At 34.8% G+C, this 72,089-nt stretch overlaps 1 long non-coding RNA gene across 1 annotated transcript; it reads right to left on the bottom strand.

The window, feature by feature from the left end:
- Positions 1-26,436: 26,436 nt before the first annotated feature.
- Positions 26,437-48,426, bottom strand: LOC135289676 (uncharacterized). Its single transcript, XR_010352416.1, has 3 exons — positions 48,368-48,426; positions 27,412-27,522; positions 26,437-26,856 (listed from the first exon to the last, which is right to left on the bottom strand). It is a non-coding gene; the product is annotated as an uncharacterized LOC135289676 (long non-coding RNA).
- Positions 48,427-72,089: the final 23,663 nt, after the last annotated feature.

Below are 72,089 nucleotides of genomic sequence, written 5' to 3'. Positions count from 1 at the left end.
ACATTTGTGGAATGTATGAGTTGGGTTTGAAACTACAAAATTTGGCTTTGTGAGACACAGTGTGGAAAACAGTACTGGTGGTGAAATACACTCAAGAAGCAGGATAAAGCTGCAGGTGGTTAATCCCTGCTGAGTTTGTTTCTCCCTCCACTGACAGGTTTTTTTAATCTGAAAACTGCTGATGCAGCAGAGGTGGGACCCCTGGAGCCCAGAGCCCCACAGACACAGCAGGTCTATGCCCAGTTACAGTACTCCAAGCATAAATAAGAACTTCTATGGAACTTTTAGCAGCCTCTCCAGTTGTAATCAGTATCCAATCTAATCTGTCTAAAAGCTTTTCTTATTAGGGGGCATATTCATATAAGAGGCCATCATTTAAAAGAGAAACAGGGGGAACAATTATTGTCTGGCATATGAGATCTCTTGTGGATAGCAAGACCATTAGCAAAACAATTTGGGGGCATTTAGCTAAACACTGAGTGCTGTCACAGCAATGTTTTTTACTAGCAGTCTACATACAATTTCATCAGCAGAAATATTAATGTATAGTTTTTCCTTCTGCTCTGTTAAAAATATGTAAAGTATGCAATGAACGATTTTTCCCTGTATTAAAAATACCCTTTTATGTAAACAGTGAATGCATGTTATAACCTAACTGAAATACCAACAAAAATTAAATAGTAATGAGGGATTTCACCAGCAAATGAGTGTGTAAAAATAAGAAAAAAATGTATAACAGGAGGAGTTCTGTAGAAGAGACAGGAAGAGATAAAAGGATAGGCCACATCAGATATATCTGGCAACCACAAGGCATCATTTAAAATCAACTTAGATTTTTAAATACCATTTGGAGTCATCTGAGAATGAGTAGTCAATTATGCTATTTATAGGGAAAGACTGTGGCAGCTCAGATAGCACTGCCTTACTGTCACGCAGTATGATGCTGTCTTCTCAGTAGTGACCACATACTCAGGCATCTTAGTGGCCAGGACTAAACAGAGCTTACATCAAGACAAAGAGTTTTGATCCATTTTTGAAACCCAGGACTCCTGTAGGATTTTTCTTACCTGGTTTCTCACAAAATACCCAGAAGGACCTCTGCCCTCCCATATTTTGCCAAAGTCCTTCCTAGGTGTCTTTTTTATTAGAAGAGAGGGGAAGCGGAATAGAGTAAAAGAGACAGAGAAGGACAAATATCTTCTCTGATGTGACCAGCCACAGAACAGTCAATTAAAAAGAAGGGATTTTTTCAATTTTAGATGCTTTAATGTTCTACTAAGAGATTTTCCTAGCTTCTACATTTATTGCACATAGAGCTCTCTAAATATCAATATTTCCACTGGGAAGAACCAAAGTACTGTTCATCTTTTACTCCTGATCAGGAAATCTTGGAGTATTTTCCATCATCTGTCTCTAATATGCTGTTTAACGAATAAAATAAATAGTTGGAATCATCAGCCTCCTCATAAGATATAGTGAGGCTTTCCTGATATCATAAGCTTAAGATGACAAAAATAAAACCAGTCCAAACAGAGGTGAGACAGTTAGAAAAAAAAAATATCATTCATTTTGCAATTTATGACTAAAATATGAGACAGAAATGTCTCACAGATAAACTGTGCTTTAAAGAAAATGAATGAAAAAGCCATTAAGACTGCTGAAGAAGTCTAAACTTTAATTTCTCCTAGAAGTTTTCTATTGTCAAAGGGCATGGTTTCAAGGTAAAAGACAGTAATACTTCCATATATAAATCTCCTTGACATCTGATAGACTAATCTGACCAGCCTAGTTTTTAATACCAGGTACAGCAGGTAAAGGAGATCCCAAAACTTTACCAAATAAAACAACAGCAAATCAAGAAAAAATGAAAATACTTGTTTAGATGTCTAAGTCCCCCAGACATTCTTTCTTTTTAGAAAGGAATGTCTGTTCTATATCATGCAATTTATCTAGATAACAACATGCATGATTTCTTCAGTGTTTTTCATACACTATTTTTAGGCTTTTATATACATGCTTTGGGGCAGATTGAGAGATATATTTTTGTTCACCTCTTTTTCCCTTCAGAGTCAGCACATGGAGCTATTTACAGTAAAAGGGAATTATGTTTCAAGATCATGAGCTTAGTATGCGGTTTCTGTCAGTACCACTTACAAATGTCACGATTACATGAGATATAAAAACATACAAAGTTAGAGACTAGCAATTTTCTGTGCAGACCCTGTATTTAACTAGCAACTTTCATGGATTGATCTCACTTGCCCTCACAAAAAAGACTTTTAGTTGCTTGCAAAAAGACAGAAATAGTCAGTCTTTTGACTTTTTTTTCTTTTTCTTTTTCTTTTTTTTTTTTTTTTTAATGTCTTATTTTTTAACATTGTAATCTTTCTATTGAGAGAGGTGGAGCAGAGGTAGTGATGGAGAGGTGGTAGGCTGAAGGGAAACCAATTCTGGTTTCCTGTTTTTTAGCATTGGCTTTAATTAAAGTTGTGGTGTTGCAGTATTTTAATTTTGTTCCCTGGAGGAGTTACCTAAGCAATCCTCAACCAATTGAGAAAAACTCTGCAATACCAAACAGCCCCAGGACATTGCCAGAGAGTACTGCTGTACTTAGGAGGCTGCATTACTCACAGATGTTCATAAATAACCATTCCAGTTTTTTCAGGTACCCGGACATCATGTGTTTCATAAGGGCATGTATTAAGCATATTTACTGTCTGCATTACAAATGTCTAAATCAGGTGTGATTCAGCTGAACTTCTCAACTTGTTTGTGTTGGGACATATTTTGTCTGTGTCTTGACGTCACATCAGGATAAGGTCAGGGTACAAATTTTTCTTCAGTGTGCCTTGAGCTTCACTGGAACAAACTCAACCACCAAAACAGGAAGGAAGGTAAATTAGTGCCTCCAGTAGCCTGGCACCCAAGGGAATAGGGCAGTAAGCTGGATTTGCATAGCTCACCAGTTCTGCAGTTTTAGGCAAAACCAAGAAGGTGAAAATGGTGCTTATATTTTAAGTCAGCTTTTCTCTGAAAGAAGGTGAGAAGAAAGAACAGAAAATGTAATTTTGTTTGTACGTTTCATTGGTTAGCATCTTAGATAACACATAACATATTTGAAAGTAGCTGACAAAGAAAAGTAATAGAAAAGCAAAAAAAAAATCAACAGGAAACTAGATTTTAAGTTGAACATCAGAAAAGAGACACTACAATTACTAATAGAATGAATAACATGTTTTTCTGCATAAGGGTTTGGGAAATTTTCTTAGTCAATTCATACTTTGTAGAACACAGCTTTGGCAAAGATTGTGTGTCAGTGAACCCAGAAAAAATTGTTTCCCAAATACCTATCAAATGCAAAATAAACAAACAGAAGCCATCATTCCTCTTTACAATTAGGAAACTTGAGCATACGAAACTGTGTGGTAGAAAAAATGTTTTACTTATCTACTTTGTCACATAAATGGCATCTGTACATTTGATATCTCAGGATGATGTTGATTTCCAAAATAACTGCATTTAATGAAGGTACAAAAGCGAATGATTTTGTTTGCAATTTCAGTGGAAGACAAGCAGTTTAGAAGGTTTATTGTGCTTCATAATGATGAATTTAGTGCTCCAAGGGAGGCTTTAAACAGTTTAAATATAAAGCTTTCAACAGATGCATTCCCCCAAGGCAGATACTATGTCTCTATGTGCCTGTTTAAGTATTCTCACCTAAGTCAGGAGAGGGCTCTTTCAACTCCTCACCCAGATCCCACTCAGTCTATTGCCAGCACAGCTGGGAATCAGAGGTCATTCAGACAAAAGCTCTCTACAAACTCTTTTTTTCTGAAATTTGCTTGTTGTTTTATAGACTTTTTGGGTTACTGGCTCATGTTTCTTCTGTGATTTATACCTGGAGTTTCCTGTTAGAGCTTTGAATTTCAACAATCAGGTTTGACCCGCTGTTCAGATAACTGCCTCATCTTACCCTCATTTCACAGCAATCAGGATTCCATGACATCTCAAAAACAGCCAGACCTTTAGGATATAAACCTGAAACTTTATTCGATCTTGTCGAAGTGTAGAAAAACATGAGGATGCCAACCCCCACTATAAAGTTAGAGGACAGCAAAAAATCAAATCAAAAATGTTGAAAATGTATTGCTCACCAGTCACAAGGCTTTTCCATTAGTACAGGCAAGTGGGAAAGAATATGTAACTGAATGGTCTTAATGTATTTTGTTGATTTAGAAAATCAGTGCAGAAAATGACAAACTGGATATTACCTCTTCTGCTATGGAGTACAGCTAATGCTGGTGATGGCTGGAGCTGCCCTTGCTGAGGAGTCCTGTTAGTCGTGCCTTTAGTTTCAGGTTCTGCATACATTAAGTTCACCAACTCTGCAAGGCTTATACAGTACAGATGTAGGTTTAGCAATGACCAGAGCCAGCACTTCTATCAGCAATGCTAATTTTGGAGAGATCTTTCCATCACCTCTGTTGACAGAAATATATCACAGGAAAACCAGGATAGCTCCTGCAGCTGGCATTTTGTCACTGCTAGGTTGAGCCAATGAGTGGTTGATAATACAACCTGTTTGTAGGGAACAGTTATGGATTCAAAACTTCAAAAAGAAATATTAAAATGCTCTTTCCTTTTTGAGAACCAATCTCTTCCTCTTTGTTTCCTGCCTTATACACACTAATAAACAGTATAAAAATATGTCTTAAGGCAGAATATTTACTCTTACATTGGGCCCTTTCAGAACACTTATAACTTGTGTAGAAATTCTGAAGTCAACTTTAAAATTAATTTTCAGGTTTTCTCTTCCTGTTAGTTTGCTAAGTTTTTATTACAAAATAAGGTAAGAAGGTTGCTTAGTGCACTGAAAGCCCTCTTGTTCCTTGCAAGTGGAAAATGAAACTGTTCATTTTTTTTCTCCTGGAAAAAAAGCTAAAACAAACAACACATGTGTGCAGCAGGGTCATTTAAACAATTGATTATTCAGTTTCTACAGTTAAGACACACAATGCTTATCTCCAAGGCCATGAAAAAGACAATATTTTTTATAACAGTCCAAGTAGAAAAGGCATTATTTAATATCTGTAAATAAACCAGTTATTCTTTTTCCTTTCAGCGTACAGTAAGCAACAAGAAAACGTAACTTATGTGTAAAAAAACCATTCAGATTTACTAGAATATATCCTGGATCAAAATAGTTTTCACTGTCAGATTTTTTAGATATGAGTGCTTAACATCAGCTTTCTAAAGGCCTTTTTTGGCAGTTAAATGTACATGGCATGATTTCCGGTAGCTGTTAAGCTGTTAAAATCTAGCAAATTTAGAGACAACTGTTAGTGATCACTGCCACTGAGGATACCAACTAGGATACAGGATTTAGTAACTCTGCCTTAGTTCCTAGCCCAAATACATCCAGCTACTTCTCTGTCCTAGTCATCAGCCTCCTCTGAGCTCACTGTTGGGGACAGGATGCGGAGTACTCAGTGATAACAAACATTCCAGAACCTGGCCCTTGGGAGGTCAGGCTGATGCTGCAGCCCAAAGGAAGTTGTTACAAACCATATACAGAGGTTACTTTTTGCAGATGTAAGTCTGCTTGCTACCAGGGCAGCTGTGCACATGGTCCAAAACAAAATACTTCCTTCTGTTCTCCACCTAATCTGGCATTTAGCTAAAACCAAAAGTAGGACTTATAACTGGAGCTGCATTTTTGTGGATATTTGCAGATAAATCAGAATTTCATTATGTGAAAACAGATGAGCTACACATTCCTCTGCAAGTGTTCAGTTTAATGTGCCACGTTTCATGTTATTATGTCAGTGCTTAAATTTCACATTCACTAAATTTGTGCTATCTAAAAATTCCCCTAATTTTTTTTTTACAGTACCACATTTTCAGAGGGTTTTCAAAGTGTCCTTGAACCTTCTGATCTGAATCAGCTTACTATTAACAAGTGTAAATAATGGGTAATAAATCTTTACTGCTGAAAATTTGAGCTGCTCATGAATTGTCATGTATTCAGAGGCATGAGACCTTCAATTAATAGACCTCTAATGCCCAGATGCCTAGTACTGAAAATCTGAAAATATTGAGCTTGAAAGAAATCTCAGGAGATTTCCCATAAAGAAATGATGTATTAGTTTAGTGACAACTTTAGCAGTTCACCCAAAAATTTAATGATTCTCATTACAAGAAAACACATATGTTAAATATTGTTCCAGCCCACCAGGCTATTTGACTAAACTTGTATTTTACAACATTGCAAAGAAAATATTAAAAGCTAAAGGGTATCCTTAGAAAATGAGATCTGCTTAAAGTCTGTCCAAATGTGGCTTCCAAGGAAGCGAGAAGAGGAAAAGTACTATAAATGAGTCATGTTAATTACAGACACAAGAAAGGTTTTGGCCACCAACATCAAAGAAAGACAGATATAAAAAAGAAAAGAGGAAAAATTAATTTCAGAAGCAAACACATTATTTTGGAATGAGTGAATATTTCACTGTAATGCTGATGTTTTTTACTTGGAAACTGCAGTAGGCATCAGCTTACTGGGATATGAGCAACTAACAGAACAAGGATGAAATCAGGGTCATCACAGAAAACACGAGGCAGAACAAGAGCAGGGTCTAAGTAGCCTTGGTCAATACAAAAGTCATCTATTCAGAAGGAGAAAAAAAAAATCTAGCAAACATTGTGGAGTTGAGGCCTGAGAAAGAAATCTGCTGTAGAGTACATCTAAAGTACCTTTCCTTTTTTTCAATAAGACACAAATTTACACGATAAAGGGAAGCTCTCAATCTATCCTAATACCAGTTCTTTCAAGACCAACCTTTTATGCTTTTCTACTTGTTCACATCAGGTAACATAATGGTCACCATTTTATGAGGTTCACTGTACAGCAACCTTTTGACAACCTCCTTGACCATGCTCTAGCCGACATTGTTTGTGAAAAGGGGAAGAAAAAGGCTCTAGACAATGTTTTTGAGGTCAGCCCTGAATGCTTGACTTATATTAGGGCTTTCCTGTGATAGCCTCTAGCAAATATCTCTTCAATTTAAATGTCCCAAATGCTTAGAGGATGTATCAGCAGCATCCATAGGTAGGACCAAACTATGTTCCCATCACAGATTAAGAAAGAAGCCACTAATTTCTGAATATAAAATGTAACCTTCAATGTCTGGCATCAGAATCTGGCACAATTTCAGATCAGCTGTGCACCAAATCTCCCTTTTATTAGGCCTCCACTGTGAAAATATGCTGTCAGTCCTTCTCACACACACGTATCTCCTCCTACGCAGCTTTCATTTATTTCTCCACCATTTCTCAGCAGAAAGCAACAATTTTTCCATGGAGAAAAAAGTCAACAAAAATTGGAGTTCTATGTAGTGGTCACCATAATGCAAACCAGATGGCTTCCTCACATTTGCAGAACTGAGACTTCTAACACCCTTACCAATCTTGTCACTCCTCCCCTGTCTGGGAACTTTGAACACAGACTTGTTCTGACCACTTTCCTCCAAAGGTCAGGCAACCGAAAACAGATTCATCAGCTTTCTGCTTTTGATACTGTGGGAAAGGTTCACAGGAATCTGGGATCTACTCCTTCAGCAGATCACTAGAAAACAGAAAAAATATAATTTGTCCCTTTGGGGTGGTGATTTTCTGGTGCCACGTCAAGGAGTCATGAATATTATTCAGTGTTTGAAGGGACTGTCAGATTAACAGTGGTCGGTAAAGTGTTAATGAACCAATGCACACTTTCATTGCTGGGTGCTGGTGGATCCTAGCTGGGATGGTGGTTTGGACTTGCCTGATGTAACAAAAATTATCTTCTGTTGCATGGATATGCCAGATGTTTTCCCATTGACTTTCCTGTAGATATACTTAAGTTGAGAAGCATCCTTTTTGATTACATCATCTCAGTGAATAATGAGGATGACTGATTCTGATATTTCACCTTTAAACATGACAAATTATAGAATCATAGAATATGCTGATTTGGAAGACACCCATCAGAATCACCAAGTTCAACTCCTGGCCCTGCACAGGAGATCCCCAAGTGCCTCAGAGCACTGTCTAAATGCTTCTTGAAGTCTGTCAGTCTTGGAGCCATGCTCACTTCCCTGGGGATCTGTTCCAGGGTCTAACCACCCTCTGGGTGAACAACCTCTTTCCTTATACCCACCCTAAACCCCCCATGACTCAATCCCATGTGTTTCCTCAAGTCTTGTCACTTGTCACAAGAGATCAGTGCCTGCCCTCTTCCCCTCACAAGGAAGGTGCAGACTGTGATGAGCTCTTCCCTGTCTCCTCTTCTCCAGGCTGAACAGACCAAGGGAACTGAGCTGCTCCTCACCCAGCTTCCCCTCAAGGCCCTTCACCATCCTTGTGGCCCTCTTTGGACACTCCCTAATGTCTCTGTAGACTCAGCTCATTGAGAGAGTTTACCCTTTCATCTGAGACAAACATCTGGTGACGCTTGCCTGGGCATCCATCATCATTATACTAATTCACTTTGTGTTGCTGTCATGGAAGAGGGATTATTCCCCTTCTCAAGGGACACATCAGTGTGAGCATCCTACCAGTGGCCTCTTCAGGACTTCTGGCATTACTTTATTGTCCTGCTACCCAGGCTTCACTTATTCTCTTTCACTTCTAAAGTGTACTGAAGTAGTACCATATTTCTAATTTTAAAATTCACTAGTGAATAAATGTCTTTTTATATCTATAAAATTTCTATCTACAACTCAACAGGTGAAAAAAATTTTGGAAACAAAAGATTTTTGGAGACATAGAAGTGTTTCAGGGAAAAGTAAAGTGAAATATTTTCAGGAGAAGTAGTTCAGATACCAAAAAATATTGTTGAAGACATTTACTGGAATCGGGTTCTCCTTCCATATATGAAAAATTATTAATATATTTTTATTCTTCCCTCATACTCAATTTTTATATTATGTTTTTTGGAAAGAGGAGGAACCTGGAACTAGAAAATAATAATTACTTGATAAGTCTGCTCTATCTGCTCATGCAGATGTTCCTTGTTGACTGAAATGGCTATTTAAATATCCACTCTGTGGGACAGGAGTTCCAGCCAGTAATTAGAAGGCACACAGTTTAATCCTCATAGTGTCTCACAGATAAAAATTACTGAATTTATTTACTTCTGTTTGAATCCTAGTATTTATTAAACCCTAATGGGATATCATTCCTGTTTTTTTTCTTTCTTTGTGATTATTACTGTCTTCTCAAGTTTGTTTAGCAGGAGCTATCATCTGGCTTTCAGGCATATTCTTCAAGTTAATATGAAAATACTTTAACATTGAGTGGGTGCTAGAAAGAGACAGGCTGTGGAGCACTAATTATTCAAAAAGACTAGGAGTCCATCTGAAATCCATTTACTCTCAAGTAGAGAAATTACATAAGAAAGACCTTTCATTTGTTTGCTTTTATCGTCTGATGATCAAAAAGTCTATCAACAGAAGCAGGTATTGTTAAAAAGACTGGAAGCCTTGAACTGTACTGGGATTTTTTTCAGTTTTCTTTTGTCAGAAAAGTCATTACTTTGTTGAGTTCTGTTGTGAAATCTTGCCCGTGACATTGCTATGCTGGCATAAAATTTTGTTTTTAGATATTCAGTTCTCTTATAATAGATCTCAGTGTTAAGGTTCAGAGCAGCTGTAAAACTGAAAGTGAAATCCTAGTGGAGCTATTGTAAGTACTTTTAAAGAAAAATAGAGCAATTCAAAGCATGGCTCAGTACATTTTAAACCACAAAAATCCTTTCTAGATAGACAGCAAGATATCATAGAAAAAATTCTTATTGTTTTTTTACATTGAAAAAATGAATCCTTTAAAATGTAGCACTGTTCTTGATTTAGAATAATTTTATACTATGAAAATGACAAAATATAATTTTTAATTCTGTCCTGTGCAATTAGATATTAAGTTTGGGCCAATAAGTATATACATTTTTCACTTTACTCCTTTAAAATTTTGGTTTGAAGTGTTATTCAAAGTTGAAGAGGTCATTGAAAAGATGATTCTTCTTTATGGATCTTGTTATATCAAATTAAGTTTTAATCTATGATATTTTCAAAATATGAGAAGGAGTTTAGGTCAGACTGTGTTGAGTCTGTAGAATAGTGGCAATATGTGAAACTGCAATAAAGGAAATTTAAGTTGTTTCCTTTTCCTATCCCTATATTTAATAAAAACTGCAAGATTTTGCCAGAAAATAAATAATGTAAAATATAAGAGCAAATGTTCAAACAAAACATACCTCCTTTGTATGGAGATAAAACCTATAGCCTTTATATGGCAAAACATATAAATTATACATTTTTTTTAGTTTTTAGCAAAACTAAAAAAAATTTTTTTTTTGAGTACTTCAGGAAGAAAGTGTAATAGTTATGAGCTATTGATAGAAATTAATGGTTTGGGGTAAATCTGGTGTCCTAACTGCCTTCTTTTTGGTCATAAAATATCTTCCATTATGATGTCTGAGATATATCTATTCATGAGAAAATAAGACACTTAATGTAATTCAAGGAAAAATCTAGTCAAGAAAACCTTATTCCCTAGTTTTTATCTCCTGTGGAGATAATGTAGAGGAAATTTTACCAGGAGTAAGCCAGGAACTATTGCATCATTAGAAACATGTACTACACATCACTTCTGAAGGCACACTGCTGGGTTAATTCTTGCAGGATATCCAGGTGAGTTATGCAGAAGACAGGTAACAATTCTAGCTGTCTTGAATGAATACCAACTGCAGCAAGTCAAACTTCATAAGCAGCTCTGCTGACCTTTCTTTAATTGATGTAAGTATGGATTTATTGCATCAAAAAATGTAGATTAATTGCCCCAAGCCATACAACAGCTCAATACATTTGTTAGGTAGAAGTATCCTTTACTTGGGAACCACAGAAAAAATTTACATGAGAGAAATTAAAAATAAGGACCAGGACAACTGAATTTATAAACTTCATGATGCAGCAATAAATGGACATGGGCTGAAAAGTAGTTTTAAGACGTAAATATCTGCTGTGAAAACCCAATGTAACATGCACAGCACTTGATATTTACTGGTTGTGTTTATTGAATTGTGGATGTCAGAAGCAGATTCAGTCTTCAGGAAAAAAAATGGCTGAAAGTCAGCTAGGGAAATGAAGTTAGGGGAAATCTCTTACACTCAGTATGAATTTGGGGCAGAAAAAAGGATTTAAACACTATGAAAATGGTGTAATACCAATAACACCTTTATTTTCCTGAGGCAATATCTGTCAAACCTTTGGAAGATAGAACAAAAATCAATAAAAATTATTCCTGGATGGTAAAGAACTTTCACCACACTGATGCTATTTTTTCTCTTAGGTTGACATTGTGTCAAAAACACTTGAAAGGTGTAAACTAGTTTCTAAACCAGTTTGCAGAACGTGGCACCACTGCTTATTTCTTTTGATTATTATCTGATAAATGCTGTCTCAGGAAGCCCTTGAACTAAGTTCTCAACATGATTAATAGATTAATTGATACAGTAATTCACTCTACTGAAACACTCAAGGATGAGATTCAATATTCTTCTAGAAGCTATACAAAATCTTCTTACAGATTCAGAACTTTATTTACTTGCTTCCCGCAAACACAGCCTAGATGTTCTAAATAGACTCTTCTATTAATTTCTGATTTAAATACATAAGTCCCTAGGAAGCTTGTAGAAAAAGAAGAAGGATAGCATGCTGAACTAGTATTGTATTTAAAGGGTGGGGGAAAGTATGGTATGAAGTTTGAGCATATGGGAAACACTGCAGAAACACTGGGAGATAAGCTGTTGAAAACCTATATTTGTAAGCTGCTAGTTATCTTACATTCTCCATAGAAGTTTTTGTTTTAAATGACATATTTTACCCAGTTTTTTTAATCTTCCTCTTTCTTTTTTTCTTTTCATGAAAATAAATCTTCCTCTTTTTCTTTTCTTCTACTTCAGAAATTAATTCTTTTAAGATATAATAGTGTTAACTATTTCTGGTCATAAAAATAAATGAATGCAAGGAAAATATTACTTGAAGACATGATTTCCTTGCTCTAGGGCCAGCCAAGAACTCCATTTTCATATTATAGTAATTGTATCCCTATTTTTCATACTTTGCTTTCCCCCCTGAAAAGTTAAGACAGTTTTGGAATACGTGTGTCAGCTTGCCTTCTGGGACATGAGAGTTTAAAGCTGAAACAGAATATGCTATATGTAGCTCAAAACCAATAGAAACAACACCAAACCTCATTTACAAAAAGTCCTTCATTAATAAATATGAAAATATGTTAGTAAATTCAGTGCAATTTTAAACAAGAGTATTAGAAAGAAATGCATTTTCTACTAGTCAACTCGAGATAAAATTTTGCTAAAAACAATCATTATAAGCCTTTGAAGTTTAACAATAAATTATATCACTAATAAATTGTATATATTGACTTGAATGAACTTAGATGGATTTTCCTAAGTCCTTCTATATTAACTACACTTCTACTTAGATTATCCATGAACAGATAAAAACACATTGGCTTAAATCCAGACCATAGATTTGTAGCTGATATCAAAAATTTCTTATCAAAGTTGTCGACCAAGTAGATCTGGAATGATCAAACTCGAGAGACAGATATGTGTTCAACAGCAATGGTTTAGCATCATGAAGTATCTCATACTTTTCTAACATGAAGAGTGAGCACCTACCAGATGTGGTAGCCTACTCTTTATTTTAAGAAATTGATCCTGCTTTCTCAGTCACAAATTTGAGATGGAAGCAAATCAATCAATGCTACCCCAATCGATCTTACAGCAGCACAGAGAAAAATTCTCATGATAAACCCAGTTATGTCTTCATTAAATTAAATTTAAAATATCTGGAGAGTATTTTTTTCCTATTTCTTCTGTCTGCCATATAACTTATGTGCTGGATTCCTCTGTTTCCAAAGCCTACAGACCTCCTTGCAGAAAAGATATTGCCAAGTTTTGGCAGTATTTCTTGCAATTTATTATACAAGTAAATTACTTAGGTCTCAGGCTTGATATGATGTAACTTTACAAACATTGATGCAGATAACCTCACAGAAGCTATATGAATGTAATTAATCATTATACTAAATTCAACAACTCTTAAATGGAAAGCATTATGGCAGAAAAACAAACTATTTATTATGAATTGCAGATTTTGCCACCCAATCCCATGTCAAAGACATGAGCAATATAGGCTTATTTTGTTATTAATTCCTTTTTATTACCATAGAAACAATTCATTCAAATTATTGCTTAATTATATTTTATTTATGTAAGAAGAGTTATCTTACCATGGATGCTATTTGAAAAGTGATGCATTGAAAGAGAAGCAAATGTGATACCTGTCCTCAGAAACTCTGGAAAAATATGCATACCTTGAAAGAGAGTAGCAATAAAACGAATTTGCTTTTTGAATGAGGAAATCATCAGTCAAGCAAGGGTCTTATTTAAAAGAGCAATATTTTCACAGAGATTATATAAATATTAATGAAAGGTCTAATGAGACATATGAGAAATTAGTAAAAAGTTTCATTATTTATTTGGGGTTTTTTATGCTTAAACTGTGGCATATTTTCAAATGAATTCTCTGGTGTAAGTTTTGCAATCTAGTCAAATTAAATGTACAAGTAGCTAAACAGAAAAAAATTATCTGCTTTCCATAAATCTAATAGTCCTTCATCATCCTTATTTCTAATTGCAACCTGTAGGCTTGCCAGTACTTTTGGTGGGAAAAAGGTTTTGGATTGGCGACTAGAAAGGCTTCACTTTTTCACTTCAAGCAACCTCAAAAAACAAATATCAAGAGAAAAAAACAACCCAGAAACTTCAAAGAGAACCAATCAGCAATTTCCAGATATAAAAATAAGTTCATACTCTTATTTTTTATTAATAAATACCATAAATACAGGATGCGGACCAGTGAGGAAAAGACAAGATGATTCAGGAGAATGGGACTTGGAAAATATCCTAGTCCATATAGATCAAAAATACAAAGAATGTGGAGAGGGGAGAATCCCTCCATCCTGGACCTCTGAAAGGACAGACAAAGGAAATCCGTTTTCAAGTAGCAAAATTTTCTTCAGCAGATATAACAAATATGGAGGATTCTCTTCACTGATTAATTCAAATTACATCTATGGGCATAAGTTAATTTAAGATTCTGCAGGCCAATAATTTCAGGTGGTTTCAGCAAGATATTAAGCTTTAGAATATATTGCTGAAATAAAGAATAATTTTAAAAGTTGTGTGAACAATAAATGAGATTTGAATGCATGTTAGCTTACCAAAAAATCAGACAAATTAAGTATCTTCTCTCATATCTGATTTATTAGAAAAAAACCCCAAACGATGTAATTAATCTTTTTACATACCATAAAATAATTTATTCTACTGCTTTCAGAGAAAGGCTGTTACTGAAGGAAGACAGATGAGAAAGAAAATGAGACCTTACAAAAGATAAAATGGTAATATGGAAAGTACTGAAAGTGGATGTAACAGAAGCTGGGTGGCTAACTAGTGATGTACTGGTATATACAGTGGATTTTTAATTTTTTTTTATCAATAGCCTTGGCATAAAGAATAGAATATATTGCTGCAATTTTCTAGCATCACTAAGTTGAAAGGCTCACACCAGTGGATGACTGGAATATTGTACATTGAGGGCAAAATGTCTTGAAAGCAGAAGTTCTCCAGAACAAAAATAAAAAATTTACCAGAAGCAACTAATTTATTTTGCTGTATGTGGGAACTTCTCAATGGGAATCAAGTGAGAGGGAATGAACTATGCTGTATTAACTGATCTCACAAGGAGCACACTTTCCCTGTGTGATTTTAGAGTATAAGTTCTGAGGAGCTGATAGTCTATCTTATGTGAATAAATTAATTGCATTCATTACTTTTGAAAAATAAAAGTTGAAAAGGAAAGTAATTCTTGTCTATAATGTACATCAGAGGCACAAATCAAAACGTAGTTAGGTCTTTACACCAAGGCCAAATATTGGCACAAAAATAAATTAACATGCATTGACAATAAATTCATAAAGGAAGGAAATTAGAAAGTGACAAATAGCCATTAGAACAATGATGTTTTGCAACATAAATTCCAGCTATTTTTAGTATATAAATGGGTAAGTAGAATTGCAACGATGCCTGTAAAAAAATCACCTCTCTCAATGATAGACAATAGTACTGTCAGTGATAGAGAAGGACTTTTTCAGTTCTGGGTGTGAGTTGCTGTTTTCAACATGTCTGAAGTAACTTGTAAAGCTGTTTTAAAATATAGAGAATTTGGAGCTTTGTACTGAATCAGATTTCCCAAATACATGTCAATATAAAAAATGCATCTTGGAGCATAGGAGTATTTTATTTTGCTTAATTTATTTTTTCAGCAGACATTAGCATGTACACATTATCATTTTTAGGCTGCTAATATTCAGAAGTACTCTGTCAGCTCTGTCAGCAATGTATCATACATTAAGAAAATTACTTGCTATGTAGGAACACTGAAATTATTTGATTCACTGGCATAGGATTCAAGCAATAATTTAATTTGAAACAATGATAGAAAAATATTTATAGGATAATAGGACAAAAGAGACTGTGTTCTAAAATTTAACATATTCATAAAGATTTTTGAACTCTTAGATAGAATGGACAGCTGTGAATCTATCTAGCTATAAATAGACAGAGAATTGTGGTCCTGTACTTTTAATGCTAACTCAACTAAAGTTAAGGTCAACAGAACTCACACATATGGTATTTATCAAGTAAGTTTATTTTACTGCATGTGATCATATGATGCTACTTTTCCTTAGATTTCCTATAACTCATGTATTCTTCCTTTTCAATTACTAAAGGTAATTTAATAATTCTGCCTTATAAACAAAGAACAGTTATTGCTCAAATGCCAAAGAATTGCTTTGGCAGCCTTAAAGTAGGGTATAATGGCTGAAGATATTAATCTGAAATTTTTACTGTGGGAATCTAGATAATTTCCTCAACTTTATTTTGTGCCATGTGGGAGACCAAAAGGTATACTAAAATTTGTTTTGAATGTGATTAATGGTTAATTATAGTAAATGTAAAATCTGTGTGCTCAGCAACTTTTGATCTACTGAGTTTCCCCAGTAATGGTTTTTCTACTTCTTATGCTGTAAATGGGGCTGTTCAAATAATTTTTTTAGAATACCCCCTAAATATTTTTCTCTTTTTTTATAGGCATGCAGTAACACAGATTTTCAGAGGTGAAAGGACTGATGTGAAAAATCAACTAATAAATATTTTGTGTACTGAAATGGTAATAGAAGATTCTCATTTGTTGACCACTCGTTTTTTACTTAGCAAGTAAGTTTTTCCTTCTCATATTAGACTAGAAGAAATTTCTAGAGATTATAAAACAATAACAATAATAATAACAATAATAATAACAATAATAATAACAACAATAACAACAACGACAACAACAACAGCAACAGCAACAGCAGTAATATTAATATTAATATTAATATTAATAGTAATACTACTACTACTACTACTACTACTAATAATAATAATAATAATAATAATAGACTTTAAAGACTTCATAATGGCAAGGGAATGTGGCCAAAATTATGTATCATAAGTAAGGATTTCCATTGTTGTATATAGTAAGAATTCTTGAGACATGCAAAATGAATGAAATAATAAATGTAAACTGGAGCTCCAAGGTTGAATATTTCCTCTACAAAAATTCACTTGTAAAGTCATTCCTATGAAATTCACATTCACAGAGAACTTGTGGCACATGAGCAATCTCCTACAGCAACTGAATGCATGTGTTAGTTCTCAGTTGTTCCTTTTGCTACCAGAAAGTTTCTGATCTTGTTTCTTTCCTGCTGTTTTAAGAAATTGAAACCTTAAGGAAGGTCAGACCTTCAAGAACAGAAACCTGTCAAAGCAGGCCATGTGTGAGACAGACTTGGCAATGCTTCTTAACAGGATTTTGTCTCCAAAAATTCATAAGAGATTATGCACAGGCAGTGCAACAGTTTAGAGTTTACCTCAAATCTTCTCTGCAGCAGTTTCTTCCCAGTAATTGTAGCAGGTCACCTTCCACATTATTCCTGTGTGACTCCTTCTAGTGACTAACTCTATCTAGAACATGTTCTCAGTATTCCCCTGGATAGTCACAGTGCCCCTGTTTGCAGATATTTCACTTCATGATACTGGAAAATTCCAATTTCTTGTACCAGATAGAGCTGTGATTTTTATCTTTACAGTAAGAAACTAAATGTTCTCTCTTTTCTATGATGAGTCAGAAGTAGATGATTGCTCGCATCGCTTACCTTTTTTTCTCAAGAGCAAAGAAACCCATCTTTCTTCTCTACCTCATCATTCCTAGCCTCTTTCTCTCAGATATTATCAACTGTTTTGCATTTTTTTTCTGTTATTCCCTTGCCATTTAAATACTTTGTATATGATGCAATTCTGTAATCATTTAGGCAATACAAAGTTTCTCTCTTGACTTCTATGAGAATGGCTCTCAGTTATTTACACGGTTGTCAAACTGTTCCTTGTTTGTTCATTAAGATATGAGTGTTATTATTTTAAATTTTATTCAAGAGGAAAAAGATATTCTATGCTGTCCTTATCATCCTAAATGTAACATAGAAACACCTGAATTTATGAGCAAATCAACCTTTCCAAAAGAGGTTCAGAACCCTTATATGATTTCAGCAGAAGAGGATTTCTGTGTACTAACAGGAGTCTTTGAACATCTAATATCTTGTATATAATAATTGGATCCATATGGGATAATGACAGCAGTAAGAGGAAAGCTTTGAACTGAAGAATAAGCACAAAAAATTGGTGCTTCTTAGAATGGAAAAACCACAAGACAAATGCCTTAATAATGAGTTCCCCTTCTTTGATGATGAGGGATCCTCTTCTTTAGCTTTTATTGCTGGGCATAACATAATTTGGTATGGAATTTCACTTTGATCAGTTTGGGATAGCTGTCCAGGCTTTGTCCTCTCCTGACCTCCTGCCCACTCCCAGCCCAGTGGCATTTGGGGAGTGTGGGATTTGGTGAGACAACCTTGATGTCTGGAAGCAGTGCTTAACAGTAGCCAAAACTGGTGTCTCATCAGCACCTTTCTAGCTACAAATACAAAGCATAACACCACAAGGTCTGCTATAGGAAAATTAATTCCATCTTAACCAAATCTAATGCAATCTCCATGCTTTTTTCCATACAATTTACGTCTTATTCAGGTCCCACAGAATTTCATAAATTTATACACCTTCTAGACATAATTGTGTATCTAATTATCTGTGCAGAAACAGCTTCTTAGCAAGTTAGATTATTTTATAGGTTTAAACCACTATCATACCCAACATACAGTTTCATACATTCTCATTAACTACTGTCCCATGTCTCTTAAGAGATAGTTATTCTCCTGTTCTACTCCTTCTAATATTTATAAAAACAGGCTATGACTTGGGCACCTTATGTCAGGGTGGGTGCTCAGGACAGAAGAGTAGCACATTTGAATGTCAAACACTACCATTAGCTTGGCTTAGGTCTTGTTACAATCACTGGATCACTGTTTGTCAGTTCTGGTCATTGCTCCTGTATTACTTCCTTCAAGATATAATTTACATCACAATTCTTCCCCAATGAGAAACAAGGAGGAGGATTTCCCCATCCTTGAACACTATCACAAAGTACACCCAGGTCCTTGAGGGAAGAGAATCCCACTAATATATTTGTCTTTCCCCAAGAGAGGAGTAATCAACACTGCCTTCCTCTATTATTTGTGTGCAACAGGGACCTTCTCTTGTCTTACAGAATGCAGGGGGTTTGTTCGGGCAGGGCACAATTCTGAATTGTGTTGTTATTGTATGAGTTGTGGCACTTGGCATCTCAAAAATAAGTGTCCTACTTATGGCAATGACTGCAGATCCTGAACACAGATGGACATGCTACAAAATCATGCAAAGAAATAAAGTGTATACACTCAGAAAAATTGAAATTGGAGCTGTAATTATGGCAGCAAAAGAGCCACCTATTCAAACTATGCCCAGTACCAACACTGAGGATAATACAAAAAACTCTCTTACCAGCAAACTTCAGACAGAAACCTAATGTCAGAAGATAACTGCCATAATAAACAGGTATAAACCCAGGGAAAGGTGAGGCACAACAACAAAAATCCAGAAATATAACCACCAACAGTCATCTTAATTTCTTTTTAGAATAGTCAGCCTAGGTACAGGATGAAAATCTAATTATTTGGAATTGGTAAAAGTCCTAGACATTATAATATTGTAGTGATATAAAAGAGAAATAGATGGTCTAATACATGCTTCCATCTTAATTTTATATTTCTAACCCCCGTGATTTTATGCTTTCCAAATTGCAGGAACTTTGGGATTTTTACTTTGTAGTAAAGTATTTGGAGTCAAAACACTGTAAAGTTCTTTTTATTAGAAGAGGACCATAAATAATTTACATTTTTCTCTTTCTATAAGTTAAGGTCTCTGTTGTGTTTATTACTTTACAAGGACAGAGCACAACTACCGTCTGAAAAAATAAGGCATCAAGGAACAAGGTGAAATTATGATGCTTATATAAGCTTTTAGATTCTTAAATACAGAATGTTGTTTCTTAATAACGTCTTTCTCTTATCATCTATCATTTTCTCTCACTTATCTCACAATTCTTTGGGTTGTTTTTATATTTGTGCTACAAATAAATGACCTCCATACTTTCTCATTAGACCCTTCCTCTCAACAATGTTCTGTGTACTATTGATGCTTTAAACATGAGGTGTTTCTATTCTGCTTGTCCTCACAAAGGACTAGGAACACAAATGCCTCAGTCTATGGAGCTGCTTCCAAATCTTCTTGGAGAATAGATGTGCCTAAAGGACTGAACTAAATCTTTCTGAAAATACAAAGAGGCCTTCTTGGAAAACACAATAGGTATCAATTGTGTGTAGAGTAGGGAAAAAACCCTGTAAACAGACTAACTCACTGAATGAAGGATGCATAGAAATGCACAGGTAGAGACAGTGGATGTCTCATCAGTTTGAATGACATTGAAACATACATTACAGAGTTCTTCATACAGATTGGTGATGACCATATGACCAGCCTCATTATCCAAAGGAAGAGGTTAAATGCATTTCCTACCATGTGACACTCTACATGAGGGAAAAGAAGCAATGTTTATTCTTTCCACATTAAAGAAATCAGTAAATAAAATATAGAATGATACATGTAAATAACCATTGCATCATTCTCCCTTCCTCTGGACCCAGAAAAATTACATTGTCTATGCAGTGCCATAACTGAGTCAGAAGAAAAATAATAAATAGCTCTGCTGAACTGATAAGCTCGTAGGAGAAAAGATATGGACTGGAACCCTTTCAAGCTAGAAAACACTCAACTTGCTTTCTCACCTTTTGAGTGAGTGCTTTTATACAAAAAGCGCATTGATACCACAGCATTTTTCCACAATCTTAAATAAGATAAACAATTGAAATACAAGATATGTAACATTCATAACAACTAAGGGTTTGTGTTCAAAAGTATCCATTATATTGAGTGCCTCCACCTCAATGTGGAATTCAAATTAGATTCTGACGCAACAAAACTAGTGAGCACATGCATAGATAAAAACAAAAATCTGGGCAAACAGAAAATTTTAAATTGACTAAATATGGCTACCTCTGCTTCTGACAGTAGCTAAGCAGATAATAATTCTAGTTTTGTTTAGGCCTCTCAGTACTGCTTGTGATCCTTAATTGTTCCCAGCTGTAATTGCAGTCTTTCAGCAGGTGCTTTTTCTGGAATACCTTGATAAAAACAGCACCATGTATCTGGCAGTGCCACATGCAGACTCAGACATGAAGTGACAGTTTCTATCAAATTCAGTTTACTGAAAAAACATGGGAAAAGGTGTGTGATATAAAAGTAGAACATATAATACAATAAAACTGGGCACAAGTGTACTTTAGAGGGTACAAATATGTTACATCTCACTTATCTTTACATATCTAAAATTGCAAGATCAAATTTGTCCTGGTTCCCTTTGTAGTTAATAGAAAACAAAGAAAGCATCCAGAAGGTCCAACCTGATTCATGTTAGTTATGTATTTTAGGCTAAAATTAATCACCTCCTGCAAGTGACATTTTCTTGCCTCTGATTTTAAGTGTGTTACCAGCTTGTAATTAAGCAGGTCAAAGTTAAAAAAAATCTCAATTTGGGCACTAAAATCCAAGCCATGTGTCAGCCTAATAAAAAGAAAGGTGTAAAATGCAATGCTCCCAAAAGACTTTTACTAATTGCTAAAAAAAATCTTCATGATTCTTATTCCTAGCCAGCAGCAAATAGTTGACACAAATGTAGTTTCAATTACATGCATATTGCTTATTGTAGGATGCAATTTTGGTTTATCGCCAAGAGTAACTGAAAGGTATTTCATCTGTGTCAGTGTGGAACAACAATGTAATCTGAAATCTAATGACCTATTAAATACAGGTATTTACACGGGGGTTGTCCACCCCTGCCCACATATATACTTTCCTGACTGTGTACCTTACTCAAAAACATTAAATATGATAGTATTTTCTGTTGTGTTTTCTTTTTAAATAAGCCTTTTATCAATAAAAAATATTCTGATTGTCTGTTTCCTAGCCTTTTCTTAGTTCTCTGGTACATTACACTGCAGAAATATTTGGGATACTCAGTGTATCCAGAAAATGGCAACAAATGAGGAAATGGAGAATGTTAATGGATATTGTTTCCAAGGAAACAAAGCACCAGAGAATATAAGAAAGCCAAGAAGGAGGTAATGTTTTTTTCTCCAAGAAAACAAGGGAATAGAGGAAATGGAGAAGATAATGAATAAATGACTTAGGTAAATAATCATCCACTTGAAACATTATTGTGTCAAAATTGTTGAAATGCTATGACATAGATGGTTTTGCCTTATTTTCTTTCTACCACTGCCTTATCTTCATCATTTTATTCTCCTTCCACAATGTTTCATATTGTGAAAAGAGAAATGTCATTCACTTCTTATAATACTTAACAATAAATGGTTTTTGTTCAAGACATTATCAATTAATATATTTTCTGATTTTTGAAACTGAGTCTTTACTGAATAGAAAGGAGCTCCAGTGTATTTAATTGGGCATTGGGACAGGGTGGTAGGAGGGAGGTGGGGAGAGTAAAGGAAAAAACCACAAAATCTGTTAAAGTCTATTGCACTTCTCAGATATGCCTGCCCCAAAGAGAAGTCAAAAACATGTTCTCAGCCCAGACAAACCGGTTCATCTCTCAAGATTAACACAGGTTCTGATGTTAATATTCTGTCATCCTAATACCCACATTTCTCTTCACAGAGAAAAGCAAGGCACGATTCTTCCCAAGAGATTCACATTCTCTGAACCTCAGAGCAAGGGAAAACACAATTCTTATCATTCACTGTGCCTGTGTTGTGCCAAAGTAGAATGCAAGTGAGGATGTTTTGTTTCCTTGGCCTATCAGGGCCAAGAGTTGTGTCTGTGTTGGACTGTCAGGTGACAGCCACGAGAGTCAGGAGATGAGTGCAGTTCTGTGCAGTGGGGTGCAGAGTGAGTGGGTGGCAGATTCAGTCTAGATGAAATGTAGTATAGTATAATCAAGTAATTAATTAGCCTTCTGATAGGATGGAGTCAGATGCATCATTCTCTGCCCTTTGTCAGGGATGCCCTTGCAGTAATAATACCCGGAAATTTGGAGCTTAACAATTTTAGCGATCAGATTTCTACTTTCTGGACCAAAAATTTTGAATGCAATGGTAGGCATGTCTAGGCTGCACTCTCAATTTTTATGTGTTGTTTGCAAATATTTATGCTTAAGACAGGTTTGACATGACTGACTGAACAAGATTAGATTTGACCTTTATAAGTATAATTGAATTTTTGACAGAAAGGCAAGTGAAAATTTTTTTTGTCCATCCAACCTAAGGTTGACTGAACAGTAATTTATAAAGTGTTTTTATCACACACACTAAAAATCAACTGAACAGTATTATATGGAGGAAGTTAAAGGGAGAAGCAGACTATTACTTAAGAAATTTGAGCTTTCTGTCTCCCTCCCTCCCTCCTTCCTCCCCAGCCACCTGAAAAAAAATGTTGTGGAAGAAAAGTTAATGATGGAGGCTCTCTAAGATCCTGAACTACAACAATCCCATGTAAAAGAAAATTATCAAGCCAAGCCATGGTGAGACAATGAATTCTGACTGTCTCCAGGATGCTTCCACATTAACATTCATATGTGCACTTTTGAAGCCAGTCCCCCAACTGGTCACATCTACTGCTTCATTCACATTGCTGTGTGAATACAATTAATAAATTATCAGTTGATGAAAACATTATCTGTCATCTTCCAACCCTACTGAGAAAGAGCCTAAATTTACATCTATTTCCCCATTTATATAGTGCATATGACATAAAGCTACTGGACACAAAATTGCCATTTTTTCATCAAAGTTATGCAACAGAAGCTGTTAACTGGGCTTTTCTGTATGCATAAACAATTCCAAATGTATAGGAGTTATTTAATTTTGCCTGTTTTGGATACATGGATGTGGTAAGGTACATTCTCCACATGCATATATTTTTCACTAAAAAAGTTTTAGTGAACACTTCTATTTCACAAAACAGGTCAATTTCATACTTTAGGTCATCAATCCTTCAGGGTTCTCCATTTTTTAAAAAAATCTTAAAGTTGTTAGAAGCAGGCAGGCAAGATGAAGGAAGGTACACTTTGGGACAATAGAGAAGAAGAAACGTATTTATTTCAGATTCTGTTAGACAATTTTTCATGTTTAAGTCATCCTTGTTTATAATGCCTGTGTGTGTTACCCTAGCTAATGACACATCAGTAGCAAACAGAAGAATGGGAGGAAAATATTTTATGTTTATCTGAGTAAATATTTATCAGCATTTCTTAAATACTTTTCTTGACTTATTCATTTCAATGGATGAAGTTATCTTAACTCAAAAGGAAACTTTCTTTGAGAAACTATGTTGCATTTTAGGGAATTCATTTGGAAGCAATTACCAAAGTGTTGAATGTTCAGTAGTTGAAACCCAGTGAAAAAATGAATGTAGATTGTTTTATGAGAGATTCAAGAGACTCAGTATGAATGCTCCAGAAGTTTTATATTAGGAAATAGTATAATGTTCTACTTTAAAATGGCAACTTTTTCAATTTCTCAAAATATGTGGTATTTATTATGTCTATGTATACGCCAGAAGTGCAAAGGTGGAGATAACATTTTTCTTTTATAAGTAGATTGATGTATGTTATACATACTTGAAAAGATTATGCTAAAGGTGACTTTCAAATTAAAATTTAATTAAATTTATAAAAAGTTATTGTGAGTTTATTTTCATTAAAAAAGGCATACTGGAATTTAGTAAAGCAAATAATGAGAATAATTTCAATAATATGTCAAATGGTTGAGGATATTAGCAAAACTACATTTTATTTTTTTAAAAAATACAAAGAAAATTTTTCCTGTGAAGCATTGTTTTTTCACCCACATTTTAATCTTATGCAGCAACACTCCTTTTTTTCTCAAAATGGTCTTTATTTCATCAGTGTTTTCTTCCTTTTCTCATAATATCAAATGATTGTCCCTTCAAATATTATCAGCTACCAGGTTAATCACCTGTCTAAAACATTCATATTTTCTTTTTCTCATAATTTCCCACTCTGGTTATGGTTACTGGCTTCTGATTATGATTCCAGCTTCTTAAATAAAAGTCTGTGGAGAATCAATTAAAAAAAATAGTGAATATCCAAAATATAAGAAGTTATTTAGATCGAGACTTGAGCACCCTCATAACTGTATTTTCATTCTTAAACAAGAATTCAAAATCTGACTTGGAAAACCTGCTAGACATAACCATATATTTTGGTGGTATTCTTGAAAAGGAGTATTTGATTTTATTCTCTAGTAATGGGAAAATATAATTTCATTCCACTCTTATTTCCAAAGGTTGATGTATTGGACTGTATAGTGCACAGACTCCCATTTCAAAGTGCATTTTTTAATCTCAAAGGCACAACAGGTGGATTTAGAAAGGCAAGGGATTTCAAAATAGCAGACACAGGTAGAAAGTCACACCTATGAAGGAAGATTCACAGTCTGCATTTTAGAGTGCATTGATTGCCCTGCACTTTCAAGGAAGCGTGTGAGACACTGCTGAGAGCATAGAAAGCACTGTGAGTGTTGCTGGGTCTTCCATAGAAAGAAATATGTGCTGTGCAGCACTTGGTTCTGAAGTTCTAATCCTTCCTCTTCACTGTAAATATTTATTGTTTAGTGAGAAAAATGAGAGGAAAGGAACACTTGTGGAGTAGAAGGCAGTACTTCTTGTTTTCCAGGGGTATTCAAAAGATTTTGGCTGGCGTATTTGAAGTATGTGGCTTTCATGAGAAAAATTGGATCAAAGACTTCAGGTTTACATAAATATTCAGAGTTAACATGCTTGAATTTAACCAGAAAATTGAAATATTTAGGAGAAAAAAATAGTTTTTTAATTCAAATTGAATATTTAAGATCTATACTCAAATCTCATAATAACAAGAAGATAGAATAGAGATTGGCAGGCCCTAATGGACAAATGTTTTAATGCTTAAACCAGCTTCTAAAATCAGCAAATACAGAAATAATTTTTTTTAAACATTAATTTTTATTAATGACGTTCTGATCTGAATTCACAGCAGAAACTCAAACTCAGTGGACTTTGAAATCTTTTATTCTCAAAAAAATTGCAGTGTTAAAAACAAATGCATAAGACTAAAACATGGTGAAATAAGCAATGTGTGAGGTCAGTCCTTGTCAATGAATCCACTAAAGGATTATATTGGAAGAGCTTTGGATTAAGCCTTTATAAAACCCAGATAAACAGCACAGTTGGATAACTGAACTTTATCTTCACATTCAGCTGTTTACTGGCCAGCCTTAACAAAGCAATTTCATGAAACTTTTGTAAGAAGTCGGGCTCAGATATTTGGAGAACCTAAAGAGAAAACAACTTTTCTCTTTTTGTACCTTGCTTCTTTCAAGTATTGACATGAATATTGAATTTTTAAAATTCAGTTGTGAATTTCTAGAAAACTTCTGGGACCTCCCTACAGTGCTTTACATGAATGAGCACTTACTGGAGGCAAATTAAGCTTGTTCAAGCAGGACTGATGTTTACAAGAACCACAAAAGCCTGTCAAAATTTCTGATATAAAATGGTTTCCTCTGTGTGAATAGTATGGCAAGTTTCCAAAATATTTACAGAACTTCAAACAGTTTTATTTGCAATAACATACTCGTGCTTTCTATGTTGAAGCGAGAATAAAACAGGTAGAAACAAATGTTATTTATACCCTGTCGATTTTTATAAATTGTAATCTTGATCCTCGTTTTGAAATTATTTAAACTCATTTTTAAATCTTCTTTTATTAAAGTACTACTATTATTCCTTCCTGTAATAAGGTACCACAAACATAATAACAAATGCTTGCATGATAAATATTTTGCTTGTCTTCAGGTGGTCCAATGCTGGAAATAATATTTTGACTCTTAATGTTCTGACAGAAATGTCTGAGATTGGACAAACTGATGACTTCCAAATGCTATATTCATAATGGTTGTATGTTCTCTTCATCTCTCCTTTGAATGTCCATGTTGACTTAGTTTTGGCTTTTCTCTCTCCCAGCTGTTATGGACACTTGCTCATTGTTTAGAAGGTGTTGTTTCCAACTGCAGTTGTATGGTGAATGCAAATAAAGTTATAATAATTAGGAAAAGTGAAAGTTCCCTTCCCAGTGTATAATATTCAGTTGATTTGAGCTATGGCAAATTAGGACTTCTCATTAATTTTAGCGTGACTAGAACTATACCATGACTTGGATAAAGTTAACCAACCTTCATGAGAGTACCTTGTGCTTCTCTGAATTTTTTCTGTGTTGTTTAATATTCCTTGAAATTACTGGTGTATCATCTTTCTCCATTTAAACACCTTTTCCAAACAGAACATATCATGCTAAGATATTATAAATTATGGATCTACTCTGTTATTGACAGGCATTAAACACAGTATGACAGAACAGCTGAGTGGGTTGGGTTGGAAGAGACCTTTAAAGATTGCTTAGTCCAACCACCCTGCCACGGGTGGTGACACCTGTGAGCAAATCAGGTTCATTCAAGTAATGACCAGTTTGTCCTTGAACTCTTCCAACAAAGGGGCATCCACAACCTCTCCAGGCTAAACCACCCACTCTCTCTTAGCCATTTTCTTAGGTCTCCAGCACTGACCTTTTTCACAGAGCTCCTCTAGACCTGCTCCAACAGGTTGAAGATTTTTCTTTGTTCTGGGGATGCCAGAACTAGATGCAGTGCTCCTAATGCAGTCTCATGATATGTATTCTGTTTAAAACAACAATAAGCCAATTATTTTGGTTCGGGAAAAAATATAATAAAATACTCTTCAGAAAATCTGACTTGTGCCTGGATTTAACATTACTAATAAGTAAATATGGCTTTTTCTCCATCATCTGACAGAAAGATCCCTATTCTAAGTGGAAGGCAAGAAAACATAGGGTCTCCCCAAAAAACTGGAATGCATGTAATTATTCAATCAGGACAGGTGTTAGCACTATAGGCCCTCTCTTGCTTACCACACTTGACTCTTTCTCAGAATAAAACTATCTATAGTGCTGGATAAAAACCCCATTCATCACATAACTTTAAAATGTCTCTATCTGATATGTTGACATTTGAAAATATTATTTTTGGATATAGGGGTCAGAGGGAGGTGATGAGGGGTTGCTTATGAGTGATGCTGGCCAGAGCACCTGCTGTCTTTTCATACTGGAAAAACAAAGCACAACTTCCCAAGGCTGTGCAGCTATCATTAGTATGAAATATAAGCATAACGCAGAGTGAAAAACAGGGAGGTGGATGGGGTTTCCTTGCTGTGCTGACTCTGAGAAGGTTTGCTAGAGAGTTCTCAGCCTTCTTGGCAGAAAATAAGGAACAATATTAACTTCTTTTTATTTATGCTCCTGTGTAAAAGATTTCCTTATCATATCCCTTGCATAAAGTTTTATGATAACTCTTATGAGAAAAAAGATATTGACCTTCTCATCTTTTCCCCAATTAGTTTAAATGACATCTTTGTACTACTGCAAAAAGGACGAGGATGGGGATGCAGAAGAAAGCAACTTAAAAAAAAAAATAAATTAATATTTTTGGTTTAAAAAATCCAAGTCCTTTCTCGTTAATCATAATAGTGAGGGCCAAAAATGTTTAAAACATGTGTGTCAAATTTCTGAATTGCAGCATTTTCATAAGATAGATTTTTATCACTTGTAATTTTTCCCAAAGATGAGTAGCACAAAAGATTCCTTCCTTTGAATAAGACAAAGCTTGAGGGCTGGCGGAAATGCAAGTGAGAGAGCAAATGTCTTAACAAGTTCTGACTTTAATCTTTATAGGACTACTTGAAAACAATCTAAAATAGTTTATAAATATCACAGATACAATAATTTCTCCCACATGTCAGGTTTAACAGGACTTCTTATTGAACATTCAACGCTGATACTCAGCAGTTGAGGTTGAAAACTTCCATGTCATCTTTTCTTCACAAATACAAGTAGTGATTATGATAGAGCAAATAGCTAGTGAGTTAAATATTTTTTTTAAAGAAAATATGAACAAATTAATGTAGTAAGTCTATCTGGATGTACCAATCAGAATTTCGTGTTTATTATCAAAAGATATTTTGCAAACATATGGGTATTTGTTTCTTCTATTTCTCATTTGCTTTAATTGTACATTGGTGACTGGTGGTCACATCGATGAATAGTGCAATGCAGAAGGATAAATAGTATCCTTTAATTATCCAGGGCTTTTGCAACTGTGATCCCATCTCTTGGAGTCAGGAGAGTTTCTGTGTTTTGTAGTAATTTGTCAAATATGCAACCAAGTAAAACATCAAGTATTAAGTTGAATAATACCCACAGAGTTTATGTAGGATCCAGATAAAGCATCTAAACTACTTTAATCTTTTAAGAGGCAAGCAGACACTTAAAAAAGATAAGTTGAAATATAATATTATATATATTTATTAGTTTTGATACATTATTTATATTATTACATTATTGCCACTTGGGTATTCATTTGTGGGAATAACTACATATCATTGGATCCATTTGGCAATTCATACTGCATAAACTTTCCTCTAAATTTGTCCCCAGATGTGTGAAGATTGTCCATGCATTTTAAATGTCAGGGTGGCAGCCAGGCTCTTTCTCCAAAGAGCATATTCTCCATTATTTATCTCAATATGCCCTGCTAAACAGAAATTTTGATTCAACATTATGTCTTTCATAATTGTAGGATTTAAATAAGATCTGTTTTATTGACATTTGATAATTAAATTATTTTTAACCTAATCTATTTTAAGCATGATTTACTAAATCTCAGCCTCAGCCATACCATGAATTTAATTGGCTAGCTGGAAGGCAACAGAACAAAAGGCTCATTCTTCAAGCTTCAACATTTTGTACTTTTACCAGAATGGTTACATGGCTCCAACTCAGCAAAAGGAGCCACTTTGCTGAACACAGTGTGCAACTAAGCAATCACCAACCTCACTGCTTTCTGGAAAACTGCTGTTTTTATACATAGAGTTTTGGTAAGGATCTCAAGGTTTGTGGAAGGGGTTGGGTCAGAGGCAGAACTCCTTTCTATATTCTCAAAAAAGGAGAAAAGTGCAGTTGTTACAAGCAGGTTTCAGCATTTCTGAGAGGGATCTTCTAAATTCAACCTGTGCATAAATAAACGCAAATTATTTTCAGAAACTATGTTAATTTATATTTAAAATATACCTGGAATTAACCATAGAAATAACACAATCTAGATCCTTTTAGATATGAGAAATTGCTACATGATATAAGTATTCCCCTTCCCTCCCCACTTCTCATCTTTTCTTTTTTCATGGAAAGCAAATTTTTAGGCTACTTGCTTTGGCCAATTCATTTTGTCAATTGATTCAATATTGACACCTGTTTGATTGGCATGGTATCTAATTAACTGCTGTCCTGTGAGAGCTGCCTACAATTTTGTTTGTATGGCACATTTTTCAGTGCTCTTCAGACCTCTGATCTGATGTCTGACACACTTGAAGTAACTAGAGCAGAAATTTTGTTAAAGTTCAATACAGAGCGGAGCAATTTAAAGCTAGATTTGCACTGTAAGCTAAAAGAGTGTAAGCTCTCTTTGTGTGCAACTCAGGCTGCCTGCTTTGAAGTGGAATCCTATCAAGAAAAGCCCTCGAGGCCTTGTCAACGGAGGAGATCAACTGTGGTCTGGTAGATTATTTAAAGGTCATTATTTGGGAGGGATTTTTCAACAGAATTCATACTGTCTTTTTGACATGTGTGTATTTTTAAAACAATTACTATTGCATGTTTAGAAAAAAAATAATCTCTTTAATATTAAAAACTTGGAGGTTATAATTTTCACTGTAAGTTATGTGATTGTGCACAAATTGGGAGGAAAAGGATGTTGGACACAACTGTGCAGAATTCCACAAACTGCAATGGGCAGAACACAACCTGTTTGCAGGACAGATAGAATGGACTGACTGAAATGATAACATCTACACACCCCGATCTTCTTGAGACTCAAGGAAAAAAAAATCTTGCACTTCTGGGGGAAATTAGAAATGGTAAGAAAATGTGTTACAGTAATTTCATAATGCAAAAGGTGGGACTTTTTTTACCTTTCTGGAACCAGGCAGTGAGAAAGTTTCCTGTTATAAGAAATCCATGGTGTTTGAAGTTCTTTTTCTTCACAGGTTTTAAATTGCTAATCAGTGTAAACAGGCTTATTTGTCTTTTTACTTTGAGGAAAGGTGGAACAAATCCTAAGTAAAGAACACGTTCTATGGTGATTGCTATTAACCAGTGAGCTCTGTCCTTCCTGCAGCCAATGACTTGTTCCTCTCTGCCATCTTTTTTGAGAAAACTTGCACCTCAGAAAGACATACCAACTCTTAAAATTTATATGGCACTTCAACTCAGATAAGGAGTTTTGTGCAGCTGTCCTACAATGTATAGAATTTCTTCAGATACTATTATAACTATGGACTACATTGTAGTCTTATTTCATGTTCTCCATGAAGAAAATATAAAGTAAGTAATTGAAACAGTATTTTTAATGACCATCTGCTAAAAGCCAATCCTTGTGTCCTCCTGGCAAGGAATCTATGGTAAGTCCTTCCAGAAAGACTTCATGATGAGTTCTTATGTTAATGATACATAAATTGTTTTTATTGTCACTCATAAATAAGCTTACTACTAAGAATATCTCTTTCCACTCAAAATATGATGCTTTCAGTGGCAGTTTCTGTAACATCTCTCAAGAAAACTGTCTCGCTTATCACACCACAATTGATCTCTAAATATCATACCACAGTTGACTTGTAAATATACCACAACTGAGCTACAAATACGTAGCACTTTCACTTAAAATTAAAAAAGGTATATACTATGAGTGTGGATTGTGCATGTAGCAATACATGGCTGAATTAAAGAAGAGTGCAATGTTTATATTTTTGTGTCAGTTATACAAAGGTCTCTTGGGATGTGGTACTGATCTACTTCTAGGGATTAAACTGTCTCTAAATGAGAAACCTATTTCCAACCTGTCCAAATATGAACAATATTCAGATATTACTAAAAGATCTCAGAGGGATATTGGCAAATTGATTAAATTTAAATGTAAAGAAACTTGTGGGAAAATATGCCATACCTTGAAAACAAACGACTTAACAGCACTGAACTCAATATGAAATACTGAGTGAAGAACAGATTTCTTACTTGTTCCTAGATGTTATTCACAACTTCAATCTTTTTAAAGCAAAGCCAAGCAATCTGCCTTATTTTATATACCTCATCTTTCCTTTCAAGACTGAAAATTTCTCTAGGGCATAATGGGAACCTCACCTCAGAATAATAAATTTTTAATGTTAAAATAAAGGTTTCTCCACTGAAGGCAAGTTACTGAAATTCTAAGTTATCTAGTGAAATTAATGCATTTTCACAAACTATTTGAATAAGGATTGCAGTGAAAAACACTGTTATGACTAATTGGATTTAAATGGAAAATTGGTAGAAATGTGGATGCATTGTTTTGAAGATGTTAGCATTTTTAATTAGATTGAAAAATATAATTATGCTAGTGCAGCAAATGCTAAATCAGCTTTGAATGCTTCTTTTGTCATGTATTCAAATCAGTTATATTACTCAAATCCTATTCCACATGAGGAGAATGTAAAAACAGCACTAACTGGTTAGTAAATAAATCATTGTTCTATTTAAATTTCAATGTCTGAGGCCTTGAAACACTATTTGTAGTCAAATAACCTTAATAATTTTATCTCAATAAATTTTTAATATTTTTTTTTAGTAGTGAAGTGAAACTTGAGAGCTTTGTCCCTCAAAACCTGTTTTCTTCTCCAGAAAAAATAAAATTATATGGTATTGCAGTGCAAGACTACCTCTCAGAGTATTTAATCCACAGCTTTGAACAGTTCATAATGGAAATGCAACACAGAAGGAAAGACTTGCTTGTCATGATAAGTAGAAACATATTCTGTGTCTGGTGTTTAAGATTTGAACTAGTAAATTCACTTCCAGGTCAGGCTGAAAATGTTGGCGTTGTTCTTAAAACTCTACACTGTTAAGGATAATCCTTCTGATATTCTTAATTTCTAAGACAGGCATATCACAACTGAGATTGTTAAAGGCCCTCTGAAATGTGTGCCCTCCTTGACCAGAATTCAGTTTAAACCAAGAAGGGCTAACGACCTATATTTTGGTAGGTAGAAGAAAAAGTACCAGATTTTGGTTCTCTGAATTAAAGAAAACAAACTCCTTCCAAATCTCCCTACATCCTTTCCCTCTTGTCCTTTCCCTGTTCTGAGTTCAGTAGTTAGCCCTCTCAAATATGGGCACTGGAATGGGCTGCCCAGGGTGGCGGCACAGTCACCATCCCTGGAAGCGTTTCAGGAAAGACTGGATGTGGCACTTGGTTTGGTTGGCAGGCTGGAGTTAGGTCATTGTTAGACTTGATGCTCTCAAAGGTCTTTTCCAACCTAGCTGATCCTATAAGAAATTCCTGCTCTTGGAGATAAAGTTTTTCATCTTGAAAAACAGAATGAAAATAAAATATAATTCATAACAAGCTTCTATGCCAATAATAAAAAAAACCCATACATATTCATAAATATATGTATTTTCATACATGTGTATTATATTTACATGAATATAATTTTCACATATATGCATAAGTATGTACATGTATTTGTATGTATAAATATTAGATGTAAATATACACATATGTGTATACATGAAATAATTGCTTGCATGCTCCATGGAAACATGAGTTTCCTTGGAAGATGAGAACAAAACAGTAGGAACTTTTCCAGAGTTACAAAAATATTTCCAGTTCTGAGTGGAACTTATTAGCTTATACTAATAAATAAAAATATGATGATGCTGTCTGAAAATTAAGTTGTGTTTTTAAATTAAGCAGTCTTTTGCAGACTTGAATCCTTTTTCTAAATTAAACCAAACATTAAAATATCTGTGCCTGGACCTTTGGATCTAAGCAATGGATAGAAGATTTTCAATTCTGTAAGCTTCAGCAAAAGGCAGCAAAACACACCAAAAAGCTACCAAGACCTTCAACATAAAGTAGAGTACTTTCCTGGAAGCTTAGATTAATAGGAGCTATCCTGATACACCCAGAAGTAATATACTATAGTACATTTCCATGACTGACAAGAAAAAAATGTGATGTCAATTTTCTGGTTTATTCTCACAGATGTAGAACAACTTGCTAATGTTTAACTGCTTTCTTTCAATATATTTATTACATGACAGAAATACAAAGTAAATTGCAACTGAAATTTTCTATTGTTACATTAAGAATGTTAATAAAAGCACGGGTTTATTCATAGCAATTTCTCAAAGTCAGCACTTACTAAAGAAGTTATAAAAGGCAACAGAAAGACAAGCAGAACTGCTTAGATAACTGGTGAAAGAAAACCACCATCCATTATTTCCATGAAGGTACATAAAATAAAACAAAAAACCCTCAATGGAATAACAAAATGGAATTTCATATGCTGCACAAATAAACCAAACCCCACAACAGTCCTTCCATTCACTTTATTTGTAGATATCTTCTTTTATCAGTTTTCAATATCTACTTGAATAGCAAAAATGTGGAGTGCTTTTGCCTCAAAGCCTTCCCTACTGCATATATTTTTAAGGGCCCGAAGAGTTTAATGGACTAGATTTTCATCTACTGCACCTCCAGCAGTCTAGCATTAGATATTTCCAGAAGAAAGTCAATGAAAGATTTTGGAGCATTTTTAAATATGGCAGCAGAATCCTGCTTTTAAAACATAGAAGTTTGACATAGATAGGGATATTTCTCATGTTTTATATAACAAGGGCAATGTACGTGATTAAGTAATATTTTATTTATTTTTTTAATGTTGGAGAAGATTTCTAGTGCTATCAAAGTAAAACAAGTATCAAGAACATTTGTGTGAATCTAGTTATGTAGTTCTTGTGCCTCATCTTGACTTCCCTTTTGACTTCTTTTGAAAAATTTATGTTTGTCTTGTCCTTTATCTTCTGTGGGCTCAATACATGCGGGTATGCAGCTTTGCAAACGCTGCATCTTCAGACATGGCACCAATGAAAGCACTTTTATACTTTTATTGTCACAGCAAAAGGTATCTTGCTGCTGCATAAATAGCAAGATATAAAACATAAGTGTTGAAGTGAAGCCCAGGTGTTGATCCTGTGATAAGGCTTAATTACAAGAGTTATTTTAGGTAAGATTCTCTGATTGACATTGGCAAGATTTTCTGACTGAATCTGTGGTGCTAGGAGGAAAAGAGAAACTTGGCGGTATTATTGAGTTTCTGCTCTCTGGTTGGTTTACAGAGGAGATTAATTAGATGCTTTGAGCTACCAGAAAGCAATCAGAGATGTGTTGGCAACTGAAAAGCTAATAATAAGACAATAGAATATTTAAAAATTTCTAATATGCAACAGTACATAAACTTACTACTGAGAAAAGGGTGGTTGCAAAATGTTATTTTTAAAACTAAGAAAAATAAATGTATATGGACAAATAGGAGAGCACCTTTTCAGAATTGTGCAGAGTAACATATACTTTCACATCTGTTTCTACTATATACTACATGTAAACTAGTTAATAATAAATTGTTGATCCAACATAGCCTCAAATCTAAATTTTTATCTATTTACTTTAAAGAACATACTCAGAACCTGCAGGCTGCAGTATGCCTACAGACCTGAAAGGAGTTTTCGAGGCGAGAACTTTTGCATTTTTACATACTTTTTAATTGATTACTACAATGGATTATTTCATTTAAAATAATGGCTTCAAATTTTTTTTCCGAATTGCATATGCTAGCATGGTGAAACACACTGCTATTTCTTCTCTTTGTGTCCTCTGTTTGCATTTTGTGCTTCCAGCTTTGACAGCTTTGTCAATAAAAAAGGAACGTCTAAGAGATAGGTATAGATCTGACAGATAGTCCTATAAGACATAAATCACAAAACTTGCACCCTAATTTTTCTACATAAGTCAACCTATATACCAATGACACTGGCTTGTATCTGCTGAGTACCTGTAGTCACTTAGAAACTCCAGAGATGGAAGTGTGCATTTCCAGAATGCTGCAGAATTAATGAAACCAATACAGACTGGATCAGCTCAGCTGTCTTTTATGACTGTATGCTCTGATTAGATATTCACCCTCATCATATTACCATTTACATGGACCTGATTAAAATGTGGTTTCATATAGACTGAAGAAGTTTCAGTTGTACATTTATAGTTGCAAATCATTATATTTCCAATACAAAGAGATGCTTGTGGTTTAATTGGCCAAATTCAGTGACTTTCAAGCAACCAGTGAACAGCTCTGCTAGCATTACCCAAAACAGTGACAAAGAGGAGTGGCAACATACCCTAAGTATAATCCTAGAATTGAAGACTAAGACATACTTTCCTAAATGTCCCAAAATATGTTCGCATAATGAATGTGACATTGCAAAGAAGGGAAATAATGGTTACATCCCTCTGTAGGGTGCCAATTAATATTTTTGAACTTTGAGTTTTGAATTTTCCTTTCTTTTTTCAGTTTGTCTTACCACTTTGCCACATTTGCTATCAGATCTTCCATGAATACAAAATACTCAAATGGATGAAAATGGATGAGTTGCTACACATCTATGTCAATAGTTTTTTGGCTATTTATTGCTGTAGCACAGGAACTGACAAATGGAGCATAGGATACTGAAAGTTTACAAGAGCTATTATTATGTTAGCACTGTTAGCTAAAAGTTCTGAATACCAGTTTTTAACTCTTCAAATTGTTTTGTTTGGGTAAAATGATTGTATAATTTTCTCTTCATTTATATCACTGGTTTCTATTTCCTGTTGTTTAGATGTAGCAACTGGGACTATTTCTTGAAGCAAATAACTATAAACAACCCCAAACTTTGCATGATATAGATATACTGCCTACTATGTTTCCCAAACAATTCTTAAAATCAATGTTTACTCTTTAATTACTTATATCTTAATCATGCTTAAGAATGTTTATAACTCACAGTGCAAAAAAAAAAAAATTACAACTGTTTGATTTATACTTCAAAATTTCTGATTGTAAGAAAAAGGCTCTAGCTGTTATCTTATAAACAAGGCTCATAACAGCTGACTACATTTTACTGATTAGGAAGCATTAGGATCTACGAAGATTTATTAGGTTTTTATCACACTCATGTGACATAACTCATAAAACAACTGTACATATGGCTTTTTTGGTGACATTTGGAGGAGTTTGAGAAATAAAGGGAAAAGGTTTTTTCCTCCTGAAAACACACGTCTTGTGATTAAGTAGTCAGGCATCCATGCATTTAATTATTGTGCACACCTCCTATTTAAATCATCTTCTTGTCTGACAATTTTCCTCTCAACAAATAACTATAATTCTTTTCTTGTAGCTTTGGTTCAGCCTGATTATCTTCAGAACCTCTGTCAAAAGGGGAAAAAGAAAGACCGTCCATTTCCTTTGTCAAAAGTTCAGACAATGTCTATATACATCTTTATCACATATTAATGCCTTCTAGATGCTGCAAACTGCTGAAAAAAGAGTACTGAATTCTTGGCTGAAGACTTCTAAATAAAGGGAGCGCACTAACCAGGGCCACAAGACTTCTTGTGGTATAAATGCATTAAGCATATCATGATGTATACTGAATGTTCCTGTAGAGCAGTAAGAAGTGTTAAGACAAATTGCCCCTACTTGAATGAAAAGAAAAAAATGAGTAATGGATCTTTTTCATTCCAAACTCCAACAGCTTTCCAGCATGGTCCAAGCATACATCACAGTGGGTATACAATTGATTCAAGCTATATTTCTTCAATACCAGTAGGAAACCTGAAGTCAAATAGACAAGGCACTATATGCCACAAAGCAAGTGAGGCCTGGGAAAATGTCCCATCTGACTCCAGGAGAAATTACAGGGGGAAGGCAGGTAATCTGAGGCAGCTAAACTATACAGTGCAAGATAATCCTGAAAGAAAAACATTATCTTCATATAATGATGTTTTTTCTTTTACTGAACAGAAAGAACTCCAGCTATAGGTTACAGCTAGAAAGATAGAAATACTTAGTTTATGCATTTTAAACACACATGGGTACATGTGTCATAACCACTTAGTGTGATCTGGTATACTTTAGAAATGTGCCAGATGTCTAGTTTGTATGGCTAGGACATTCTTGTTAGGAAAAGGAAAAATAATTCTGAAACTTGTTAAATCCTCTCAAAAAATGCCTGTTACAACACTACTCTTTCTATCCGTCTAAAGCAGTTGTTTTGTTGGTTTTTTTCCTACACTAAACAGCTTTCTAGTCTTGAACACCCTGTTTTAATATCCTTCTTCTTACATGACATTTCCCTAGTAATTTTGGTTGTGCTCTCTTCTCTTTTTTGGACATCAAACTGCCTATGACAAATGTTCTCAATGCTTCCCTTGAGGTGCCAAACATATAAGGAAAAAACCACTTGTTTATATCTAAGTCTGCTGGAGTTAAAGGCATGCAACTCTCTTAATTTCATTATATATCTTCAGACATAAAGTGAAGGTGAAATCACATCAAAACTTTCAAACTTTTTCCTCTTTCTTATTTTTTGTATAAATCCTAACCTTTCCTATTATTTAAGCTCATATGGAAGGATGAAAAGGCTACTTCAATGGAGTAAACATCCAAATCATATCACATTTGAAAAATACAACAGTTTCTTCACTAAACTTCCATCAGACCTCTTATCTTTGTAATTATTTCTAGTTGTCATTCCCCAGCTGACTATCCTGACCTCCATCCTATCCAAGACCTTCTAGAAAGAGAAGACACAAGTACTGAAATATTTTTGGAATATTTGACGGTCCATGTCTCTGAATTCCTTTTAATCACAAATTAAACCTATTTGCCTATTATGTACATAATTCTTTCCATGTAATTTTATATTTTTGTTTACATTTCAAAAGCAAGAAAGATAAAATCTGTGCACATTTATTAATTTATCATCAGTAAAAATAAAACAGTAGATAATTTTTCATAGATCCCACAGAATTTAGTTTTCAAAGTTAAGCGTAACCCCCCTACCCACAGAAATGCTGGTTCAAAATCTCTTTAAGTGCTTTCAGCCTCTATGTTTGCAATAAAGGAATTATTCACTCATGTAAATTAGAATTTGGCTTGTCATGAATATCAAAATGATAAAGCAGCACCATAGTGCAGAAACCAGTATTCATGCTGATCTCACATTGGAGTAAATCAAAGGAATAAGTCCAGTGTAAAACCAGAAGGAGAACCAGTCCTCTGAAACTAAAATCTTGTTTTTAATTTAATTTTTATTTATCTTGAAGGGATGTACTTATTTTAAAAACAGATATAAACTTTTGTTTCTTTTTTTTGTTTGTTTGTTTGGTTTTGTTTTTAATGTGAACATCTAAAGTCCTAATTTAGTGATCCAATTTATAAACAGACTGTGATTAGATTAATATTCAAATTTAAATTCTTTGAGAGATCCTTTCACAGTTACAGGCCCAAATATTCCAAACTGAAATAATACTTAAAGGCTTTATCCACTGTTAGGGGCTACTTTTATCCACTCTTGGAGCAAATATTAATGAGCTCAGCTAAATCATGTTACTTTGACTACTAGTCTGCTTAATGTCTAACTTGCTCTTTTGCAAGGTAGCATATTTATATATCTATCACACCCACGTGCCACCTTCCTGAGCAAACTGCCTATGTATTTAAGGGTGATTTTTTAAACTGATTTTTTTGTAACTGAGGTTGATGACTTGAATATCTGTTTCAGCTTTAGCTCCTGAGTGAAATGGAAGAAAGCTTTTTGTTTACCTTAAGTACTTTAAAATTTTTCAAAGGCATTACTATGGCTATAGTGAATTATACTTTTGTTTTCACATTCTAGACAACACTAAAAATACAAAAATTTCCAGCTGGATATATTTCAGACTAATGACCCATGAACCACACTGTTTGTACCTGAGACTGAGCTTGTGCTACATGTTCATAGCAAGAGTATACAGACTCCATAGACTGGAAAACAATCAATTGAGCCACTCGTTTTTATTCTGTTTTATAAATTAATCTCTGCATTGGTGTTTTCACCTGAATCTCTTCTGCTATGGAAAAAATGCACTTCACTTAATGAAGAAAAATATTCCCTCAAAGTTTTTGTAACTATAAATGCAAGACAAGACAAATAGCAAGAGAGGAGAGAACAATGCAGCCAGTGGTCCAACCAGCTCACTGCAAGGATTAGGTTGTGTCATCTCCCTGTGTCCAGAGAACAGTGTGACTCAGTAATGATCCAGAGGCTGAATTATCATAGCTGGAGGTTCCTGAGTTCATACAAACAATCCTAACATTTCAGACAGGGCCAAGATTTGGATGTATAAGAGACTTTCAAGATGTTTTTTTTATCAGTTTTTCCTAGTGCTTCTCATGGCATTCAGACGGTTCAGTGAACAGATTTGTCCCAAAATTAATTTTATATTTTTTACTAAGAGTTAGTTTCTGCTTGAATCAAATTCCTGAACTACCTTCATTGAATAAATACTGACCCCCCAATTTATTAACTCTAATCTACGGTAAAATATTTTTATGTCTTTAAAACAGCATAGTATTCAAACTCTCAACAGATGCAATTTACAAACTTCTTATATTTCTCATTCTCTCTTTCTTTTCTCCTCCAATGGTAGAGTCAGCAGTGAAGCCATTCAGAATAAAGTGCTATTTCATAAGACAAAGACAAGCCGTTTCTGCTATCTAATCGCAGAATATCATCTTTGGTTTATTTCAGAGCATCTTTCAGAGCATGTCTCTGCTTAGAATTAATAGCTTCTTACCCCCATGATTAGACTGACTGAAATAAATACTCTGAGTGGGTTCCTATCATGTGTCACTGTATGTGTTTAGTATGCAACAGAAGTCTACATCAAAAGTGGTATATTTTTGACAAGTATTAGGAAAGATACCCAAATTCAAGCCTGTGAGTTGATGATGTTTAACAGATGCTTGATAATGCTCCAGACTGACTATTACACTGCAATAGCTTTGGGGGTATTACAATATATCACACAGAGCATCTCCATAATAATATCTTTATGTCATAATGATCATTAAAAATTCCCCATGCAACATTCTCAGGATATACAAATGACTTATCAAAGTTCATCAATATTTTATCATATTCTGTTATGTCTGTTACTCACTAAAAATAATTTACATCATGGAATTGGTATACATTCATAGCCAAATAGAAAATTATTTTTTAAATTACACAAAAAAGACCCATCAGAGATGCCTTAAAGAATGTAAGGGCCAGCAGATGACTGAAATGTAATGAAATAACTCAAAAAAGGTGCATAATAATAATAATAATAATAACAAAAACATATATACAAATGTAAAAAAAGGAATTATTGCTCTATATATACTGAAGCAGGAGGTGTGGCTTCACCCCAGCCAACAACTACATAACACACAAGCACCACAAGCACTTGCTATATCCCTCCAACAGGAAGAGGAGGACAATCAGAAAAAGTACACCCTGTAAGATAAGAATAGCTTCATAAGTGAAATAGAGTAAAACAATAAAAAAAAATAAAAAAAGATGTTTTGATGTTGTTGCTATTGTTGTTGTGACAAAAAGGTAGATAACAAAAATAAAGGCCAGTAAAACCTGAGAAAGACAAGTGATGCTCAATCAATTGCACGCTACTCACTGGCCAATGCCTGGCCAGTGCCCACGCAGCCATCAGCATCTCCCAGACATCTTCCCCCAGATTACATATCAGGCATGATGTTGTATGTTATGGAATTTCCCTTTGGTCAGGTCAGGTCAGCTCTCCTGGGTGTGCTCCCCCAAAATTTCTTGAGCACCTCTTCACTGGGAGAACATGGCAAATTGAAAATTCTTGGACTCAGAAGAAGCACTGTTTAGCAAAAACTAAAACATAACAGAATGGCAGAATCACATAGTTGACTAGGTTGGAAAAGTCCTTTAAGATCATCAAGTTCAACCCATGACAAATCAGTGTGTTAGGAATATTATGCTTCATATGTTAGGAATATTATGCTCCAACTAAATTAAAAAAAAAAAAAAACAAACAAAAAACCCCCAAAAAAACCAAAAAACAAACAGCAAAAAACCAGCATTGTACCACCTACAAGGAAGAAAATTGACTTTATAGCAGCTGAAACTAGGACAGAGGGAAAAATTCTTACATGTCTTTAAGGGCTATTTGAAGTGATTAATGACCATGTGACTAAGAGTACTTTAAATAACGTAGCAAACTTGGATTTCCATGTTGATAAGTAACTGGCCCTGGAATTTTCCTGATTAAGATCAGTTTTAGTGTCTAATCACTACATCACAGAAAAGCAGACTTATTCAATTTGTAAGTGTAAAAGTACAGGACAGCATCAAAGGAAAACTCTTCATATCTACTTACTATAGAGATAAATGTATATGTGGAGCTAAATGAATAATACCTATACATAGTTACAATGGTTTATAGCAAGTACCTTCAAAATATATGCATGGCACTATAAATCTAAACTCTGAATCTTGAATATATATTTTTACTTATGAATATTATAAAAGCACAATTTTGTGAAAGGAGCGTTATTTTTAGGGAAACAATTAAAATCATTGCATAATGTATTTTTTCATGTATCCTTTAAGCTTTTTCTGAAGTGCTTGAAACAAGCTCAGCATTTAATTTTAATTACTGTTACACAGTGCAAATAATAAGATAAATGTATTATAATTTATTTATGCAATACTGTATTCTTATATACTTTAAATTTAATTTAATGTTGGCCAGCAGCACATCTGGTCAGCTTCAGAGCATCTGGTTGAATTGATAAATGTACAGTTGCATAAGATAGAATGGTCTTGGGTGACCCATTTTGTTTGTTGTTTTGTATTCATTCTGGCTATTCCAAATCTTTGACATGCTTTTCTGTTACACACAAGTGCAAAACCTTAGGATACAATAATAATTATGCTATCAATGAAAAAAGAGTCTATTTTCATCCAAGTGCAGAATTCCCTAAGGAAATCATACTGGTTCAACAATTAAACTGTGCTGTATTCTGTATACTGATCTGTGCAATTTAAGCACTAAATATCCATAAATAGATGCACATATGTGATATTAGAATATAACTTTCTATACATGCATATATTTAAAAATAAATTGCTAAAATAACATGAAAACAGGAATTCCTTCAAAACTCTGTGATTTTACCCTCTCTTTCTTACAATTAATGATGTTTAAGACAACTTAGATACTGTATTTGGAGGAATGAGATAAAAGCTTCTGCCAGTTATTTCAGGGTAGGGGCAATTTGGAATATAGATATGAGTGCTTGCCTCCACTCTCATGCAATTACATAGGCAGAAAAAGGGAAAAGCTGAGCAGCATGATGAGATTGAATTTTCGTTATCCATTAAGAATTTAGCACATTTTTGAATAAGGAAAAATTAGATCAAGGAAGAAATTCTTCTTGGTGCTGATTAGATCACAAATAGAAAGTACATAGAGCACTTATGAATTTAACAGAAAAAAGAACATGAAAATGTGCAGAAGAAATGGACTGGACAATTAACTTCAGAACAAAAATTGTTTGAAAGTTGTTTCACTTAAAGGAGATTCTTAAATATAAAAACTCCCCTTGAATATAGCATTTGACTTATCTAAAAGCTTTCATGTCTTTTAGCATATTTCAGCTCTTTTACCACTTGCTGCTCAAATAAATGAGCAGAAAGTGGTAAAAATTATTCATTTTATCTATGAATAAAAAAGCAGAAAGTATGCTAAGAAGGTTTGAGGTTCACTGGAAGAATTATTTGGTCAGAAACACACTAACTGTGCCTACAGAGAGTCAAAGACAATTTAGTCCACAAGCATAGATGTCAGTCTCTTATTTCTTCTCCTGAGCAATGAAATATACCTTACGCTGCAATATGTATAAATGGAACCCTGTATCTACTTCGGTATGTGTAACAAATGGTAACCATAAATTTCTGTATTAATTAAATTATTTTAATCTTTATCCAAAAATGCCATTTACTTCTGGGATCAGCCAGTTTCAGTGCTCTCATTCATCTAGAAAAATTAAGAGGAAACTTTAGTAATTGCCTAAGAATTTACACATTTTATCATCATTAAGAAACACTTGCTACAGCAAGGAACCCTAATGGTTCTAACAAGCTCCCATGGGGAGGATCAAAGACAGTTTAAACAGGGTAGATTGCACAAAAAGAGGCAGACAAAGAGTCCAGGGGGGCATATAGATGACTGGGAGAGTAGAAGTTGTTTTATATTAGATTGGAAGGAAACAAACTTAAAGTACAAGTACATTTTGTGTGGTCACACCAATTGTTCCCTAAGCCTCATAAAAGCTACCAAGCCACTGTCAAGATATTGTTGGATTAAAGGTAAAACTTTTTCTCAGAGGCAGGACACATTAGCTCAGGAACAGAACCATGCTAATGTTGCCACAGAAACATGCCCCAGAAAAATCACTACGAACAGAAAAAACTCATATTTGCCATCCATGCTCAATTCAAGCAAGGTGCCACATTTGCTTGCAGTGAAATCTGAGTTTGTAAAGAGATTAAATGCACACATATGGGAGGTTTAAAAAATCCTTTCTTCATCCCCTATCACAAATTGCAATGCCTGATTCAAACTGCTAAATGAAAAGACGGATGAACAGCCCCTCAGGTCCCTGAAAATGAAGCACAGGTGCACAGAAGACTGCAGGGCTGTACGTGGTTGTATACACAGAGAAATACATTCGAGTCTGCTCTGGGAATCACAGGATGACAGCAAATTCCCCTGAGGTGTGTAATGGTGAGATGGCTCTTGCTGGAGACTGCTGTCTCAGAAATTGTAAAGAATACAGCAGTGCAGCTGTCACATAACAGTGGTGGTGGCTTTCTGGGCAGGAGGTGTCCCCTGGAACACCTCCTGCTTCTGCAATTTATTTTTGTCAGCCAAATTACAATAGTGTTGAGCTGCTGGAGTCTATCCCAGGCTGAGCAAATATGAATGAAAGGTGTGAGCATGGCAGTCACCAAAGATTTTAAAATACCGTGATATAGCATCACAGCGTCCTAAGTCCTGCAGTTTCAAGGGTGACATCCCAACAAGTCAGAGTAGTCACAGTTCTTTGTGCATGCACATACATTAATCTTAAGACAGGGATCCATTAAAAACAGATTTTTAATGGAAAATTTGCATAAATCTGTTAGTGTGAAATGAGAAATGAAAGGGCAAGGCCCAAGTCTCCCTGGAAGTACCATATGATGGGCTGGAAGTAGGCATGTTTTTCTTCTTGTGGTTGTCTGCAAAAAAAGCTGCTTCTGGAGCTTGGCAGGTATAAATCATCCCCACCTCCTAAACTACTGCAGTAAGAGAAAACTCTGCTATATATAGGCAGGCTAATACCTGCTTCCCCTGGCAAGTCATCTCTTCTGGCCTGCTAGGACAGAGGATGACACAGAGTACCTACACCCATATCTCTTAGTTGTAGGTGAGTGCTCTGATCATGGGATAGTCTCACACAGTATTCTGCTGCTTGTTGTTATTGAAATTATTTCACTATGCAGAAAAATTCAACATTCATTAAGCCAGAGAGAAGTAAAAAAAAAAAAAGGACGACATACATACCTGCAAGGGGGAAGCTTATATTCCGGTCTCCACTTTGGTTTAAAGTGCTTAAAAATCTCATTCCAAATGAAATAGTCTCACTAGAAGAATTGGAAAGAGCTGCCCTGAAAATGCCCTGTATTTTGGATACTCCACAAGAAGGTAAGTGGAGATTCAAGTTCTTCTAGGCAGAATGAAAAATTAAAATTGGACCTCATATATTCAAGGTGATGGCTTTAACTGAAAAGCATTGGCTTAGATATGGCGATTCATTTAGCTTACCATTCTACTGCTTTGTGTCAGCCCCAGAAAGGCTATGTGAAATTTGAAAAGTACATTTAGGGGGAATAGAAAATTGGAAACAAGACATGGTAAAAGTTGGAGCAAGTTCAATTCAGACGTCAATGGTAGTATGTACTTGATGACATGGAAGGTTTCAGCATAAATGATGCATTGTTTCAGAAATACTTGATGGAACAGTACTTCTGTTTGGATTCTGGATATTCAGTATAAGCCATAGAGGGACTTTTCTTGGGTTTTTTTCCAACTTTGAATTATGTCTTGAAAAAAACCAAAACAGATAAGATTTTTGGTGAAAGATTATCAAGAGCTGAAAACACAAATATTTGCTGTTTTTGTTCCTGAAGTCTAGAAGTTTGATATTTTAAATAAAAAAAAGAGTTTTTTTCTAAAGAGATGCCAAAGAAAACCTGAGAGAATAGCATTATCAGTTGCAGGAGATCATAAAATAAGACACTGAACAAATACTCTGTATGTGTCATACCAGAATAAAATAAGGGAATGAATGCAAATATCTATTAGAATGTTTTATGTAAGTCAAAGTTCATCTCCATACAATTAAAAAATCCATGATGCATACTTGTGATTCTGTTTGCTGAAATTATTTATTCATATTTTTATTGTCTTTTGTTCTCCACAGCATTAATTTCTTCATGTACAATTATTATTGTTTATATTATGTAATCACGGGAGACCTCTAGACATCAGCCATGACAGAATAGAGTGCATCATTCAGGCCTTAATTTTTTAGTCTGATTTCTCTTCCCCATGACACTTCACACCACTAAATATTGCTGCTTCAACAGTTGCTTGCATGTGGAAACACCCATGTACACTCAAGTGTATTCCATGTATTTCTCCCACTACTAATTCTGCCACAGAAGATATTCAACCTAGAGGGCTGTTTCAAAATTTTTGGGAAAAGCTACAAGAAAGAATTATAAGCAACCAGCAAAATATACCACACCAAAAGATTAATGTCTTAGGTTGGGAAATGTTTACAAGTTTTGGCTATACAACTAAGCCAAGAAAAACGTCCTAGCAGGAATATGGTTTACACAAGCAAGATAAATAACTTACTCAAATCACAAAAAAAGTCACAAGTTTTTGTTAAAAAAAGAAATCTGAAACGTAGCACGAAGATTTTCATTTGTACACAATTCTTACTAAAGGGAAGCAGAACCCCTGCTAAGGACAGGAGTCATAGTCTCACCATGGTTTCCTGTAGATTATATTATTTATCACTCACTTTAATATTTAGTGCAGGTTTACCAGGATATTAGCTTTATTGAATGAGGCTACCTAAACACTCTTAAAATTCAGCCTGTGCCTTGCAAGGATTACTGACTAATACTGTTCAAGGCAGAGCTTCCCCAGAGAGGGATGTGCTCAGAAGAAATCCAAGTGACATGCGAAGCTGAAAAGCACTTGATTTCTTGATTTTATGTGCTATTCCAACATTCTAATGTATTTTAAACATTTTCTTGTTTACATTAAAATAAGACTAACCTAAAGAGTGTTTACAAAGATGAAAATAGGGCAAGCTTTTTTCTCCAGTATGAGATTTGAAATAACAAAATTAGAATTTACAGCTAGGGCCTAAGAATACCACCAGTCCTGCCTGTCCCTGCCCAGCCCCCTGGGTTCCCCTGCTCTGCTTAAAATCCAGGACCCCACACCAGCCCCACGGCCATCAGTTCCCACTCCAGTAATGCAGCAAGGCTGGACTCTCACTCCCCACAGCCTGGCCTGCCTGTGAGCCAGGCCAATCTGCAGGACCACATCCCATCCCTGCCTTGGCCTGTCTGTCTCCAGGGAAGAGCCCGAAGCACAGGCACAGGTTATATGTCTGCCCTGATCCTTCCTGGGGTGGTAGGAAGGGACAAGCTACCAGGCCCTTATCTGCCCCTCCCCACAGGGAGCTTCCACTGCTCTTGGATTCCTTGGCAGTCACAGCCCCATGTGTCCCTGACTCCACCATCTCAATCAAAATGTCCCTAGTCTAATTAAATACCAAAACTGAAACATTCCAAAAATCCTTTGCAAACCTCTGCTGCTGCCTCCTTTAGATCAGCTGTAGTCAGTGCATCTGCACAAGGTTTGAGCACATAGTGAAATGCAGCATTTGTCAAATTATCTAAGAACAATTTTTTTGGGAAAAAATGAGACAAAGGAAACAATGTGCTAAATAAACACAATGTGCTAACTGAACTGGCAGTCGCACAGAGAAAACTCCACCCTTCTGCTGGCTGTGGAGCTACCTTCGATTTCCACATGGATAGGTTCTAGGAGCAAGAAGCTTCCTAACACAGCCTCCGACTTTACCTTGAAGTAAACATTTCATTTATACAAATGAAAATTCAGGACTTTTAGACAGTCCAGGATTGGGGCATTTGTTGCAGAGGGTCATGTTTCAACATTGCTGCCAATTGTTTCTCTGGAAGCTTTCATTCTGCTCACTTCAATCAAGATATAGGTCCATATATCAAAACCAAATACAGAAATCTATCTCCACTCCCACATATCACCAGGAGTGCAAAGACATTCCCAGAGCCCAGAGGCTGCAGTCTTACCCTCTCCCACCCACCTTACAGCTGCTCGAGTGAGGCAGGGCCCTTATCTGAGTTTTGCAGATGGTCCCTTTAGGTGTCAGCCTGGCCCTGTGAAGAGTAATTGCAAGAGCTGGAGGAGTACAGCAGAATAATTACAGCAAGATATGAAGGAGCGAGATTTTAATAATTTATGAGATATACTTAAATTGACAGATTTTAATTACATCTTTATCAGTTCTTTATTTAAACTTCCACTGAAGCACAGCTAGAGAGTAAGCTAACATTTCCTGCTGTAGTGTACTATGAGCAAACTTGAAAAATGTAATTCCTGTGTTGACTGTTAAAATCACTTTAAATTTCTGATTAGTATATCAAAAATATTGTATAGGTGCATATTTAGTTAAAAAGCTAGAATGTAAATCTCTCCGATTTTTAGAAAAAAATTTCTTGCTGTAATAATAATCATTATATTTCTATAACACTATATAATGAATATAATAAAAAAAGAACAATTTACTTGAAGGTGAATTGCAGGTTTACTTTTTCTTAACCAATCAGTAGACTTCAGTTAAATTCCTAAATCACTAACTCAAGAAACTAGTACTGTGAAACAAACTAGTCTGTGAAATTTACTTTTCTACATATTTTGAAGTGTACATTAGTTTTTAATTTACTGCTAGTAACTCTTGGACCCTACAATCAGGATTCACTTCCCACACCAACCGAGACTTGACCTCACAGATGGTATGCATAATGTCTCCCACACCCGCATTTATATTTGGGTTGGTTTTCCAACCAACCCAAACCACTGTATGACTTATGGCAATTAATGGTGAATTACTATAAAACTTTAAAAAATATATAATTTAATTTCTGCAATAATCAGTTCCATTTTTCAATGGCCCATATAACATTCTTTTCCAAATCACTTGTATTAGCATGTATTATACCTTAAGTGGGTTGCCTATGTCATTTTACTATTTAAACAACAAAAAGATGCTAAAAAAAGCAGTATATTATAGTTAAAACTAAAATCTTGTAACACCAAGGATTGCAGGGCTTGGGGACAGATTTCCTTGGGAGGCAGTAAGCTTCACTGTAGACCTTTTTCAGGATGTTATCCAAATTTCTGTCAAGAATGACATATGGATTTTTGATCCTGCCTTCAGGCAGGAGATTGGACCAGTAATATACTGAAGTCCCTTCCAGTCATATTTTTTCTACGATTCTATGTTTTTGTTCTTGTGACTGGTAATTTATTGTTTGATATTCCTTTGTTCCAGTTTTACCAGCTTAAACTTATTCCGATTTGAAAGAGGGGATGAAATTTTCTCCTCCAACCCAGTGCAACTTGCCCAAGGCTGGTTCACCAATTTGAATTTTTATTTAATTCCCTGCCAAAAGCCTTAGCAGAAACAGATTTTTTTATAGGGTGCACACAAATCTGGAGGAATTAATAAGTTTAGTAAAAAATCTTTATGCATCTACTTAAATTACCCGTTTTTTTCCTTTTGCCTGTCTTTTATTTTCTCTCTCCTCATTGTCAGTTCCAGGAAGCACACAACTGGCCACCTCCAAGAATTACATTTTTCTTTTCTACAGGTAAAACATATTTAACTGCAACTGAGCCTAGCTTGCACTCTTGGTTCCTCTGTGGTTAGTGCTGCCAGCTCTAGATCCTTACCAGAATCTTCAAAGTTATAGCAGGACCTAAACAGTGAGGAATCACAGTCCCAGAGGTATTTTGGGGATTTTCTGTTTGGTTGGTTTTGGTGGGAGCTTTTTGGGTTTGTTTTTGGGTTGTTTTGTTTTGTTTGTTCTGCTTTAGTTTTCCCCAAAGAAATGCTTCATTCCCTTCCTTTTAATATTATTTTTCAATTAACCTAACCCAAATAGGGTTAGGTTAATTGAAAAATTTGGGTTAGGTTAATTGAAAAATAATATAAAAAGTAAGGGAATGAAGCATTTCAAACATGGAACAAACTGTACAACCAACTGTTCAATATTAGGCACTAAAAGCCAATAAAATAAGATCAGTTATTGAATAGACCAATCTAGAGTAACACAAAAGCTAGAGTTTCTTGATGAGAATCTGACAGGTTTCTCATTTGCCAAGGTGAAATCCTGAAAGGTTCAAGGCCTACCTCTTTTCTAGCTGCCACGGCAGTGGGGGCCATGGCTCAACCCCTCAAGTCAGGAAATAATGCAGAGAGCACCAAATAAAGCACCAAAATTTTCCTACCCATGTGGTCCTGTTCTGTTAACCTTAATTCTCTAAATATTCCTTAATTACAGACATCCCATTTAGTCTTTATTAAAGGGTTTTGATGTAATTATGCTTGCTGTTGCAGGCCTAGATATTTTGGTTTTTTGACATTTACACTCATGGTCTAGCTTCCAAAAAGCTGTCCAAACAACACTTCCAATCTCCATTTCTAACAGCACAGCAGAACTGTACATAAGTCTAGACATACTTAGAGGAGCTTATATCTTGTAAAAAGTGTATTCCTGAATAAAGGTCTAAGGCTAAGCTCTTCTCATTTGAATAAAAGAACCATTTCAGTGCATTTTCTAAAAAAAAGTATTTTCTGAGTCAGCTGCAACTGAGCAACCAGATTCATGAAGGAACCATGAAGATGATGAGAAGAGAGTTATGAAAAAGAAAAACAACCTTCACACACATGCAAATCTGGAAAAATATGTTTTGAGAAAGAGTTTGATCACTTTTTACAGACAGTGGTCATTCTACTCTTGAAAGTAACTCCCACACATATTGAGAACTGAACAGCTCAGGCCTCCTGAATATTGTTTGTGTCATATGGCAGAATCATAGCTGTGCTTCCTGCTCCTCATCCCTCCTAGCTGGAGGCTGTGACAACTCCAGTATTTAAAATGTGAACATGCATCATTTATCCCAGGCTGTATATACACTGACAGCCTCACCGGCTATGGTTTCTGTTTAAAACAGAAAATTAGAGGAGTTTTGAGCTAGTCCTCTGCCTTTTTGTCCTCATATAGTTGTATTCTCCCTGTTTTTGTCAGCTAAGCAGTCCAGCTTAGGCTTTTGCAATACTAATCACTACCCACACATTACCCAAAGAACAACATCCCTGTTCCCACCCCTTCCCTGAAATAACAGGCTAAGGAAAAACATTGCAGACAACCAGGCAATTTTTTTTCAAAATAGGCTTCCTTGTGAGGTTTCCATCATTATGTGGTTTTGGCTGGTTCAGAAAGACCATGCAAAGGGAAGTGCCTCTCTTGCAATTTTAGGTCCAATGCAAGAGACAGCTAAAATAAAAGAAGAAAAAAAAAAAGAATAATAATAATAAAGTGCAGGGTTTTTTTTCCAAGACTCAAATACAATTTTAAGAAATAGAACTATGTTTTAACTCTATTAGATTTGTTTTTAATTCATTAAATTATAAACAAATAGATAGAACAATTAAAAGAAGGTGGCAGGGGACTGATAATATGTACAATTAATGGGAGATGTCAGGGAATTGCTAATACAGAGTTTAAAATAATTACCTGTATTAGTCTTTAAACATTATGTTACAGTTGAAGAGGAAATTTATTTTTATATTTACACATATTATTTGTATTACTGTAATTTATTTTCTGTGTGTGTGGCTTACCATGAAAACCAGCAAGACTTGTCCAGTAAATCTGATGTTGAGTCCTTACCTCTGTCCCTTGCAGATCTGTGTCTTGGCCTTTCTGCTGATGGGTGATATCTTATAACCATGGTCAGTTATATGTAACCATGAGTTCAGTCTCCCTCTCAAGGATCCTGCCTCCAGCCCTCACACATCAGGAGAGTGGGCTTACACCCATTATTTTGTCCCACCTGCTCCCAGAGAATACCAGACTGTGACCAGTCCCTTTAATGATTTACAGGCAAATCATACCTTTTATGATTTATTTTTGACATTGACTTTAACATTTAGGTAAATTGCTATGATAATAAGATCTCTAGGAATTTTATGATTGAGGTTAATTGTTAGAGCCAGCAGCTGAGGAATGTAACACAGGAGACTTTGATTTTATTGTTTATAATGAAGTTGTACAATGATGATAAGCTCCAGTTTTGAGTTCTCATTTATCATAATTGAAGAATGTTGTAATTGCTCTGACCTCACACTGGGACCCAGTGTTCTCAGTATTTTTGGTAGAATTTAAACAATAAAAAGAAATTGCTCTTCCCACTCAAACCTTACAAAAAATTGGTGTTCTACAACTTTTAGAAGATGAAAACAACCAACCCAAGGAAAAGCAGGCCCTCATGTTTTACTGACAATTTTACTTTTTTGTTATTAATCGGAAAACAAGGACTTGCACATATGTTCCTGTGAAGCTTTTCCACAGTAGTAAACAGGAAAACGAACATATAGTGGCTTTGTTTTATATATTACTTTTTAAAGAATTAAGAAAAATACTTTCAAACTAACCTTTAGGCTCAGTGGTCAAGAAAATATTACCTTAGTTTTAATGATTAAAACCAGCTTCTAATTAAAATGTCCATCACTGCTTACTTTGATCAGTAATACATTTTCTAGAGACTAGTTAAATCTGGTTTAATAAATAAAAGTTTTCATCTGCATGTACACTGTATGGAGCACTCTTTGTATGGAATTTAAATATCAGGACTTTAAGGGGGGAAAAAATAGTATATTCTCACAAAACCTACAGTTAACAAACCATAAAATTAAAATTTTTATTCTAAATGAAGAATTAGCCCTAGACTATAGCAAAAGTGGAGCTTATATGAGGTCAAGTACCGTACTTGTACCATACCATACATACAAAATGTAATTAAATCTTAGGTAAAAATCTAAAAAGTTATATTTTCTCAACTTTTGGAACAGTACTGCCAATTCTCAAAAATTTAAATTAATTTCTTCAAGAAAGCCCTTTAATTTTTTTTTCAGCCCATGGAAACATGAGACAGAATTTATTTCTGTGTATTATTTTACATTTCTACACATGGATAAAAATGCTAAAATATAACATTAAAATGTTAAGGATTGAAGACAGGAGGCAAAGACAACCTAAGCAGGTTTGTTTTAAAAGCTGTAATGCATATGTTTTTTATTTTTATGATCAAGCCATATTTCTGTAAAATATCATCATGAAAATATTTTCAGTATTATGAGAGTTATAATTTGCTGATTCTGTTCAAAAATTCACACCCTTTCTGATAAATTATGTTTAAGACAAAGAAGAAAATACTTTGGAAATAGTTTTAATCTAGTAAGTCCCCTGCTAACTTATAGTTCAGTTCTCTAATGTTTGTTTAATACTCATATATTCACATTTTTAACTCTACTTTTCCTTTATAGAAAAATGTGCATTATTTCCTGTTAAGTGGTTCAGTTGTGACCAAAATACTGTAGATGGCACTGCAGAGCACATGAGCAATTTAATTTTTTTCATACTGAAGTCACTTTAATGCTAACATGACTGCACAGTGGGTAAAGGCATGAATAAAAAACCTTTACTGAAATTTCAAGATCTTTTAAAAGATCATTTCAGAATGTGGCTAGTTAGATCAAATCAGGGGGAATGTACTACGAAACACAAGTGATTAAAGGTTTTGTAAAATCAAAGTGGTCCTGTCTCTTTTCTCTCATGTGTGGGTCACTGTGCCTTTCACAGCTATTCAAGCCCTAATTACTCAACCTTTGCACATTTTTTGTCACTTTTCAGCATTAACACTGTTTATATAATAATTGTTTTGTTGTTGAAGTAAATAAAATGATACCAACTCTTGGAGTGCAAATCAAAAAAGGTTACTGTGAATCAGTGAGTGGCCCTGTCCAGATTAAAAGGAAAAAGACACAGTCTGTACAATCATTTCCAAATGATAATTCAGGAAATTCCATTGTGAGCTTGATATTTCCTAGATATCCTAATTTCTGAATGTCTAACATACAGGAGTATGTGACTTCAAAATAATTGCGTATGCATGTGCTTGTCTGAAGTGCGAGACGTGCATTGTACCAGGTCTGTGTGAAAAGCTTGGCTGATGTCTAAGGGGAGGGCTCAGACTCATCTAAGCAACATGTTCAAGTGTCAGGATCAGGATTTCATCACTGGTCATTCAAACTATGTTTTTTCTTCATATTGAAGTGGCCAAGGACCTCATACACATACTCCTTGTATAAGTACAAGATCATGACTTGTCCCATTTTCTGTGTCTTCACTGTCCTGCTGGACATCTTACCAACAGTGAGCTGTCTAAGAGTTGGCTACATTCAAGGGCACTTTCTTTATCTCAACAAGCTTTAGGCACTAATAATGTGGACAAAAAAATATGAGTCTCGGCCTCAGATGATGCACTAATATATCAAATTTTTAGTGTGATAGCCAAAAGAGACAATAGCAGGATTTTAGATCTTTAGAAGATTAGCACAAAGTAAAGAATGAGGCGCCATAACTTCTACAGGATACAACACTTAGTCCAGTTTTGAAAAATACTAATCCAATTAAAATTATGTTACATGTATGGACACCATTCAAAACCCAGCAACAGAGTACTTCATCTTGTCAGCGAGCATCACATTAATTACATAAGCTCAATTTGTTTAGTTTTCAAAGAGAAATTGCAAGGTAGGTTTGATCATTTTTTTAAGTACATGCAGGAGAAAAGTTTTTTGATGGTAGGATTTTTAAAAAAGGATAATGAACTACAGCAGAAAATGAAGCAATAACTAGGCAAATTAAGTGATAATTTTAAAAGAAGTCTGCCTAGGATGTTGCAGGTAGTCAGAAAACTAATCACTGAAGTAAACTGCAAATGGGGGAGCTGATGATCTATAAACTTGAAACTTATAGAATTAGATATTTTTGTAAGAGCTATGTTGTCACTCAATCACAAAGATCCACATTCAAAGCAAAAGTTTTAAATAAAATAGCATACCTTGTGTTGTAAAGACCAGATAGATGATCATAAAGATTCTCTGCTGTCATAAAAAATAAAATTAGTGCTGATAAAAAACCTGAAGAGTATTTTACCCTAAAAAGAAAATTAAGACCTTTGAGTTCAAGACATTAAGAATATAGATTCTATATAAAACTATTACTGTAATTTGTAGTTGAAGAATAGTTTTTGTTTTCTACTTTTCACTCTCTCTCAAGTGAAACTTTTAACATGTTTTACTAGAAAGAAAATTCCAGATGGAAACAATGAGAAAAAATACAAAAGACCCAAACAGGTCCAATTTATGACAAGAAATCAACCGGTTAGAAACATTTCTGTACAATTCTTTTATGAAAATCCAAGAGAAAAAACCTGCCTCCAAAATATTATGGTCCTCCTGCCATTTATACTGTTCTATAAAGTTAATTTTTTGCTATTCAATTGTAGTCAGTGTAAGGTTCTAGTCCGTCAAGATTTTGGGCAGCTAAATATTTCTGGCCAGGATGGTGCATCCTTCCTTCTACCCTGGCTGCTCAGCTGGCATTTTGAGAAATGCATAAAGCAGTTTTGAGAAATAAGGACACGTCTGGTTTTGCACAGATGGTATGATCAAAGCACCCTTGTTATTTTTAGCCTTTTTTGCAATTACTGTACCCTGACCTCAACACTGTGACCCAGAGAGCCACTGTTTTACATTTAAGTCTCAAGATGAAAGCAGTGTCAAAATTTTACATAATTTTGATATTCTACTCCAAACCACAGACAAGATCACAACATGTTTTGTCCCCAGGAAGTTTTTATTTCATAAGTCAGCTAATTTCTGGTCTTGTATACCTACTTGATTTCCTGTATTAAAAAAAGATGTTACGAAATATTTTTTTCATAAACTGTAAGAATATGGGAGAAATACTTTTCAACAAAGTCCAAAATACAATATTGAATGCTGCACTGCTTTTTATGGCTTTGTAGAATAATTCCTCATTTAATTCCTTTTAATCAAATAAAAAAGTTCTTTTCCAAAAAGACCAGGGAAAGAAAATATCCATTTCCAAATCAAAAGATAAATAGTCACAAAAGATAAATAGTCACAATAGACAGTGAATCAGTGAGCTTACATGTCAAAGTACTTGCTAAAAATTAAAGAAGACTTATGTGAAAGTATACCATTTGATACAATGTATCTGATTACTTCCATGAAATCTTCTGTTTCTGACAATTTCATTTCAGAAAAAAACATAATCATGTAAAGCAGTCAGCAGGCTGATGGTTGAAACTTTCCCTCTCTACTCTGCTCTGGTGGCAACCCATCTGAAGTAATGCATCCAGTTCTGGGATCCTCAGTGCAAGAAAGACATGGACCTGCTGGAGTGGGTCCAGACAGGAGCCATATAAATGATCAGAGGTATGGAGTACCTATGAAGAAATTCTGAGAGAGCTGGTGTAGTTCAAGCTGGAGAAAAGAAGGCTCTGGTGAAATCTTATTGTGGCTTCTTAATATATAAAGGAAGCTTATAAGTAAAATGGAGACAGAGATTTTACTTGTAGTGACAGAACAAGAGGTAACAGTTTTTAACTGAATTGGACATAAGGAAGAAATAAGGATAGGATAAGGAAGGCTTTTTTAATTTTGACAGTGGGCAGACAATGGTATTAGTTGCCTGGAGAAGCTGTGCACACCACATGTCTGGAAGTGCCCAAGGTCAGGTTGGCTGGGGCTCTGAGCAACCTGATCCAGTTGAAGTCCCTACTCATTGCAGCGGGTGAGGAAGATGGACAAGATGATCTTTAAAGATCCCTTACAATTCAAATAATTCCAAAGTTCTATGATTTTCTGATTCCATTTTTACATTTTATTTCTGGGAAAATGCTTTTTTGCAGTTTGTTGATATTTTCTAAGTATGATGGTGTAAAAAAATCCTGTACAAACAGTATCAAGACCCTATTAAGGTGACAGGTCCTGTGCTATGAGCCCTTACAGTTCAAAATCTTAGGAAACACAGATAGTGTACACATAACTGGATAAGCATCTATCTAACAGAAGATCACTGAAAAAATACACTTTAAACTACTGCTATATGAGTTAGGCCATACTTCCTCCACTCTGTTCTTTGTGTCAGAATGTGAATTGATTAACCTTCATTTAATGTTTTACTGTTTTTCCTGGAGGCAAAATACCCACACCCTGCTGAGCTATTAAGAGGGCAAAGAAAACATTTCAATTTTTTATTTCAATCTCTAAATCTTAGGCTAAAAAAATAGAGGGAAGGGAAAATAGTTATAGGGGTAAGAAAGAATAAGGAAAATAGAACTTATTAAAAGAATGTTTACTAAAATATTGAGAGGACATACTGGTAAAACCAGCAGAAACTACATACTGGTAAAAACTTTTATTCAGGAGAAGAAAGAAAACTAATAGCTGAGGAGAAGGCATGAAGCAAGATTCAAAATTACTCTAGCAGCAACCTTTTGAAAGAGAGTCATTTGTGTGATGTTAAGAGAAGAAAAAGTAAGCTGCAGCATGTGAGGCATGAAAGGATAAGGGAGCTGAGGATCCTTAGATTTTGGAAGAAGCTGAAAGTGTATAAGACTAAATGTGGTAAACACAGATATAATCTGTGCAGGTCATGAAGGAAAGCAAAGGTTAAGTCGAAGGTGTCCAGACTCCATGCCTCTATTTTTGTGATCCAACATGACAGAATCTAGGGGGAAAAGATTTTAGGAATTTAACTTTAGCCTTACTCATCTTAAACCAAACTGATAATTTCATTCATATCTTCTCAAAGTTACATACAAGGACTTTAGCAGAACAGAACTCTCACTTAGAAAATCCAGGTTACATAAAAATATGCAATAGATAGCACAGGATCCTAGAGAACAGGTATTTTTTGGCTCCTCACTGACCTTTTCAATCAGAAATTATGTGAGGAATGCCAGTGTTTTAACCATTCCAGCACTAGTTTGTCTAGAAACATGAAAATAATCCGTATTTTGTCTGAAGTACAAAATACTATTCTATGCAAAAGCAACAGGCAGCATGTGGCAGACATTATAGAAAACAATCGTGTGACACATTTCCCAAAATAAAAACACATGTAATAGCCATGTGTCAGTTCAATCAGAAATATAGTTATACTTAAAGGCAATTATTCCCCTCCTTTTTCCCATTTTTTCATATCATAGCCCTGCAAGTCACTGCAATATTTTTTTACAGAATAATTTTGGCATTACAATTTTTCTCACTATTTTTTAAGCATTGCAAAAGTAATGTCACAAAAAATGTCATAATCAGTACATGTAAATATTGATCTACTAAGAAAATTGCACAGAATCAAAGGACGAGCAGTGGGGTATGGAAGCAAAGAGACAAAAGACCCTGAAAGATTGATGTGGACCTACCAAAATTTAGAAAAAATCCCCCAAAAAATCTTCCAACATATTTATGTATGATTCTACATGATCAGTTATAAAATAAATGTATTTAAATTCTATTTGATCTTTCATCTATGAAACTATGTAGAATGTCAAGGCAAAATAACATTTCCTGTTCTACTGGTTGTTCAATATACCCATCTCCTCATATAATTGAAGATCTTTGTACAAAAGGGAAGTTTTGCAGATTTGGATAGACTCCTCTTAGCTAAATAGGTGCCACACATTGTTCTAGGAAATTCTGAAGAGTTGTATGACTTCATACATAGGAAAATAATACATCTTTTGAAAATTAGTTCTTTTAGAGTAAAAGGGGAGAAAACAGAAACTATGGAGAATGAAAACCCATAATTCTTTGAACCCTGTCTCTCTGTAATCATCTCCATCTTAATAAGCAAGACCACAACAAGACCACTTCCCACTGCTAGGCAGGATGACTTCTTGCACTTAAAAGGGAGGTGGTTTGTTTCCAAATCAAGAAAAACAGACAGACACCAGTCATCTCCACACAGTGACGTGCTCCACACAAGCATAAACATGTAGTGCAAGCAGAAATTAAAGTCAGTCATTTCCACTCCTGCTACTCACATGGAAAAGAGCTGAGTGTTGGAAAAGTTTAAGCAGTAGGCACAGATACAGAGGAACAATAGGAGTAAGAGAGTGGATTTCAGCCCAGAGCAGTTTAGCACATTTACCAAAAGCTCGTCCAAAGAACACAATGGTTCATGTGGTGGGAATAATGCCTACCAACCACAACTATTTTGGTTCAAACTTTAGTTGTGGTCACACACAGAGTACTCTGACAGAGTTCAAGAAGGCATTTATAAATTCAAAGCTAAGCACATGTTCTTTTGCCTTCCCAGAGCAGACAGAGTGTTTTGTGCCTCTCACGCTTGAGTTCAAGATGAAATCAGACACTGAACAGAGGTCTGCACTGAGTGTGCCCCCACTCCATTGTCAGTTCCTACCTGCATAAGGAATTCAACCAGGAACATTCCTCTAAGTAGATGCCAGAGCTCCTCTACTATATAGCCAAAACATCATGGTGAACTCCTTACTAAACACATTTTCTAAAATATCAGCACAGTGTCAAATGGTTACCTGTTTCCTTTACCAAATTATTTCAGTTACTAAAATCTAAAAATTTTTAAGTTTGTATATTTACAAACTTTTATTTATATTTATATTTGTAACTCTTACAGGGTTTCTTTGTTCTGCTTAGAAGAACTCTGCACATCACAGAGTTAAGACATAAAGGTAATCAAAAACATTTTGAAAGATAAGCACTGTGAAAACCAGCTTATAGTAATTCTAAGGCATCAAGGAAGTGATACCTGAAACAGATCTTGAACAGAAGAATTCCCTCAGTGGGTGAGTGAGTGTGTGTGTGGCTGTATATATAATTTGCTGTCATCATTTTAAAAATTTTAAATTATATTCTTACAATAAAGTTTTTATCAAAGAAAGGGTATAAATAACTTTACATTTTTTAAATAGTGCACTAAAGTAGATTTTGCAAAAATTATAGTATTTTTTCTTAAGATGGAGCATAGTCGTTTTATGCTAAGACATAACAATTGGACTTCAAAAGCATATTTAAATACTTAATTCAGATCTGCTAGAAAAATTCCCAAGTAAAACACTTTTCTTCTGATGAAGGCTACACCTTGTTCAACTGATGTGTAACTAAATTGAGCTCTGACATTTTCTAAAGTTTTTAATTATATTCTTTTTTTCCTCAGAATACATCAGAATTTTGAGATGAATGCCTCCATTATTCTGGCTTTAATATGCTTCCTGTTAATATGATAAATAAAGTATATGTGGGAAAACAAGTCGAATGCCAGAAGCATTTGTGTCCAACATAAAACAAGTTTAGAATCAGGGAATGGAAGAGCAGATTCTAGGATAAAAAAAAATCTCAGAGTATTTTTTCAGAACTGCTGTTATGCCATAGAGGAAACTGTGTGAACATGACCTCAGGCTGTCTCAAATGACCATGGAAAGGCAAGCTTGTTCCCTGGAGGCCCGTGGGGTTCCCTAGTGGAGCACAGATCCACCTACAGCCCATAGGAAAGAGCAGTCCTGGTCGTGGCTCAAGACACCTGAAAACAGTCTTTATCACTTGTTGTCTTTGAATGAAGGCATAGGAACCTCATAAAAGGCAAAATATATTATTTGTGGGATACTTTTAAAAGTTTATTTGGTGGCAAAAGAAAAACCTAACAAAACAGCTAAACAAAAAGCAATAAAAGGCAAAGGCCTTCAAACTGATACAGATTCATCTATAAGAGAGGTATTAATAGCCAAATGGTTAGAAGTATTTATACATTATGTATATATTTATTTCATAATATAATAACTTGGAATTATTTGAAAAAAAACCCCAGAAGTTTAAATGATGGAGTTGGAAAGTCTGTATTACTCTTTGGATTACACCAATTAATAATTCCACTGAACAAGTTTCCTCCTAAAAGGACAGCTGCCCTAAATAACAGCTCATACTCACCAGTTTTTCCTGGTGATACAACCTAGCATCTGCTGTCTGGTTAAAAAAAATTAAAACTGCCAACTAACAAATGTTGAACTATCAAGTATACTGTGCCCACACCTGTGGAGGATTCTATATGCAAACTGGAGCTATTCCTATTTTTCAAGCAATGCATCAATCTCTTCCTCCCTGACAAAAATATTTAACCTTTTTTTTCTAAAATAGGCAATTAGATGACACAATGTTTTTTCCTCAGGCTGATGCATTATGTACTACACAACTGACCTGCAAGGTATGAGAAACACCAGAAAACAGTAACTGTTTTTAAGCTGTTAAAATGCTGGGATGAACTCAAATGCCAGCAAGGATCCTTTTGACCAACTACTTGTCTCCATATGTAGATGGCTGTTATCCTTCTCTTCTACAAGCTGTGAACTGAAATTAGTTATTTTGTATAATAAATAAAGCTAAGCAGAAATCCAGGGACAGCATAAAATTTATTTTTGCCTCTGACAGTCTTTGAGGTGAGAACTAGACTTCTGTTTTTCTACTGAAAGGCTTTTAAATTGTATTTAAAAAAATATATGATAGAGGTAATGGCCAGGTTTTTTTTACCAGTGCTATTATCTATTTTTAATTGTTTTGTGGATAATTAGAAGACAGATATATTGGTCTCTATATGGAATAACACCTAGAGGAGGGAATCTGGTTGGACACATTTCATTACAGTAGTCCTCTCAATAGAGTATTAGTTTTGGGAAATATAATTTTAGGTTTTGTTCTCCTCAATATGTGTGTCCTACCATTAAAAGATATACAAAGTGGCTGGGTTTTGCCTCCAGATTTCCTTATCTCTTCCCTCCCCCTGTGAGTGGAGGGCAGATGGCAGTTTGTCTCATACCTCTGAGCATTTGCTTGAGAGATGCGGGGGTATGAGATAAATTTCTTACACCAAGTCTGTAAGGTGTCTCTCACCAACATTGCAGCTTTGGACATGTTTTGTCTCTTCTTCCTCTGATGATGCATTATGTGTTGAAATCATTAAAATATGTACTTAGCAAGTAATGGTAGAGACTTTTTACCTCCTCCTTTTAAATTATTCAATCCACCTTTGGTGTGTGGAGAGGGGGATGTAGGCTTGTCATGAATATAATGGCCAGATTGAAAGATTGTTTTCCTCTTCTATTTTTTTTCCTTGAACTTCATATAGACAAATAGTGATCAACTGAACTCACTTGGGAAAAAAGTCTTCCTTCTAGGTCCTTTAAAATACTATGTGAATTTCAATGTATTTGAGAAGTTGGATTTTCGGGTATTTATATAAATGTCCCATTGAATATTCATACCCCTGTGGACAATTAACTTACAGATGATTCTTGGGAGCCCTTTGTAGAAATTAGGCATTAGGTTTAAGGGTTGACATAATCATTATAAAATGGCACTCCTACTGCATCTCATTAGTACAGGTCTACCTTGGATGTTATATCATGCTCAGAAAAGGAAATAAAATAAAATCTGTCTCTTAAAATCTATTCCATATAATTTCAGTCATTTATTATGAAGTTAAAACCAGTTAATTGGATTGTACCAGGAGAAATGAAGTTATATTTTGTGTTGTTCCCAAATCAGAAAAAAAATACTGATCTGATATTAAAATTAGACTGTAAGTCACTTATCTAGATTGTCATATCCCTGAGAAAATGCATTTTATCCTCACAGACATTAAATAAGGAGCTAAACTCTTCTCTCATTCATGCCTCATATATCTATATATTGGACAAGTAGATATATTTTGAAAAAAATACCTAAAATTAATAACTATAAGCAGTCTTCTTCACAAGCCTGTTTCTATAGCCTGTTGTTCTGGTCAGATGACATTATTCAAAGCTTTACTGCAAGCCAAGAATTACACTGAGATCCTACAGTTGTTTTATGTTCTTGTTTTTATTATCTGACAAAGAAAGAAACATCCTGTTTCTTATTCAGTTACAGCAAAGAACTGACATCAACAAAATGAAGTGCACAGACACTTAGTCAGAGTTTAAAGCAGAAGAATTCTTGGATTTAGGCTTTGAGTTCAGTTTAAAGAAGTTTAAGTTATAAAATTAAGGGTACAGCTGTTGTTATGAATTTAGAAAACTTTTTTAGAATTTAGAAAACTTTTTTAGAATTTAGAAGTTGTTTAGTGGATAATTTCATTCAAAATCAGAGACCTGGCAAGGAAAAAAGTTGTGTGAATCTTTTTGCAAATGAAATTATGTAGTGGCTGTTATGTTACATATGGCTGGAATTTTTGCCAAATGTTTAGAAAATGACGTACCTATATTTTTATTTCAAGAAAACAAGTATTTTTATCTGCATAGATTCTAGACATGTCATTTGTTATAAAATGTTTATTAGCATAAAACTACTCTGATTCAATGGCATTGACAGTCTAGTGACATCAGTACAGGTATTATATTCTGTTACTTTTTGCAAGGAGCAAGAATGTTAAAACATATTACATAACATTGTAATGAATACTTCATTATTTTTAGGTGTAATAAAATAACTGTTTTGTTCTTACTGTATGCTCTTTCTTATGAGTTCTCTGTTTGAAGGCATAGTGAAGAAAAGTGTTTTATTTTCACACCAGGGGCTGCAGAGTTAAAGCTGTAACTGGTTTTACATACCTCTCAGCAAGCCAGGGCAGGGCCAGGGCAGGATGTGAACAAGATTTTATGCATAGATGTTTGTAGTTGAAAACCAGTAAAGTTCAACAATGTACAAAACGTGGTGATGCTATCTAATAGCAGGCCTGAAGAAAGACTGGATGTGCACAGAATCATCTATTTTGAGCCATAATGGAATTATATTGTAACAAACAGTCTTTATTTAGGCAGGAGTTCCATCAGCTGCAAAGAAATTAATTTGGACATAAAGCCTGATTTTGAGAACTTATTTCCAGTTTTACCTATTGCTTTGCATATGCATTTAATTTTGAATTCAGTTTGGAGTATTCAAAGTTCTTATTATCAGATGTCCAGAAGGAACCTTCATGATACAAAATGGAAGTGTAATTTGTGGGCTGGACTTTGATTCTTAAGATAGCTCAAGAGACTTCACATAAACATAATAGTCAAAGCTTATCCTAGGAACAAGTATCAAATGTCTGGAACAAGTACTTCAGGTCTGGAAATATATGATGACCCCAATTTCACATTAAGTTCATACTGAATTTAATGTGAATTAATCATAACCTTGTGGAAATTCAAATAAAATAAATTTTATATTCAGGAGTTTTTTTGTTTAGTTTGGTTTGCTGTTCCATTTTGTTTTTTGTTTTGTTTTGGGGTTTTTTCCAATAATGGATTTTTTCAAAGCTTGCATAAGCACTTTTTCGTCATAGCTCTTGTTGTTGAAAAATTAAACTGTGGAAAATCCATTAAAATGTTTGTCTAGTTTCTTTCAAGCCAACTGCATAGGTGAAGAAAAGAGGGAAAAAAAATGAAACAAAGGAAATCACTCACTGCCTCTAACAGACAGATGGATGCCCAGCAATTCTCTGAAGCTTGGAAGCCAACCCACAACATCAGCCACCATTTTCTGTTTTATTTTTAACCATGAAAACCTGTGGCAAGGAATTTCCGTTTGGCCAGTTTGTGTCAACTGTTCCAGCAGTCACCCCTCTGCAGTGCACTGCCCACTCCCAGTCTACTTACTCGGGTGGGAAATAGAGAAAGCTCTGATGCTGCGTGAGCACAGTTCTATGACAGCCAAAACACTGGAGTTTTTTAGCTGTTCTTTAGGCACAAATGAAAAGGAATACTGTATGGTCAGCTATGAGGAATGTTAACACCATCCCAGCCATCCTCAGGACCAGGATGCAGTTTCACATTATGTTCACATCATAGAATGTATCTGACTATATGAGAGGACCATAACTTATCATATTCCCCTCTTTAGCTTTCTCAGGCCTACAGAAAGCTTTATTTATTCCCAAACTCTTGCTCATATCAGATCTTCTGTCTGTATGAACTTGTTCAGAGTGTGTCTCTGTGTGTGAATAAATACATATCTAGATTCTTTTATTTTTGATTGATTAGTGGCCTGCATGGGAGACCCAGAGGAAAAAAAGATCACCTCTTTCATTGACAATTAACAATATTATTGGATAAAGTAAAATGTGAAGCCACACCTTAGGCTGACCCTTTTGAATTGGCTGTCAAAGAGGTGGGATCTGGTTAAGAGGGCTGAGGGCAGTACAGGAATAACCTGAAGAAAAATTCTCAAATAATCAGAACTAAAAGGCAGGTAAAATGAAAAAATAAAACGGAATGAGCAAAATTATTTTATTCACAGGAAATTGCTGACAAGGCTGTAATTTGCAGGTTCTAAGGAACCTGTTGTGTGTGGTACACAGAACGGTCTCCAACTGAAAGGATACTTTCAGCCTCTTTCCTTTACCATTGTATTTAACAAAAGAATGTCTTGGATAATTCAAGTGTTTTATAAGGAACTCAGGAAATTATTATTCTGCTTATAATGTATTAAAATTGTTCTCAAGGTATCTAGTGTTCAGAAAAAAAACATGCAAACTGATGGTTTTTTTTTCTTCTATGGGGAAAAAGTTCTTAATAGGTCATAGCACAGGAAATAGAAGGAGTAGGAAAAAAAAAAGAAGGTTGCCAAGTAGAAATACTTAACTGCTGCATGCTGGTCTACAGAAAACATGAGTGGGTGAGATGGTTAGTCTTTGAGGGCTACTGTGAGAATAAAGAGAACAACAAAATTAGATAAGTGCTGGTTTTCACTGTAGTCCCAAGCTTCTTGTGGAAAAATTTAACTTCTTCTTGTAGTTTACACAGTGGTTTGATGTGTTTTCTGTTGGCGTTTGTCTTTGCACAGTGCTGGACTCTGTATCTCTGTTTCACCAAACCGGGGGTGTCATTTCTCTGTAAAACAGGACCTCTTACACTATCCTGTTTTTTAAGAAACGTCAAAAAATGAAATAATTATGCAAAATTAAATATTTAACTTTGTTTAAACACAGAGAAAAATCTGTGTTGTGTTACACTCATTTTACTTTGATAAGCTCCATAGGTTATATGGAAACTTGGCTCTTTTTCCACTACTGATACTAATATATTGATATATTGGAACAAAAGTCTATTGCAAATGGTGTAGATACTGAGCTTTAAAACTTGCACACTTGGAGGGAGAAGCAGGATTAATTATTTCATTAAGGATGTATACTGTAAAGAGCTCCTGAATTAAAAAAAAATACTTCATATAAATTTCATTTATTCTAAAATTATTACTGTTTCAAATTTTGTACATTTAGAGACCTACAGGTTGATTCCTTTTCAGAAGAAATTTGGAACAAGATGTTTCAATTTGCCATATGGACTTGGACTCATGGCAGAGGGTGTTATGGGTTTTCTTTCTTTCAGAAATGAATGCCTAAGAAATCCAATTCAGCTTTTCTGACAGATTCTGTCCCATTTGACAGTCATAATATGATTTACTGACTTAAACTGAAACTGCTGTCATTTAGGTTAGCATTGAGATAAAGAAAAGCTTTTTTTCCCCCAGTCTTTTCAGTATCCTCAGTTTTGTTGCATAAAGGAATTCCTTTGGGTTGAGGACTGACTACATCTCAGCATGCCCAGCTGGGAGAGCCTTCAGACTCACCATTGTGCACTGAATGTACCAGTAGGCATCCAGAAGCTTTTGGTATCTCACAGTGGGGTTTTTAAACAGATGATGATCCTTGAGTGCAGGAAACACTCCACCATGTCATTTTCTGACCTTCCAAATGGAGAATACCTTTATGTTAACGCCAGGTTTTTTTCTGCCAGTTTTTGTCTCACCACAAAATGTGCTGTTTGACACAAGCAAGAATGAATTCTGTTAAGCGAGTTGAAATTCACTGTTGTAGCTAATTGAATGCAATCAAACCAATCACTACATTTTATGTTAGGCACTGCAAGCTAATTCTTTCCAGAACTGGAACTTGCACATTTGCAACCTTTAGGGTTTTAGGATTTGTGTTTTTGTTTGGTTGGGATTTTTTTGGGAGGAGAGTGGGGGTGTTAACCTATTTATTTTTCCATCCATTTTCATTCCTAGGGCATGCTTTCTCCCTTCATTTTTTATTATTAATTCAAATTTTCTCCTACAATGCCTTTGATCCTCATCTTATGCGCAGAGAAGGCTTTGGAGGACTGATTGATAGTGGAAAGGTGAGAACTAATATATGTTAGTGTTGAGGTAGTTTTCTTGCTCCTGTGGTTTTTACTGGTTTGGTTACAACTTTTGTAGATAAAACAGAAGTTTGAAGATGTTTCTTTGGAAAGGAAAAAGCATTCTGATGATTTAAATAATAATGAGATTTGAGTTTTGCATTCAAGAGGGATATGACAGTAGGACACTACTGCCCTTATGTCTGTAGGACTGTAATGTGACACCCACACTTTACAGGTTAATTTAAATAGCTATGCAAATCTCAATGACTGACCTAATTAAAACAAAATTAAACTTCTTTTCTTTTGTTATCAAATCTGCCTAAGCCACACCCACATAGTGATTTTTAATCACAGAGATGATAATATTCTCAGTATTGACCACTGTGCATTGTCCATTGTGACTGATGGGTTACTCATTGCTATAATTAACATTATCACTGGTAAACAAACTGATTGCATATTAGAATTTTTTCCCTCTAGAAACAAAAAATATGTTGATAATACTTAGCCTCAGATAAAAATTTACTCAGGATAGGTAAACATCTATATTTACAAAACTTTGTAATATTTATTTTAAGATAATGGTAAGATGCTATTAAACAATGCTCTATTGACATTTTGTAGTATCTCAGTACTGTCTTTGCCTTTCTCCTTTCAGGATTTCCTGCTTGATCTCTTCCTGAATGATGCTAAATGTTTCTGATTATTCAATCTTTTCTTCAACCGTTTACTTTTTCATGGTGAAATGTTATTTACTACATTATTTCATAATCCCTGCAAGTCTATGTGATTTTATTTGTATACACAAAACATATAACCAGAAACCATGGGCAATAAAACTTTATTGGATAAAGAAACCATGTTAAATAACTCGTTTTGAAAAATAGCTCAATAGTTTACCTGGAGAGACCACAATCAAAACCAGAAATATTTTCCTCTAAGAAAATAATTTTTAAATTGTTGTTCTAAATCTTTTTTTAACTGCTAGTAATGGTAAAGAATCACTTTAAAATGTGCCAGCTGTCCTTCTAAAACCAGTTGAAAGCAGAGAGCATTTAAAAGTCCCAGTACACCTATTAAATCAGCTCATTAATTTAGTATTAGCTAAAAAATTCATCTTGCTAACTCTCTTCTTATTTTGGATTTCGAATGATATCATTATTTCAGGCTTTGGGTAAATTTTATTACAAAAAAGATGAAATCTATGCCCAAAATTACATTAAAAAAATTGAAAAAATCAGATATCACTGTCAGAGAATCAAAAAGGGAACTTTCATTGGGACCTCTACAGCACCTAAATCTCCAATCCAAGTAATCGTTTTTTACATGGGAGGACAAGAACAGTCAGGACAGTAATGGGGTGAATCTGAACTCCCTAAAGTTCATAGAGCTGATAGATGCAGAAAATATGTGAGTGGGAAGTAAAAGAATAAGAAGACAAGTTTCAACAAATGTGGAGTCCTAGGAATCACTCTCTTAGCTCCACTGCAGGGAAAATTAGAGATTTTGTTCAAAAATTTTGTTTTATGGGCTTAGCAATGACAATGGGGAAGTCAAAGTAGAAATCAAGATTATGAAAGCCTCAGGCTTTGGGCCCAACCTGCTGTCCCCTTTCTCTTGCTCTAAATGTAGCTTCCTGCAGTGTGTCTATGTGTGGAAGTAATTTCTCTCGATAATTCTGCTGAGCTTTTACCCTTGAGAAGAATGGTCACACAGTTCAGAAAAGACAGCAGAACCTTGGCAACCAGCTCAGTAATTGTGTCCTGTCTGACTCACCAGAGGTCTGATAAGAAAGCACTGAACACAGTGTGGCTTTGTGCCAGGCTATAAATATGTTTTAGAATAATTTAAAACCATACAGAAACCACCATTAAGTTTTACAAAGATGGATAGCAGAACAGCCCTTATTATAACATTATTTTCTCCTTGTCATATGGTGCCTAAGAATATTCTTATACTTGCCTCTCAAAAGCATTAGAACAGTAAATTCCTGAAGTGGGTAAAATTACTTTCCCCACATATGTTGCTACCTGAAGAAAAATGCCTATGATTATTCACGACTACTTTTCTTCTGACAAAAAAAAAAAAAAAAAAAAAAAAAAAAAAAAAAAAAAAGAGAGAGAGAAAAGCCCAGAGAAAGGAATATTAATTTCAAGTTTTAAAAATAGTAGTTTAGTAGTTGCAGATAGAGTTGTTGAAAGGGATAAAAGTGGAAGAGTTTTTGGATCCACTGAGTATCTGTCATGTTAATCACCAAAATTGTAAAGGTGATTGCCAAATGAAATTTAATTGTTGTGAGCAGTTGCTTATGACAAATACTACAGAAAACAAACAAACAAACCCACAAAAAACACTTAAAAATTGAAGTGTGAGCATCTAGGAAGGATATAAACTGTGTTAATCTGTAAAAAGATGGAACAGAGTAAGAATGTAATTTAGATAGATTATATCCAGCACAGGATACTTTAAAAAGTAATGGCATTGATATATAAATGTTTAAATGAAAAATAAAAATAAATTTCTACATGAAAATGGCATAGAAGTAGTAGGAATGCCATCAATGTTTCAGAGAAAATTACATTATTTAGAAAACAATAACAAAGATCTAATGTACTTTTGCTAATGAACAAAATGCTCACACTACCCACTAGAAAACAGTATTAGAAATGTTTTTAGCTTATGATGGTTTTCACACACTGTGTAATTTTTTTTTGTTTATTTGTTTGTTTGTTTGGGGGGGAGGGAGGGTGTAAACTGCTGGGTCCATTCCTATACTTACAGCCTGAATCTTTTTATTCCTTATATGCTTAGCCTGTTCCTATATTGTAACTTCCAGTAATTTCCAATACCTTGTTGTCAACACCTAAAGTCCTTTCTCCTTGAAATGTCTTTGCCAGAGGATGCTCTTGGGCTGTCATAATATTTATTAATAAGCCATTGCTATCTCATTCTTTCCTCTAAAAGACATGGAATGTGTCAAGGCCTTTAAAGAAGATTCTAGGTTTCACCATGGTAGGTTTAAATGAAACAGGAAAGGTTGCCAATAACTAATATACAATGAGACTTAATATTTTTTTCTTAAAAATACACCATTTTTAAAATAGTTTAGTCAAATAACAGGCAGAAACCTACTTGTAAAGATTCAGAGCCATGAAACAAAGAAAAATGGTTTGGAATTTAAAATTTAGATTAGCTATCAGGAAGAGGTATTTTTACAGTGAACACAGCTGAATAATAGAATAAATTATCCAGAGAGGTGCTGCAGTCTAATGACTTCACTGAGCAGGTGAGATTAAGCATACTTGTGGGAATAGAGAACAGGAAAACTGTGTGTAAATGATTTCCTGGATGAAATGTCCAGATTGTTTTCAGGCCAAAAATTTGAGGCTGTGGTTGAGTTAAACTCACAGAAGATAATGAAAGCTTTTCAGAAAATTTAAAAAGAAGTGAGGCAAAGCTTATATTTTCTACATAGATTTTTCATCTTTTACTACCCCTGCACCTCTTACTAAAAAAATGAAAAATTTTTATTAGAATTGCATGAAAGGAAAAAAAAAATACATTGACTTAACAGAAATGATATAAAGATTTTCATACTCTATAAGCTACAAAACCACTTTGGAAGATATTTTGCCAGGTCACTCTGTTGCTCAGGATTCACTACTAAGCTGAAACAAGATGCAAATTTTTTAGATTTTAAACTCTATGTCAGAAAATCACTTTATTTCCTTGTTTTTTGATATTTAGACTGTTGCAAAGTCATACATGGAACTCCAAACAACTATATCAGTATATTATCTGTTCAAAGGTACTAAAATTATTCGCTGTAAAGGAGCAGTTATCCACTAGCTCACAATGTCCATCTAAAATGATTGTTCATATTTCAGTTGTCACTGGTAGTTAATGGCACTTCTATTAGTTGTTTATTTACATTTTAATGGATAACTAAAAAAATCTCAATTCTATTAAATTCCCTCAAACCTTTCCACTGCACTGCATTTTTCGGTCCATTAACTTAAATTAGATTAATTAGTAATTGAAGACAGTAAATTCATGCCTTGCTGTGTACTTATGCACCACAGAATACAATCTGGTTCTTTCCCTTATGTGCTTTTACTTGATACTGCATTAACATCAGGAGTGTATTCAAAAAAATTTAGTATATTATTTTCAGGTTGGAAGACTTGTTTCTGTCCCTGTTACTTAAGTTAAAACTGCAAATTTGCTCCTGAGGTCAGAGTCAGGCAGGTTCTTTTTAGATATATCCAGGCTTCAAAAGTAAGATGATCTACATTTTCCTAGAAAACTTTGCAGCTCAACACATGTTTTTCCAGGAAATATCTGAACTGCTACAAAATTTGTTCTATTTTCCTTAGCGTAGTTTTGTCAGTTTGGAGCCCAAAATAAACATAACCCAGTCATAAACCATCTTATGATGTCCATTCACACAGCACTCCTGATAATCAACTTGAAAATCTCTAGAGTAAAATACAGAAAAAAATTCAAATAATTTTACAGATCCATAGCCAGAAAAATCCCTGTTGGCTCCATATCTGAAAAATATCAAACAAGCATGTTTTTTCTTCCAACGTTAATGTCAATAAATGCATGCAGAAAATGGGTCAAGTTTTAGCTTTTTTTTTTCAAAATGAGAACAGTATACAAAGAATTCCCTGTTTCTGGTGAAT

Source organism: Passer domesticus, chromosome 1, assembly GCF_036417665.1.
Source record: "Passer domesticus isolate bPasDom1 chromosome 1, bPasDom1.hap1, whole genome shotgun sequence".
Lineage (NCBI taxonomy): Eukaryota > Metazoa > Chordata > Aves > Passeriformes > Passeridae > Passer > Passer domesticus.
The sequence above is the reverse complement of the archived record's forward strand: the minus strand, read 5'-3'. Positions and strand labels throughout refer to the sequence as shown.